We start from the raw sequence: 72089 nt of genomic DNA, 5'->3' as shown, positions 1-72089 counted from the left end.
TATCCTGAGTGTTTTTGTTAAAAGTTCTGATATTTGGAAGAATTTAGGTTTTAATGCACTGTCCAGGACATCCATGGAAAAGTTGGATACTTTTTGCTGGTTTGGGGAAAAGTTGGAGATACAGGACTTTCACCAACCTAAATCAGCCATGGGTATATAATGCCCTGTGCAAAAATGTATTATGGTTTTAGCCTGAAAACAAAAATACAACAATTTTAGATAGAAAAAAAATTGTTTAGATAGAAAAAATGTTGAAGATAGAAGAAACAATTTTAGATAGAATAAGCTAGTAAAACCTTGCCTATTTTCCACTGCTATACTGCACACAGTGCACAAACTAGATAAGGAATTTTCTGTTACTGCTAAGATCTGTAATTAGTGACCTAAAAAAAAATCTATAAAGAAGCCATTATATTTTAAAAATATGTTTTTAGACTATAATCTGAAAATACTGCTATGGCAAAGGCCAGTAAAAATCACTAACCCACAAAGGTGCAGATTAGCTATATTGTCTCTTTACTCCTACTACCTGTTATATCCTACTTTTGACCTGGATTGTAATGCAGGTGAAGTGAGATCTGTGGGTTTGTGCTGTGCATAGGGCCAGGAAGCCATGATTATAACAGCTGGATTCTTCCTTAGCAATTGCTTGTGGAATGTGCTTGCACTGTAATTGAATATTGCCTACAATGGCTGTACTTGGATTGTCTTGTTCCAGGTTCTCCTGTGCTCAAGCACCTACTCTTCAGTAGCCTAACCCAATCAATTCACAATTCAGTATAAAATTACTGCATTTAGTCTTGGTTTTTTGGTGGGTTTTTTTCCCTCACATACTGTGCTACCATCTTCCTTAATGCACAGCAACATCACTGACGTGAAATTTCTCAGTGCAGTCCTTGGCCACAGGCCTTGGTCAGCTGTTGGGCTGTCAAGTCATAGCAACATTTTAGCTGCAGTTTTCTACTGCCTTCTTCTTAAAAAAATTAAATACTTGTCCATCTGGATTGTATATTGGACTTGTCTAAGATTTTCTTCTGCCTTTCTGAAGAACTTTAAGAATAGCCTTTTTTTTCATGGAAGATTTCATCACACAGTTTGGAGCTGATTACTATCAGATATATACAGCTGTATAACATACTACACACCTTGACCCCATTTTTTAAAGCAACTTATGTAGCTAAATATAAATTTGTAAATGCATATGTATAAATATTTTGCTCTTGATGCTAAATCTTGGAACATTTTAATCTCTGGTCAAAACACATATGCAAATACTTTTTTTTAAAAAAAAATGGTGAATATAGTTCACATTATCGGGTGAGAATTTCAGTCACTAACTGTGAGAGATCCAGCTTTGTTTCTCTCCTGAACAAGTAACATCCACAAAATTAATGAATTGATTTCATTTTGAACAAAATCAAGATGTTTAAGGTGGATTTTAAATGGAAACACTGAGCCCATTAGCTAGGGCAAATAGTATTGAGAGAATTTATTAAATCCACTTGGTTGTGGATCTATTTGTAAGGAACTCTAAGGGACTGTCATGTTATATTGGTCTTTCTAAGTGGATATTCCACAACAATCAAAGTTTTACTCTTGAAACTGGACTGCCTAACAGGTTATTTTCTTCTATAACTGTTACTACTTTCTAATTACATTGCTCTAGTTCCTCTTTTTCCTTCAGTTTGTTGAATCCTGAATCACACCCTATGATTATGCTGCTTTCACTAATAAGACATTCCACTGAACTGAGGTTCATTAGCTTTATTGCTTTAAAGTTGATAATTTTTTGTCATCAGTTCAGTGTAAGTGGTATAAGCAGACTGATGGTTTTGTGCAATTGTATATCAGGTTTTCTTTTCTGTCATTAGGGAAGTGCAGAAAGAAACTGAAACACTGAACACTTCATCAGCTGGGATTTGCTTCTTGTTGTATTGTTTCCAACAACACAATTTTTAATTTAGACTGAATAGGGAAGTAAACAAAGTCAGTTTACTGTGTTTGTAAGACTATTATTAATATCCAAGCTAATATTTACAGTCCTGACACAATCCATGTAATAAAGTTTCTACTAACATTATAAACATTAAAACAGACCCAATGTAAATATTTAAATCACAGAGATCCTCATCCAGCTTCAATAGGGTATATGGAGGTGACAGATGCAGACAGTATTTCAAGTCTGATAGGCAGCTTCTGACAGAGGCAAGGCATGACATAGGTCTGATGGAGGAGTCCTAGAGCCCATTTTTCCATCATCTGGTAACTCAGTTATTATGACTCAGTTGAAAGACATGCAGGATTTTCAGACTTTCAGCTTGTATATCTGAAATGCTTTTAGACATAAACATCTTACAAATCTCTCTAAATCTATCTTATTTTTTCAGCAGCTCTCACTTGTATTTTCATTTTTCACGGCAAGACATTCTCTGCTGAGTAACCAATTATCTTGGTTTAGTTTTAACAATATTTTTTGGGAAAAAAATTCTCTTTCAAAGGGTTTATGACCTTCACTAAACAGAATGAGTCACACTAACAGATGTGGTAGTGCCTGTAACCAGATGTAAACATACTGGTGTCTTGTGACTTCCTGTGCAGCACAACTGACTGGCATATGGTTGTCACCCTATTTGTTGCTCTGTTTAAATAATGCAATCACTATGGCCACTCCAAACACTCTCCTGGAAGTTCAATGCAGTGGGAAAAGCTGAGAGGTAAAGCATTTCAGAGTGTCTAAGACAGTTACAAAGCTGATTTTAATGGAGTATTTATGATGCCTTGAGCAGCCTGGTCTTCTGGGAGGTGTCCCTGCCCATGGCAGGGGAGTTGGAACTAAGTTAAGGCCCCTTCCAATCCAAACCATTCTACCATTTACTCCTGTGGGGATCCATGAAACATACTAATAGGAAATAAAGTAAATACCATAAAAGTCTGGATTGCTGGGCTACTTATAAAAACTGATAAGAATATACAAATCAGTTCATTCATTGCCAAAGAGGAAGAGACAGTACAGAAGCAGTAGGGGCCAAGAATTCTCCTTTTCTTCCCCCTGACCTGCCTCACTCTCCCCTGGCCTCTCAGCCCTTCCTCCCTCTCTTTCTTTTCTTCCTGTCTTCCCTGATATAAGGTCTGGACTTTCTCTTCTCATTTTATAAATATCTAGTATTATACATATAACCTGAGGAGCTCTGTGTACTTATGAAAGACAGAAATTTAACACTCTTAACACAGAAATTTTCTGTAATTTGCATATCATGGAGTTTCTGATAAAATGAGAGATTTTAGTTATTTCAGTACCTAAAAATCCAATGTCATTTCAGTGAAAATGACTATTATGATGCTCTGTTAATAGGATCTGCTATTTTCCAGCAACTTAAAAGTGACCATTGGCAGAACCTGAAGTTTTAATACATAATTACTAAATAATTACTTAATGTTAATACATGTTTTTACCTTTGTAAATCCTCCCATAAAATCTGCAGGTTTTGATGACAGAAAATATAATAGCTAATAATATTTGAAATAGTTAATTAACCTCCTTCTTGGTCCTGAGACAAAGTATAACTGAAGCTTTTCTGAAAGTCTGTTTTCAAATCATATTTCATACAGATTATGTATGAAAATGTATGTAAACATACATTTTGACATATAGGTTTCTTATATGAAACTAAGCAAATTTGGAAAGAAGACAAGTAAACTATGCTGATTGCTGCTTTAATTCCTGAATAAAAATACAGAATCTCTCTGAGGGTAAATATAATATACTCAGGGAAACCATACAAGCTGATTAGATATAAAAGGAAAAGAAATTCATAACAACTTTTTTAGCAATGAATGTAGACTTTTAGAAAAAAAACCCTAACTCTTTGTCAAGTACTAATAGCTACAGAATTGAAGAATGAGTCCTAGTTGCTTTAATCTCTTTAGTTTTAAAATCAAAGATACAGTTTCCATTTTCATTGAGGGCATCCTTTTATGTTTTTCTGGGTTGGTGAAACTGCAAAAATACAGTGGACATGTTTTTATGTACCCAGTATTTGAGAATCCTGTGCTAGGAAAGGAGTGGCTCGATGCCATCCTGCTTTCCCTGGGCAGTTGCAGAGCGTGCTAATGTTCTTGGTGCTGAATCAGTTACTCAAACACTGGAACAGCCATTGTATTACTGGAACAATTTTGATGTTCTAATAAATGCCAGAAATCACACTCAAGAAGAGACTAAGGATTTTGAATTTTTATTCAAAGATATCTTCTGGTTTGGCAATAACTGATGGGGTGCTTCATAATGATCTGTATTGAAGGAGTTCTGTAAAAATGTTAGGATTCTTTAAAATACATACTAATGCCTTAAATACACTGGATGACATATTTCACACTGTCATCCCATTGAATTCACTTGCATTCATAGCTATTGGAATTTTCCCTAAATAAAAATAAATATGTATCCAAGAACCAAGGGTGTAACACACTGTTTGCAATGTGACATAAATTATTACAGTTTAATTAAATGAAGCGATAATTAAATTCTATATTAAAAACCCTCTGTATTTCCATGTAAGTCACATATTCATTGAGAAGATAGCACAGTTCAAAAAATAAGCTTGAACTTAATATGGGTTTTATCTTCATATACATTCTACGTAATTTTAGTAATAATTATCTTGCTTCTTGCTTTGAAATCCAGTGCAGTATCTCCAATCCAGAGAGCAGAAATTAAATCATTAGAAGAGGAAAAAATTGAAAATAAATGAGCAAATTAGCTAGGGTGTATTAAACTGGATTTATTTAGACAGTATTTCTGATTAAAATCTAATTGTGAACCTTCCAAATTGTTTCACCTTTTACAGTGCTGTACTTTGTCACTGAGCATGACCTGTGTTTTCTCATCTTCAGTTTATAATTAATCTCATTAAAGCAAAACTTGCCTTCAAGAAAGAAAACATTTAAATAGGATTTTCATACTTTCTTAAATCCTCTCTGCTCTCCCTTCCTCACAGCACCACCATATGAAGATACCCTCCTAGCTCCCTTTATCCTGTTATTCACTTTTTTTAACATTTATAAAGCGAATCTATGAATCTCATCTCTGTACTCAGTAGATGGCATATGTAAGATCTTTGCTTTGACTTTACCACTGTTAATCTGCTTTTGATGCTGTAATAGTATCTGATAGCTTTGTCTGATACGGTGTACTTTGCTGTGTTTTTCTGCTTTTCTCTGTATACATTATCACTAGCTGACACATGACTCATGGAGCACTGCTGGTTCCATCCCAACCTCCCCCTTAACTTGTATCACTTCTGAGACAAGAAAGTAAACTTTTCATGGGTACTCTTCCTAATCCTTTAGTGTCAGTTTTAAAAACTGAATTCTTAAAAGCGGGTAAAAATATTAAAGCACCTAATACTATTCATTTGAGCAGGGCTTATTTGTAATGTAGCACTTACTGGCTTTTAAATTTGAAAGAATGTTTTTGATATTCATATGACAAAGTAATTAAAACATGTTGCAGTATTTATTTCTACATGTATGCAGCCTAGGTACTCCTCTAGCTGATAGTTGTATCCTGGAAGTTTTCCTTCATCGTGTTATACTGTCTCTTCCTTGCTTTTTGCTTCAGAGTGGTATCTAGGAATTAGGGGCTTAAATATCCTTGGGTCCCAGTAGTTCTCAGCCCTCACACTTGATTTGTAAATCCCTGCTTCCAGAGGTATATTAGAACAACTGACCATCAATTTGACCATCAGGAAAAAAGAGAGGGAGACTAGGGAGACACCTTTGAAACACGCCTAGTCTGAGTAGTCAAAAGTATGGCTACACTCTCAGGACAACAGAAATGGTGCAATGAGTTCATTAGTCCCATTAAATGTTCAGAAATTGTCCTAACATTTGCGTGGAATTCTTGAACATGCTGCTACTTGCATAGCTGCCTGTTTTAAAACTCACAGAGGATAAACCCTGCCAATAACCTGCCAATTTGGAAACTGCAGGAACAAACAGGAGCAGGTCTCAAGAGGCTATTGGAATTTTTGGAAAGAAAATGAATGGTTTGGTTTGCTGAGTCTGACAAAATCATGGTTGTAAAGGGCTATATTGTCCTTTTCCAAGTAAATCAGAATATAGAGAGAGAATGATGGAAGGAATGATAGCTTTAAACAGAAGATGGTGTTGACCAAGAGGAAAATATCATCCCTAAATCATGAATAAATTTAATTTGGGAATTACAGACACATCCCCAACTATGAAAGCAGTACGATATTAAAGAAAAATAGAGGCAAGAAAATTAACAGGTTTCAAGGTGGAAACTGTTCCCCTGGTGAATGATATGGTGGGAATAATTGGGCTGTCAGATGACTGAATTTAGTGAAAATCCCTTTTTAAAACATTATTAACTTTGAAGTTTGCTCCAAGAAAATTTCATGGTGACATGACTTTTTTACTTTGAGAAAATTAGGTTTTCTAGCTGACAACCCACAAAATTCCACATTAATAAAACAATGCATTGTAATATCTAGTTATCTGCTGTAACAACAGCCCATGAACACAAAACATTTCATGCCTCAAGCACTGTACAGCAGCACTGGAAAACAACTCAAACTGCACTAGTAAGTTCACAAAGTCTGTCAAGACTATTCTTTCTTGGTTCCATGTTTTTAAAGATAATCATGTGGCACTGTAAAGCTTCAACTGGCACTTAAGACTATTTTTATGTTCATATCTACTTTCTATTTACTGAGATAGAGACTTCATCTCCAAAGAGAAAGATAAATAGAATTAAATAGTGATGCTAGACATCTTTTTCAGGGAGAAATGTCCATGTTGCTTGACTGTTGAAAAGTTAGGAAGCTTCATCTGTCTCCTCAAGTCACTAAGCAATCTGGTCAAAGCCAGTACTAGCATGACTGAGCGACAATGCTTGGTGGGTTTCAGCAGGCTGGACAAAGATGAGCTGCAGAATGAAAAGCCCCAGTCATCCTTTCCCAATGTCAATTTAGAAGACTTTTCTAAATTTCTTCATCTAAAAATAAATTTAAATAAATCTTTATTTAAATTTAGAATTAGTATTTTATTCTAAAGGTTTTGTTACCGTCCAGCTTCTATGTTATCAAAATGATAGAAAAGCATGAAAATATCACTCTCTGAACCACAAGTCAATCCCTTCTTTGAGAATCAGCAAGGCTTAAGGATTCTGAAAGAATATGAAATTGCACAGAACTTAAATTTGTGATAGAGCTTGAAGTAGATGAGCTATTTTCCCCAGACTGCACTATTATGTATTCTAGTATATGTGATAAGACAATGTAATTGATAGGTGGTAGTACAAGGAAATTTTGTTCTTTATCAAAATGCTGACCACTGTAACTATTCCAGCTTCAGGGAACTGTGTAATCTTGTTTTCAGTCTAATGCAGATGGGGCCAAGGAGTCTTCTGAGAATTAGTTCAAATGAACTGAGCAATAATGTGGCACTTTAAAAATAAAGTGCAGAAGACAAAGATTTATATTTCAATGAGAAAGCATATGCAATTCTTACACTGTTCCATATTACATTAGGAATCGATCACAGTCCGCTACTTTTATATGGTAATTCTAATTTTTGAAACATTTATTAGTAAAGTGAATTTCATAATTTGGCAGTTTTCCTCTTCAGTGATGTTTAGATTTTCCATTAAAGGCAATTAGTTCACTGCAAATAGGTAAACAAGTACCCTCCTGTGACTACCTGACAAACTGAAACTAAGATATTGCATTAGAAAAAAAGTTCTTGTATGGAAGGTGCATTTACAGCCCGAATTGAAATGGGGTTGGATTAGAGGTATTAAAAAAGAGAGCTTCACGGATCCCTTGACGAGTACCGATGCTCCTCCCACACTGAGCACTGCATACCTACCTCTTTTAAATAAGCATCACCTCACACAAAGTGAGCCGCCAGATGACACAACTGGTGGCTTCACCTGCCACAAGAACTAACTGATATAAACATCAGATAAGGACTCAAACAGTCATAACTTTGTGTTCTTTATATATGTGTTGCTTCAGAGAGAAACCATCTGCAAACATCTTGAATGGTAAGCGTAATATAGTTTTCGCTCAAATTCTGTCACTCAAATTTTTGTTGGGCCTATTTTTCTTTTGCTTTTAGGGAGTTTTTTTTGTCAAAAACAATGTAGATTTTTTGGAATCTGTATTGAAATGTAACTTTGGCATAATTTCAGCTAATTGGAAAAATGTATATACATATTTTAGCTGATTTTCATAAAATCTACATTTTACAAGCAGGAAAATGCAAGTAATATACAAATTATATTACATCCTTTTATGTTCAGTATGGACTTGACATTTCTTTTTATTTGTAAAAGTTTTTCACAATCTCGTTTTCTTTTTGGCCATGAGACATAGTTTATTGTCCCCAGTATATTCATATGAAAAAATACGTTCTAAGTCTTTCACCTACCATAGTGGTAGATATTAACTGTATTTCCAGGTTTTGCTTGTAAAAAATGAAATATTTAATTAAATATGCTTTAAATAGAATAAAATCGACTATTACTGTTGAGAGTCTGCTCATAGTTTCAAATCTAATAAATATGAAATATAAAATATATTTCAAGCAAATACCCATATCTACTCCATCTAACAAGCCTACATAACTTAATCTTAGGCAGTAAGACACAATCTCTGACTGATTTTGACATCCTTCAGTTAGGACAGGAATGGCCAGGGTTTGTGGAATTCAAGACAATTCTTTAAGACTTCAACAAGTCTTAAAGAAGAGATAACATACTCAGTACTGTACTTATAGTAGTTTCGTTATTTTTGCCTATTTCTTCTTTCCTGAATTATATTTGTTTGAACTGACTCATTTAAAACAAGACTACATATTTTCAAATTTTTTTTAAGTTCAGGTGTGTGAGCATCATTTTAAAATGTAACCATTTTCAATATAATGTTTTCTTTCATTATAAAATAATATATATTTATGTATAGCTTATTTGCACTATACAATGTACCTTTTTAATAAAGTTAATTTTTGAGAAGTCTTTTTTTCTAACCTGATAGAAATATAGTTTAATGTACCAAAATTTATCCTTCATGATTTCAGCGCAATTGCACGGGCAATTCACTGAGGGGAAATAAAAGTGGTACAGAAAACTTGCAAAACACATTTTTAAATTTGAAAAAAGTGAAGACCTGAGGTATAATCTGACAATGGAAATAGAAATTACATTCTAGTTTGAAGAAAATAAATATATACATATATTTTGTTGCAGTTATAGCAGTCTGAGCTGATCCATGGAAAGCATTTACTGAAGAGTTCCAGTGCTGCTGGTTTCTGTAAAATAGATTAAAATCATTATTCCCAGTTACTTAAACAAGAGGGTCAGGTTAACCACTGGAAAGTTAGGCTCCATATCTCTCTTTAGATACCAGAAACCATGGAAGTGCTTTCAGAAAATGTGTGTCCCTAAGAAAGTCAGAGAGTTAAGTGAATCCTCTTCATTTATAAAAGAGAAACTACAGTCAACAGAAGTTAAGAAGATAGAAATTAGATGGATAATATGTACAGAAAGAAAGTAATGTCAGGGGAAGAGAAGAAAGAGGATTAAGCAGACTTTAAATAAAAAGAGAGAAGCCAAAGGAGAATAGAAAAGAGAGATTGCAGGAAGGCTACAGAAATGGTCATAAAAATGAGTTTGAAATGCCAACACAATATTGGAAATCATGTGTGCTGTTGCTTTAATAATGCTACTTTTCCATGCTTGAGGTTGTCACTCTTCATTTTCCATATTTGCAAACTGGTGGAAGTGGAAATGTCTATTATCCAACACCAGTTCCCAACAACTATAAGCATAAAATGGTTTGAGTGCACTGGTTTAGCAGCGAAATGTACACTGCACTCTGAGGAAATATATGACAAAATGGGGGAGTTCCAAGCCAGTGAGCTTAAAATTTATGGCATGTTTTCATTAGAAAATTTATGTTTGGAGAAGTTTGACAGAATGATAAATAATGCAGTTTATATAACTGTGATAAGAAGTTATTCCTCCTTATCTTGTCCTTCTGCTACTGCATATGGTAAAGACAAGTACATCCCAGTGCAGAGCTATTAATTACTAGGAAACATTTTGGCAGCTTTTTCTTCATACAGTCATTTTTAAGAACTCCCACCTTTAAAGACGTTTATCAATAACAGCTCAATATCAGTAACCACCAAAGACTTTATCTTTAGAAGATCAAATGTAATCTAAGGCTCTTTTCAGAGACAAAGAGAAAGAGTAGAAATTGTATGACTAAGATGTCTTTGTAGAGGACAGATATGGCTGGATAGGATGTTTACAGGAGAAAAGGATTTCCAAAAGGACAAACTAATGAATGAAGACACCATTACAATGAGGATGCTGTTTTCCTTGTCAGGCAGGAAATATACTAAGGAGGAAAGTTTTCTGGATGCATATTAGGACAGCAGCAGTGATGTAGATCACACAGCTACCATGTAGCACTAAGAAATGTTTCTGAGTGTATTACTGGTCATCAAGAAAGTGTTTGAATTAGATTGCAGGTGAGATTTGATCTTCCGAAATGTAGGACTGTCTTGCCCCAAACAAACTCTTGTCAAACTCTTACATGTATAAATATCCTTAGGCACCTGTGTCTGATCTAGTTGAAGAGTTCTGCTCATTGCAGAAGGGTTGGACTAGATGTCTTTAAAAGTCTCTTCCAACACGAACAAATATTTAGTTTTAAATATTTTATTATCAAGATTCCCTTTTTTTTTTTTTTTTAGATACGGTACAACTGAAGGTATGTCTTCACAATCTCCAAAACCAAAATAAGTTCAAAATAAGCAGTGTAAAACATATATTCCATGCCTCAGTCTCATTGGACTGAGCAATCAGAAAGTTTCTGAAGCCTGATAATTCAGCTTTTCCCAAACTTCATGGTTAGGGTATGCCCAGGATGTAGTTTCCCATTCCACAGATGGTTTCTGGGTCTGGTCAGGTGTAACTAAATATAAAAAACACAAAACCAGTGCTGAAGGCAGGAACAAGACAGTTTTCCGGTGTGGTGGAGAATCCAACATCAGCACTGTGACCCAGACAGCCTCTGTCTGTAAATTGGCACTGTTCCTATCATAAGGGGAGAGAGCATCACTACCCGAAAGCAAGCTGCCATTTGGTGACCATGATTATTTTTATTATGAAGTAGAGAGAATGTTTTAATCTCTATAGTTTGAGGGAGACATATGATGCCTGCCATGTAAGAGGCCCTTCACTGGTTTAAAAGGTAGTTTGCATCTAGCAAACCATCTCCTGATGGGTCAGCTCCCAGCTTCACAGGGATTACTGTCTGAAATGGGTGCCTAAATCACCCCTCAACTATACACACTACACTCTGCCAAACCCCCAGGGACAAGGGCTTACATACACTTTTGCTACAGTACCCCTAAACTTCTAGACCCAGCATAATGTTTTTGTCTAGGAGCTAATTTGAAACCAATAGTTGCTTCAATTAATGGGGTAGGCTGTACTGGATACCTTAGGAAGTATCCTTACAAGAATGTTCTCATGGAGAGACATCTGCCTATTACAATAGATACTAACCATAAAATTGATTTATACTTCCTTTCACATCATAGATTAACTCTGCAGGCATCTACCTAAATTTCTTTTAGTCCAAAACAGTAAGAGTAGGACTCAAAATCTGTAAGATAGTATTTCATATCATATTTTATCATTAGAGAAAAAAAGACTCTGGAGTGTAATAAATTATTGTAAAGAATTATTGTTTTCCATATAGCATTTTTTTCTTTTTTTTTTTTACAATTAGGCATATAACAAACCTGTCAATAACTTAAATTGTTCTGCTGAGCATAGCAGCATATTCCTTACTACAGCAAAATCTTAAGAACAAAGAATGCAATGAAAAATCCATTAGACACAAGAGCAAATTATTATCAAATTGACCTTGTTTGTTTGACAATGACTAGCATTTTTTTCTCCATGGTAAGTACGTTTCTGAAAATTAGTAGGAGACTGCATTCTTGCTTGTTTAGGCAGTAACTCAGATTAACTTCTGAATGTCCATAATCAATATCTAAAAATGTGTCATGACTTCATTTGGTTTACTGAATTAAGCTGATTTACAAAATCCTAATGATCATTTTACACATCACAATTTATACAATACTGATGCCAAATAAATCATTTCCAAAGCAAAAAAAAACATACAGTACCTTCTTTTCATCACTGCCACTTGCTTGAATTTATGGTTCTTGGGTCTGAAAAATTAACAAAATTGCAGTATTGTGTTACTCAGGCTCCAGTATTCTAATGGTACATATTTACTGTATACACAATTTAATTATTAAACAATCATATTTTTAATGAAATGCTGTGGTATGGTTACCCTTATTGAGTTTTGCTTGTGCTAATGGATCCACTTCTTCCATTAGCAAGATCATGTTTGAACTAAAATGGTATAAATGTATTTTAATCCACTCTAGGGAAAAGCTGTACAAAAGGTTACTCTTCAACTACTTCTGTAAATTAGTTCCTTATGTCAAATTATTATGCAGAAATAAAAGCTGTGGTCAGCCCACTTAAAATTCCATTTGAATCCTACTGGGAATGGAAAACCTTTGTACTATTTTTCATACTCTGAACATTCTTCTGAACATTTACTAGAAGACCAAAATGTGGCAGTAATTTTAAAAGAAGGGATTCAGATTCAAGAAAATCAGTAAAGCTATGGTTGGTTGAGGTTCATGACTTCTACTGCTTCACAGCATTTCTCTGGCTGCAATTTAGGGGATTTTAAGAAGAAATGGTTGATAGTTTTACTAATTCTTACTGATATTTCAGAGACATTTCTATTTCCAGATAAGGATTACGACAGAAAAAGGGTTTTATTTTCTTTATGCAATACCCAGATGTTGAGTTTAATTTCTCAGAAAGAGGACTATGAGCAACAGAAAAGTCAAGGCCAGACAGGGAATTCAAAGGGATCTCACCACAGGAAGGTGAACATTCTCACCAACTGGGGCTGCTCCTAATCAAGGCACACTGAAAATGATGGGAAATACAGATATTTCCTCCAGTGTCTTAATCCCAGGTCACGTAATTATAATCTCTGCAGGCACTAATGGCTAGCTTTCTTGAGTATAGCTTTTTTGCAATAGTATAAATATTCCTCTTCCTTTTGGTCACAATTAATGATGCTGTAGCAACAAAAACATACCCTAATGCACTGCTGTTGAACATTTGCAATCCCTGTGGCTACAGCAGTATGTGAGGGGACAAAAGTTTCTGTCTCATTTTTTAATGTTGCCTGATAATTGACAGGAATGAGGGTTTATACCACAAGCACTTAAACCCACCCATTTAGTCTTAGAACTATTAAGCTTTATGGTCTTAAGACTACTTAGTTAAGGATTTGTAATTTCAGCAATTTACAACAAACAGCCCTGGAGTTACAGGCTCAAAATAACAGGATCAAAATAACAAACATAGCGTTTGTGGAGAGAAGTCTGGTGTAATGCACCCCAGAGAAACTCTATGAAGGAATCAGCAAGCAAAAAAGGTACAAATGATGCCAGAGATAAGTGGATTTGGGAAAGTTTTTCAGAAAAGTCCCTCCCTGTAGTCTTAATGAAACTAAGCTGTCATAGCACAGGCAGGAAGGATTTTCTGAATTTGGTTAAACATTCAAAAATATGGAGTAGGAAATGTAAAGCAAGGAGATTCCTTTGGACCCCTTAAAGTTAGTGATGGTATAAAGGTGCAGAAAACATTCTGGTCCAAACATTTGGAAAGCACTACTGAATTTTCAGAATGACCAAAAATACAGATGAGCATGGCAGATCCCAAAAGATTGGTGATACAGTAATGGAATTCAATATTGATAAATTCTAGGTGAGTACCCATAAGAAACATAACCCTAACTAGCTTAATATGACTGTATATCTGAATGCTATTTATAGATACTATCAGCAATTAGAAAAGGGATTGTTGTGGAGGAAATTTCTATTAGCTCAGTGGCTTTCAAAAAAGCCCAGATATATTTGTGAACATTTATGAGAGGAGTGAAGAAAAAAAAATCTAACTATATGAATGAATTGAATACTATTGCTTGAATATACCTTGACCATACAAGCCTTCCCATTCCACTTCTAAAGGAACAAGGAAAAGATTCAGAGTAGCAGGATGTGGCTATTCAGAGCAAAAAGTGGCATCTGGAAGAAGGAAAACCACATGTACAAGGCCCCATCAATGAGCAAAGTGCTGAAAGAACTTTTTGAAATAATGAGCACTAACAGGGATAAAAAAATAATTGGGAAGAACACTCCATTTTTCAAAATAAAAGCACTAGGGACCACTGAGTGAAGCCAGTGGTAAAAGAAAATATTTTTTTTCACAAATACGTAATGACATTATGGCACTTAGTGCCACAGGATGTTGTGGCACAGACAGTATAAAAATAATTTAAAAAGGAAATTAGCAAAATAATGTAGAATTGCTTGTTGACAGCTATTAAACAGGCTATATGGGGTGTGACACTTGGTTCTGGCAGTCCTTAAGCTGCCGCTTGCCATAAACCATGAAAACACAGGCAAAAAATCACCTCCTGTGGCTCCTACTGCATTTCCTAATCCTCTGCCCCTTCCACCACCTGGCCTTTGGCAGGACCACTCATCTCACGTTAGGTAAAGTATTAGTTGCCCGAGTTACATATATTTCCGTACAGACCGACTCAGTTACAGGCTCTTTAGGATTAACCCTTTGAAACACCTCATGTTACTTCTTTCTCTACTCCTCCTACAGCTTTCCTAACTGACTGGTCAAACCAATTCTAAAAAAAATAAATAAATAAAATAAAATAATAAAAAAGTAAATATTATGGCTACACAGAGAAGCTAACAGTAGAAAATTCGAGCCGCCTTTTTAGGGTCGTGAGGGCAGTGTAGGGGTCGGTAGCGCCAGTTTAGGCGATGGCTCCTGACGGGCACAGGCGTTCCGCTCCCGCGGGGCCCGCCCGGAGCCGCCCGCCCGCGGTGGGAGCCGCCGCCCGGCCTGATGCCCGCCCCGGCGGGATCGCCCCCGCCTGCTTTCCCTGCTTTCCCTGCCTCCCCACTTTCCCCGCCTCCCCCCCCGCCGCCGCCGGGCCCCGGCCGTCACTCGCTGTGTCGCCTCGCAGGTCGCCGGAGCGGACGGGGCGGGCGCTGCTCGGAGCCGGGCGGGCGGGCGGCATGAAGCGCTCTCTGCTGCGGCTCTGCCGGGCGCGGGAGAAGGCGGCCGCGGCCAGCGCCTACCAGGGCGTCGTGTGCGAGGCGGATGCCGCCTCCGTCGCCTCGCAGGATGTCTTCAAGGTGCGTGCGGAGGGGCGGCGGGCCCGGGAGGGGAGAGAGGGGTGAAGGCGGAGGGCGAGGTGGGTGAGGGCGCGGAGGGTCTCTGGAGGGTCTCTCTGAGCGGGCTCGGCAGGGCTGATGTCCACTCCTCCAGGAGACCCTGCCCGCTCGCTCAGTGGCCCCGGGAGGGAGGATCGGTGTGGGATGGGAGCCGGCTGGGAGCTGTCCCGGCTGTGGGTGTGAAGGCACAGGACGCTGTGGGGCCCAGGGTGAGCGGCAAGGTTGGGGAGCAGGCGAAGGAGGATGTGTCAGCAGGCTGCTGACACAGAACCCACATTCCCCCTGGCCAAGAGAGACCCCCTCGTAGAGGGAAGCAGAGGTCATGATGGAAATTAGTAGATCATCTTAGCAAAAATGACACGAAAGAGAAGTTTAGAAGCACTGGAACTGTTGCAGAAGGGAAGGGAACCATCAGTGGAACCTACAAAAGTGATTTTGCAGCCAAGAAGGACATAATATCTTCCCATTTTTAATAGAGAATAGGATGAGAAGACGTGTATTTGTATTGCCACTAGGGAAAACTAGACCAAACTTCAGTGAAGTCTTTTTTAAGCATAATTAAACAAAGGAAGAGTTTGCTTACAGGATGGAGGATAACTTTGGATAACTTGGATAACTTTGGAGATTTTCAACAGCAGGCTAAACAAAAAATTTGACAAAGTTTGTAAATGGCTTTAAATACCTCCTGAGGCCATTTCAATACACACATGTTTTCAGTATGGTAGCTGTAGCAACACCAAGTTTGTCACTCTGATGGGTGACCTGTCACTACAGAGCTGTTCAGGCACAGGGCAAAGGAGCTGCTGTTGTTTAAAACAGCTTGCTTTGCTGTTTTTAACTAACCTAAGGACTGAGAACACTTAACTGACTTCTTCCTTGTTAGTGAAACACTGCAGTATTGGCTGATAAATCTTACTTTTGTCGATAGAAATTATCATCATGCCACATTTTGTCGTATACTGAGCAATCAATCTAGTGTTAAAAGTGGAAAAATGTGGTCTAGATCAATAGAAATAATAAAGGTAGAATGTTAGAAGGAACATAAAATATTTGGCTCTCTAATGAGGGTTTCTTAGATTTTGATATGTTTAAAATGTATAGATACTGTGTGTGTGATTGAGCTGTTATTTTTGTGACAGTTGATTAATCTTAAATATCTTTTCCACAGTTATATCACATGTTTTCAATTAGCTTTTTCTGACTGCACTTTTGAAGCAGATAGCAGCCCTGTATTTGGCCTTATGAATGTTTAAACATTAGGTCTTATAAATGTTGAAACATGTTTGTAACATTATTGACATGAGTAACCTCACTGAGGTCAGTGGGATTGTTAAACTGAATGAAGCTAATGCTCAAGCACATGAATGGGCTGCCCTGTAATGTGTATTTGCTTAAGGACAGCAAAAATTTTTTGAGTCTTTGTGACTCAGGGGATCCTGGAGAGCAGAGTTTTCCTTTTCTTCTGCAGGTGTGAAGGGAGCAATGACTTTAGGGAATAACCTTCTTTTATTCTTCACTTGCTTACACACCATTTGAAGGTTTGCATTACTTTAGATAAGCATTTTTCTCCTTTTTTGCCACCCAGTGTACTTGTAGTTTCTTTTTTATTCTCTCTTAATTTTTAGTTTCTGTTTCTTAAATTCCTGCCCATTCTACTGCAATCATGTTACTCTATCACTTTTCTTTACATAGAAATATGAGGTTTGAATAACTTTAACAAAAATATTTGGAGAATATAATAAACCAACAATCAACAGTTTCCATAGTGGGCTTTGTTTGTAAAGCATAGTACCTGGAATGTATCAAGCTGTCAGTGGGCTCATTGGGAAGATACTGAGCTGTTTCAGGCTGAGATAATAGCCTGATGTTCTAAACATGCTGTTGCAATTAAAAAATGTATTGGTTTCTCTGACACAAAGAACATCACAGAAGCCCAATGGCTGAACTTGAAAGCCAAGGACACATTATCAGTCTCTGTAAAAATATCTAAAAAAAAGATTTTATCAAGATTATTCATTTACCTCTCTGTTAAATTCATTTTACATGGCGACTGCAAGAAAGAGTATAAAAACATAAGTGATCGATTAGCTTATTTGAGATTTTCTGAATGCTGAAGGGATGATCTTGATCTCTCTACAGAAGGCAAAACAGTGTATCCAAGATGATTTTCAGTTTTGTTAATTTTGCACTGTTTCTCATCTGGATCTAATATTGGAATCAGTTAAACCAATAACCAATCCGAGTTTTGCTGTTGGCTCAATCGGATCAGGATTTGTGAACTTCTGCATGAGCCCAGACAACTGGGCGGGAGTTATTGAGTGGTAGCATGCCCACAAAGTCACGTTATAGCATTGCTAACTTCCTGCCTTTTAGGAGAATGAGAAAATGAGAATGATTTTACCCAAAACAGGTTATTTCAGATGGAAGTGCCTGCAGGCTACGGAGCTTCATTAAGAAGAATCGTTCTGGGCTTACCAAAGTGGATGAATTAAATGCCACCCCGCTGCATCACGCTGCAGAAGGAGGACAAATAGAACTAATGCAGTTGATCATTGATGATTCTTCCTGTGAAGGTAACATGCATTTTATGGACTACTTTATTTAGCACAGCAAAAAAGTTCAATAACCAAGATGTCCATTACACAACTGAAACAGGACTGATTCAACTGAGTTATCTCCAATTATAGATTCAAATATAATTCAAACTGTCTGCCACAGTTTGCACTGTCTCAGGTGTGGTTTGGGTCGCACTTGCTAGTAGGACTGTTTTCTCTCTAATGCAGTGAATCAATATGTTTTATTTTTGTTTGACACCCAGATATATCAGATGTGAAAAAGAAAACAGCAGTGATTGAGCAGAAGACTTTCTGTCTTCCTTATTCATGTTATGTGTCTCTTATATAATAAGCATTGTGAACTACTTCAGACTCCACTGATAGACTGTATGCTACTGACTACAATGTATGCTACAGGCTACAATGGCCTGAAAAGTTTGGTTTTCTCACCTATTGATGGCCAATCTAATTTTAGATTATTTTGGCTGAAATACATATCTTTTTATTTTTAGTCTGTCATTTTTGTCCTAATTTTTTAGGATATTGGCTTAAGTTTATCTTCAGTTTTCAAGCTCAAAATATATGTGTAGAACAGACCATTTTTATAAATGGTGTGAATTGATTTACTTTTGTGTTCTAAAGTGAAACAGAGTAGATCTGGTCTTTAATTTTCTTACAGTTTGTAAGCACTTATTTGTTACCTCTTATTTCAGTTATTCACACTCATTTATTCTGTGCAGCCTCTAAAGAAATAGCTGCAGAGCCAAATAAAATAGGAAAAAGTAGAATCAAAGAGAGGGGGAAATCAAGTAACTTCTGGGTGAGGGAAAACATGTATTATAATGGGCAAGAAATAGATGGGCATTTCACCACTCCCATTCCACTCACCAATACTGTGTATTCAGCACATAAATCAATTGAACACAATGCCTGCATCATCTCATGAAATTTTTCCCTTTCCTTTTCCAAGGAACTGCAGTAGCACAGACCTAAACCTGACACTGGAGATACCTTTTTTATTTTTTTACTGCAATCAGAACATGTGATGGTTTTGCTTTGTTTTATGTTTAGTTTTGTTTCATTTTCTCTCCTTTGACCTAGTATTAAATGTGATGGATTCTTCTGGAAATACCCCACTGCACTGGGCCACAAAGAAAAACCAGGTTGAAAGCGTTCGTTTGCTTCTCAGCAGAGGAGCCAATCCAAACATTCTCAACTCCAATATGATGGCACCTTTGCATATGGCTGTTCAGTCCCTGCACAATGAAATTGTGAAGGTAAGTCTAAAGTCCGCGTAAATATACACGCTTGATAAGTAGCTCAGGCAGCAGCCGCGTGCAGAGCACCAAGGCCTTGTTGATACGTGCCATATCTCCTCATATGTTTCCTTCAGCAAACAGGATGTGTAACGTGATGCCTATAGAAATGTTGGTGTCCTCTTAGCACTTCCAGTAAAAAGTAACTTATTGGTTTATAGAAACACTGATGTGTGTGCTTATGTTTCACAGAAAATTATTTTCAATTTTCCAGACAGAAGGAACTTCCTTTAAAAGTGTTCTTTTCAAAATGGAAATTTCAGGTGTATTTTGAATTATAATGTTCTGTTTATCTATTTATTTTTTTACAGTTTTATAGGGTGTCCTTGAAGTATTAGCATTCTTGATGCTAGTGTACTTTAAAAATAAAAAACTAGTTTAAAACTAGTCAGAAGGCACAATTCTTAGAACCAATATCCTAATAATTGAATGGTAGCAGAACTAAATCTGAAATTAAAACCCACAAAAATATATTATGAAGAAATTACTAATATGTCCATGTTGAACCTTGCAAAACATGAAAAACATGATTGCTTTTAGATTTTAAGCAGCATAACTTTTTAACCATTTGTCTAAATGCAATGAGAATGTTTTCACTTCATATGCAGCATAGGGTTAGAATTTTAAAATTTTTAAAGCTCTTTAATTTTTTAGATTAATATAACCTTAAAATTGCAACAGTTCCTTTTCTCTTTAAATTTGTCTCCTTTTCTAGTTCATCCGTGCAAAAGAAAGAAACCTGTATTCAAGACTAAGAGTTCTTTAGAAGTGTTTCAGAGTTCTCAAATCTTTTACAAAATATTCATTTATTATGAATTAAAAACAGTGAAATCTGGAATTAATTAGGTTTTTAAAATGGGCTTTTTATAAGTTTCTGTGCTTGGATTCTTGACTAAATCTGTGCGCTCATTTTATTCTCCACTCTCTTGGTTATTCAATCTAATTCTCCCTTGGGTTTTATTGCCAAATTACCTGAGAGTGATTAAATGTATCAGTTCCTCTAGTACAGAAAAAATAAATAACTGAAATTACTGAAAGACAGTTAAATAAATATGTAGCTAGAGGAATAAATAATCCAGTATGGTCATTATAATTTCCAGATCCTTTGCTTCTCAAGAAGTGCTGGAAGCAGTTATAGAGATGATTGATGATACTCATAGTTCAGTGTCAGCTGTTTACACAGAGACTGGAGCAGGATTTCAGGACTGCAAGGTCCCAAGTTTTCATCAAGACCCATCTCCCCTCATTTTACTGTTCAGCTGAGCAGATTCCTAATTGAGCAGATTCCAGAACATTGCCACTTGACAGGGAATTTTCTGTTGAAAACTTCAGTTAAAAATCTTTATCTGCAATTTCTACAGAAAATCCTTTCACCCATTATTGAGAAATTGTTAAATAAGACTTGAAAGTACTTTTCAGCTACGTGCAGAATTTAACTTAGTTACCTGTCTGCCTGCTGGAAAGAATTGTGTTTCATATCTGTTCACATCTGTGTTTTTCACCAGCATATTTTGTCTTTCTCCTGTATTTTTTCCCTCATCTGCTAATGCATTGTGGGCTTTTGGTATGCAAAGCTAGTAAATTGCAAGGGTGCTATGGGCTGTAAACAACAGAAATAATGGAATAAGTTTTTGTTGTTGTGTTTGGCTTATGATTTCTTAATGAATGTTTTCTTAAACATTTAGATTTTAGTCCAACATAGCAGTACAGATGTTAACTTGGAAGGTGAAGCAGGGAACACACCTATCATGGTAGCATGTTACAAGGACAATCCTGAAGCACTGACGCTCCTGGTAGGTATAATTATCAATTATCAATTATCCATCATCTTTTGTAGTGATTCTCTCTACCTTGGTGCTGTGTTATGTTCAGTGCAGGAAGGTTAATCATAGACCCATTATTCAACTGGCTTTGCATGGGTTACTAAGAAACTTTAATCTTTTGAGAGGGTATATTATATCTATAGCTATCTGAGTGGGTAACTTAAGGGAAAAAACTGATTTTAGAGGTCATTAGAACACAGAATAAAGCACGTGCATTGTATGGCTGTAACATGCAAAAGATAGTTGTACATAAACTTCCTAATACATATGCAACATTTTAAAAATATGACACAGCTACCCAGGAAGCTATATCTGTAATAGTATATTAATTTATCAGATTTTCTGTACATCATTAAGCTGTATCGTGACATTATTTTCCAGATTGAAAATGGAGGAAAAATATGTAAACCAAACAAAACAGGATGTATGCCTATCCATGCAGCAGCATTTTCAGGTGCAAAAACATGTCTGGAAATTCTTTTGAAAAAAGGTAAATATTCTTAAGCAGTGAGTACCAATTTGCTGCTTTAGTTCTCAAGTAACTGTGAAAACAAGCAATTATAACAGCATTTGAACTTACAGAAGTTATTTTAGTTATTCCTATGGGTGATTTATGCTGACAACTTTTGTATGATTGCAGCAGCAAACTAAATGCTTTCCTAAATGTATATTCATCCATTATTAAATGATAGATGTGACAGGCTCATATTTTGAGAAGCAAGAATATTTTTGCACATTTCATATGCTTGTTTTGAAACAATTTATATTTTCTGTTATCTCATTCTCATTTAAAAAAAAAAATCCATTTATTTTCGTTTTTCAGGTGAAGAACTGGGTCACTCTGCTAAAACCCACATCAATTTTACCAATAATGGGAAGTGCAGTCCACTTCACTTGGCAGTTCAGAGTGGTGACCTCGAAATGATTAAAATGTGCATTGAATTTGGAGCCCAGATTGATCTAAAACAGGTAAAACTCAGATTGGAGTGAAATGTGTTTTTGATAAAGCCTAGGTATCTCTAAATCTCTGAGTGGCATGAAAAAAAGATGAGCAGGTAATGATTGTTCGTTTTCTTTACACAAGTTACATAGGGTCATCCCTTCCCAGAAGTGGGATCTTCAGTCTGACCTTTTCTGATCATTCTTGTCTGTCCTCAGCCTTGCCTTGGCCTTTACAGTGTCTTCTTTGCATGCAAACACAAATTTGTGATACTACTGCTGCTTCCAAGGTGTACTACTGCTGCTGTAAGGGTCTGTGCCCAGATGCATTCATGAATAAACGTTTTTAAAAATATCTATCACTAATCAAAATGTTTGCAAGGATGAAATCAACTCACGAGAGCAAAACTATAGTTTTGCCTTTTACTGGTTGATTCTTTGAACACACAGCTTTTGAATGAGGTGATTTTTGTTGCTGGTTTTGTGATGGGTTAAACTGTTTTGAGAATGCTTATGACATTGTGAAAAAGCCCATTGCAATGCATTCACCAAAATTGTCCTGCTCTAAAAATGAGAAAGTCAAAGCCCTCAGGCATATATCAAAGCTGGTTGGTCCCATCTAGCTCAACAAAATCCCATTTTGGCAAATACTCTTCTATTCTTCTGTATATTGGTTAATTATTTTATGAGTATATTTTGTAATAATATTATAGCCTAACATCCCTATACCAGACAATGTTATTTTTTACCTGCAGAAAAGTTGATTTAAGAATGACTTCTAAGGAGGATTCCATTTTAGGAAGTAAATGACATTTTAAAATAATGCATTTTCTGCATGATATAGGTCTATTTGTTTGCTTATTGATTTGTATTGGCCCAGATAGGGTTTTCTGTAGCTTTCATTTGCTTCATCTCCTGTATTAAAGGGTGCTGCATCTGTCTGGTTTTTAATTAAACTATGAAAGGTTGTTAAGAGTATAATTATCTCAAATCTTAGGGACTTCATATAGACTGATGGGCTGGTTCACAGTATGTTAAATAGATTGGAAGTTATGTTTCTGAGGTTTAAATATTTGTATTTTGTCTTGTTTCCCCATTTGTAGAATGAAAAATGCACAGCACTTCATTTTGCTGCCACTCAAGGAGCAACAGAGATTGTAAAGCTAATGATGTCATCCTATGCTGGTGAGGAATCCATTATTGATGCTGTAGATGGGAATAAGGAAACATTGCTTCACAGGTAGGAAGTTGCTGTGCCAGATTTCACTATAAATTGTGAGCCATGATATTCTTAGTTATTTCTTGCGTATGGAACTTTGTGGTATGGGAGATGGTTGTAATGCAGTCTGAAAGAGTGAAAATTTGGTCAGAATTTTAAAAATCTTGGTGCTGATAACAAAATGAAAACAGTTCCAGTTACCTTGGAAACATGTCAAGGAATGGACACTAGCAGTTTGCATTGAAAATTTTCTCCAGTAAAGTTGTAGGGGAACAGGTTTATGGAATTATTCACATCTGACAATGTTGAAGAAATGTCTTCATATCACTTGAGGTTCTCCAGAAAATGAGTGAAAAATAATATAAACTTATGCTAAAAGAATAAGTTATTCTATAAGTTACAAATTTTTAAACTTAGTTTAAAAGCATATTTTCTTTTTATTTTCAGAAAACCCTTATATCTGATCAGGTTAAAGGAAATGTTTGTACACTTCCCTGTGACTTCAAAGTTGCAGATGGTGTTAGTGTATGTAACAATTCTCAAGACTTACAGTCTTTCACACTCCATTTGAAACCAGAGCACAAGACTGTGTTTTGGGAAACTGTGGAGAAGTTTCCCAAATCTTTTGTAGCAGAATGGTACTTAATTAAACGTGCTGGCTCCCAACTCTATGGAATATAATCTGTTTCTCCATTAATACAATTTTTGCAAGAAAAATATGTTTCTCTGCATTTAACTGTCATTATTTGACAGTGTTATTCTACAAGAAGTTTTACAGTATGAAATAATTAGTAGAAGCAATGGAGATGATTGTTCTTTGGACACAGTATAAAGTGGAACAATTCAAAGATAATTGAAGACATTAAAAGAGTTTGTTGTAAAATTAGGATAATGTTTGGGTACACTTGGAAATGTTACCATGGAAGAACATGACTGAAGACAAAGTGATGACAGAATACCAAAGCAAATTGTGCAGACACATGTACTACTTAATAGATAACTGGCTGCCTTATCTGTGATAATTACTGTCCTTAAAAAGGCTTGGTAAAAAGGACAACACTATTTTAGTCCCTGTGTCTGTGAAACAGTAAAAATTATATTACCAAGAATCATTGGGAAGGTAGAAAATCACCCAAATTTCTCGGAACAGAGAATGTAGGAACAGTAACTGGTTGAGAAACAAAGCAGCAGTGAAGCATACTTGATGCTTTTGCATTCCTACTGTCATGCTTCCATCTAAATATTTCATAAAATGACTTCCCTTTCTCTTTAGTCACCTTGGAATTTATTTTAGCATTTGTGAAGCATTCAGTATTAATGTGTGGCTGAAAAGGTCTACTATAGATAAAGGAGGCATCTCTACATATTTGAAACCATGACTTGAGTTTTAAAATATGTCTTTTGAGCAATCGGTTCTAACTATAGTGCACCCAATGTTTTATTGTCCCTTATAATGCTAAGGCAACTGTTATCATTTGAGATACAGTACAACCTTGGAACTGTCCTTCTGTGTTGCTTATTGAGTCAAAATATTTCACAGAGGTCTGGCTTGTGAAAACATTTTGCCTGTGTGTATTTACTGAGCTATACTTTCATGCTTTGGCCAGTTTTTCATAATACATAATCCAGCGCCTTATTGTAGAATAAAACCTGAGAAAATTCCAAGTGTACAGAGAGCTTTAAAATATTTTTGGTAAATGACAACTTTTTATCAGTATACTTAACTAATGCTACTGACTATGCTCCAAATGGCCAACTTTCACCAATTAGTTTGTTCATATTTTTTCAAGTAGACTTGCCTGCCAGAGTCAGTATACATACTTAGACATTAAAATTGTAACCTCACACTGGTAAGATTGCACAAGATACAGCGAAATTATTTTTTAATAGTGAAATGAATTTGATGCTGCTGTCATGCTTGGAAAAAACTGCATATGAAATTTATGGAATTCTGTATTGACCTTGTGTGGCACACCAAATGATCTAACATATGAAATACTGATTCTCCTAAAAAGCTGTGGTAAAATGCCTGTTTACCTACCAATGAGGTCTTTGTTTCCTGCAGTGAGTTTTGACTGTAATAACTGAACTGAACTTAGTTTGAAAAAACAACACCATGCAAAAAAAATAAAAACCAGTTTATTAAGATGAGTTATGTAATAAGGGTATATTTTAAAGTTATTTTAATTTTTTTTATTTGAAAATATTAGAAAATGAAGAAGAATGCTATCCTTTGTCTTGAAACTTCTTTGTCCTTTCTGATATTTCTGTGTTTTTGTATTTTTTCCCTACAGAACAGCATTGTTTGATCATTATGAACTGGCGGAGTATTTGATTTCAATGGTAAATATTTAATCAAGCAACATGTTTAGAGAGATTATTTCTATCTATTGTTGCAGGTCTGCATAGAGAAATTCATAAAGTAGAATGTGTTCTCAGGTATAGGCTATTTAGATAGGTAGATATATACATTTCAGAATGTATATTTGAGAGTTACAGTACAACAGTAGTTGTTGATCCATAATACCATCCTACAGTTACAGAGGATGGAATATTTCATTTTTATTTCCATTATACTTACTCAGAAAAATTTAATAAACATCTTTTACTAAATATAGTGAAGTGGCCTGGTCATCCTACACTCTCCTGACATTAAATATTAGAAAAAGGCTAAACATGCATTGAATTTCATCTGATTTTTTTTCAAGAAATAAATAACTTCTTTAAAGAATGTACATATGATTACTATGGGGTCACATAGCCATATTTCAAATTTTTTGCATGATCTAGAAATATCTTCTATTTTGTGTGGTTTAGCTGTATTTCTTCAGTGAATAATTATGAAGAGCAAAGAGAAGAAATGTAATCAGGGATGCTACTGGCTATGCTCCCAATGTCCATTTGTGCCAATTAAACTAAGGCTGATAGAATCATTTTGTGCCCCATTCGACTGAGGACATTTTCAGAAATCATGAGATTTTTTTTTATATATGTATTTTGGGTTTTTTACTTCATTTCACGGCAATTATGCTAGAAGAATTCTCTTCTACATACAGTTTTGCTTTTCTCAGAAAATCTGTTATAGGATTTGATTTAGTTAGAACTATATGTTGGTCTTACTTTTGATTTAAATATGAAGTGGTGAGGTTTGACTACTTAAACTTTTCCAACAAAACCAACTGTCAACAGAGCTAATTACATGAGAAATACAGGTAAAAGTTTTGCATGTGGAGGCCTGTCTGTACAAAACATTATATCATAAAAATATCTAACATTGCATTTGCTAAGAACAAACTCATTCCTTGAGTGCCATTTCACTAGTTTGGCCTCTTCCATAGAAGATTTTGCTGAGGGTTTCTTTGGCTTTCCATATAAAGTGTGCCAGTTTTGATGCTTTAGGAATGTTTTAGTTTGCCCTGTCTGAGAATGGATCAAAATGTGTCAGTTGGAGTTAGTGGAGTGTCGGATGTACAACCTGTGCTACCTCCTCCCTTGGGCTCCTGGCAAGATCACGGAGCTCTGCCTCTGCTGTGGTGTACACAAGGGTGAAAAAGAAAAGGTGCAGCAGCAATGTTACTGCCTGAAAGGACTAGCAAATTCCAGTTCATAAAGGCTTTCCAGTTTTCATAAAGAACAACATCTATTTATTTTCTGCATTAAATATTCACATTTTATTCAAAATAAATAAGCAGTAATTTTGCACATTTTCTTCCCATTTTTTTGGGCTTTTCCCCCTTTGGCTTCTTTTGTCTTCTCTAAAAAGAAAATTAAATATTAAATTGGTTTAAATAATAATTGATACTTACAAAATAAGCATGCTTGTTTTTATATTAATATCTGCTTAATTCATTTATGTTAATGCACTCGGGGCAACAGAAATGGAAAATTAAATGGAGTTCAGAAACGATTTTACAAATTCTTAATTCAGCTGTATTGTAAATGAGGTAAATATATGTGGCAATATATAAGTTACTTCTTACTGTGATAAGTAATTATGAACACTGCCAAATTAATTTTACTGAAAGCTGAACAATTATGTTAGCTGGTGGGAATGTTATTAAATATTACATAAGGAACTGGAAATTGCTGCCCTGCATTCATTGAAATAAATGAGACACTTGGATAAAAAAGGTCTGTTTCTTGATGAAAAAAAAAAAAAATTAAGATGTTTTCTGACCTTGTAGAAAGGTAAATGGGGAAATTTGAATTACTCCCAAATATTTAATGAACATACGTTGGAAACTTCCTGTTCTCTGTGTAAAGTAATCATTGCACATTTGTTACCTGCTTCTTATTACTACATTACAGGTGTTACCGTCCTAGAAAGTAAATATTGCTCAGGATTGTGATTAATTTTCTCTCCAATTGAGACTGGACCCAAATATGATTCAAGTTAATGGAAAAACAGCCATTGATTTTTTTTCTTTTCAATCTCGTTTGGATATGAGCTGAAATAAAATAGATTTTTTTTTTTTGTGTACTTTGCTCAGCTCATCAAGTTTGACTTGCAACCCAGTATCTAGAAAAAATGATGTGTAAACCATAAAATATTTTCATTGGTTCATTTGCATATATCTTCCTGCTCCCTTGGTGGGATTGTTTTAGATAAATATATTTATGCTTATAGTGGTGCTTTTCTGATGTGGCCATAACGATACTGTGACTATAGTGACCGTACCATCCTGGCAATTTGTGTCAGTGCAAAAGTAGACAAAACAGAGTAAAATATGCCCCCTGTTGATACAGCTGCTTTGGCATCAAAATGGACTTGGTTCAAGTCATGCTGAAGGATAGAAAACTAATGTAGATTGAGCTATGCAGATTGAACTAGACTAATTTCTGGCTGCATTACTTCTTGAATCATGTTCATATAGTGTAGAGGCTTAGAACGTTCTAATTCTGGTAATTGTTTGATAGGTAAGACCACATCATTCAAAGGGCTACAATTTTTGCATTTTTCCATAGTGTCAATCCTGGTATTTTCAATTTAGAATTTTGTATTGAGAATTTAAATAGATGGAAATGTTCTCATATAAAAGATCATGAGCTGTAAGTTCAGTATACCTAGAAGTAGGCCACTCTTATTTTGCCATCCGAATTTTTATATATAGATGACTGGATGTGGCCGATGGTTAGAAAACCTAGTAGTTTTATAGAGATGTAATGTGTTTGTTTATTTATTTATGTAATGTGAAATTACTCATCTGGACCATCTGAGATTACTAAGAATGCCTGTATTTCTGCTAGGCTTATAAAGGGCACAGGACCACTTTAAAGTTTCTTTTACTCATTATTCACCATAAACTTGGAATTCTTTTTCTCAGGGGGCTAATATTGATAGTGTTGACATAGAAGGTCGATCCCCACTTCTGCTGGCCACTTCCTGTGCATCATGGAAAATTGTGAATTTACTGCTTTCCAAAGGTAAAAAGGAATATATACATACTATATATATACATATATATATATATATATATATATATATATATATGTGTGTGTTCATTCAATTTAAAACTCTGTGTCCGCCTTCCCTCTCAATTTGAATTCACTACTTCAGCATCCAGCCCAAGAGCAGCTGAGCTAAACAGCTGCACACTGCTGGTATCCCCTGGGATAAAGGAAGAATTGGTGTGATGATTTCACCCCTTTCACTGCTGTGTGAACAGGCTGTAGAATAATGTGAATAAGAAGAGTGTATGCTATGTGTCATGCCTCTCTCAAGGTGGAGGTGGCACTTGCACTCCATCCCTGCACTCCTTAGCAGCTCGCAAAGGAAGCGGAATGCAGAATAAATACACCACTTAAACAGAGCTGTGTTTCATACCAGCAGTCAATCCTTAAATGTTAAAGCTCACCATTCAATCCTTACCTGTGGTTTTATAAAATCACAGTCACCTTGAAAATGCTTGAGCTATATCTTTTTCATTTTCTGCACTTTGGTTCAAGTTAATGATTATTATTGTATTTCCTCTTGCTAATAGTATAATTGCTTTTTTTTTTTTTTTTAAAAGCCACAGAGTAAGTTTTGAAACTGTAAAAAGGTTGCAGCTTTAAAGATGAGAATGGGTGACTATCTGCATCTTTAAATTTCCTCTTGATTTGTGGGTGATCAGCATCTTGGAATATAAGAGCACCATATAAAACTTAGTGCTGCAATGAAATACAAAATACATACACACAAGAAAACAATGAAAGCTGAGTTTCAGTTGGGGTGAATTTTTTGGGAAGCAAAATCATACATTACAAGGTTGACTTGGAAGAATCTTTCATAGATTTATAAAAATACTTTATAGAATTTTATAGATTAATAAATATTTGTTCCTTTGTCTTAAACATCATTATGTAGTGCCAAGAACCAGCAGTTTTGAAGTTGCTGGTATTTATTTCCATATTTATTTAGGAGCAAATGTATCATTAAAAGATCATCTTGGTCGGAATTTCTTGCATTTGACCGTATTGCAGCCTGGAGGATTACAGCATCTGAATGAAAAATATCTGCAGGTACAGTAATCATCAATTTATGTCTTTCTGTTCCCCTTACTAGGAAAATTTAAAGAAAAAAGCAACTACCATTTTATTTTGCTTTGTTTGTAAAAATTTGTGATACTTGTTAAATAGCCCGGTGTCACAAAAAATGGTTTGAAGAGGTACATATCACATATCTCTTATGAAAACATTTCAAAGCCAATAATACAGTTTTCTTATTGCCAGGCAAAGGAATAACATAATCCCATAAATTATTTTGCTGTTGGGGGATTGAATAGCTCAAGAGGTAGGCAATAAAATATAGAACTTTTCACTTCTATTTTCCCAGTTTGCATGCAGTAAAGCCAGGAGACATGCTCATAATCAGTCAAGATCTAGAACTTTATAAATAGTTTGAAGCATATTCTGCAGAAGCTTTCTGTGGACTGGACCATAATGAAGTCTTGGATTTGGTTTTAAAAATATTTCAAACACAGATTTGTATATGGCTATGTTGAAATGAAGTACTCATATTGATAGAACCCAAGCTTGCCTGAAAAAATTAAATTTGCTGGCCTCCAGAGCTCCAGAAATAGCCTTTTAAATATGAATCAAATATAACTCATTTTATATGTGCTGAAATCTGTGAACACCATTGATTGTAATTCAGGATGGATTTGACCTTGCTTTTCTAAAGATGTAGTGAATCAGTTTTTAAACAGCGATGATAACTCTCAGTTCTCTGCATTGACTTTCCTGTTATAGATTATATTAATAATTCAGACAAATAAGTAGATTGGACAGTGGGAGGGGTTTTTTAGTTGCTTTAAGAAAGGTTTTAGGAGAGTGTTAGACAAGGAAAATGGGTTAATGAAGATGAAAGAAAGAAACAGGGGAGATAAATTTACACTGTAAACCAGTGAACTGCTGGGTTATGACAGTCAGAGGTTTTGCTGAATATAACTATACTGAATATAGACTATAAGACTGCCTTTATGTTTGGTACAAGACTTCTGCTGCCAGCAGTGAGCATTATGTTGGAATGGCAGCAAAGAAAAATTTCCTTTATTGTGCTGTGGATGGGTTGCAGTATGGATGCAGGGTGGAAAACTCTGTTCTTTGAAGAGTAGTCATTTGAAAAAATGGTGACCCACAAATCAGCAGATTTAAAAAAAAGTGCTCTTTGTTTCCAAATTTACTTAAGTTTATTTCACATTTTTAGATACTGCTTTAGAGTACTAATGCTATTGTTGAAAGCTATTAGAAACTGTGGAGCAGAGAAGATGTAATTCTGTGCTTTTGTTTTTGGGTATTTCTTGTGGGGCTAACAGATGGAACATATTAAAAATCTTGTTGTGGATGAAGATAATGAAGGATGCACTCCATTGCATTATGCATGCAGGCAAGGTGTGGCCCTCTCTGTAAATAATTTACTCAGCCTCAACGTTTCCATCTACTCTAAGAGCAGGGACAAGAAGTCACCATTGCACTTTGCTGCCAGGTTAGTATCACAGTCTAGGCAATGGAATCCATGGTTTTCATCCCTGTGTTTTTGACATTAATTTCTGTGTGTGTGTCTTGCAAAGCTATGGGCGCATCAATACTTGTCAACGACTTATAAGAGATATGAAAGACACAAGACTTCTGAATGAAGGTGATAAGAAGGGAATGACTCCCCTTCACTTGGCAGCCCAGAATGGTCATGAGAAGGTAGTTCAGTTTCTTCTGAAGAGGGGGGCCCTCTTTCTCTGGTAAGTATAGAGAATTTCATTCAATGAGCCAAAAAAAACCCTATTCCCTTACATTTTATGTTCATCTGCTGGGAAGTTTATAAGTACAATATATTAAAATAAATATTATATTAATATAAGCAAATAAAAACATAAAGTTAAGAACATGGTTATGAAATACTTTTTTATATAAAAACAGAGAACAGAGGAAAAAAACCAGCAAAACAGAGGACCATGGGTAGCTGTAATACCAAAGCTTCTAATGCTGGGGGAACTGAGGTTTCTCTAAATCCAGCTGAGAAGAATATTGAACATTTTCATGGAAAAAACCCTGTCTTTGAAATACTATAATCATTTCAGCTTCATTTACAGGCTTAAGTAGGGTTTCTTAGGACTGGTAGTTCACAGGCATTCTGCCTTGTACTGTAAGTCCTGCCTTCAGGTCAAAGATCCTCAGATCTCAGAAACAGATGAAAAGGGAGAGATCTAAGTACTATTATTGAGTTGAACCTTTTGCTTCTGAATGGTGCATTGATCATCACATAATAGTTGACAGAATGTATGGACATCTCTGGCAGTAGTCATGCCAAAGAAAAAAAAGGAGGTTAAAGGAGCAGCCATTTACATTCACTTTAAATTTATAAAAAGCTTTTTTATTTATAATTTCTAATTTTATGCCATTACATGTAAGTGATTATAAAGGCTGGACAGCCCTGCACCATGCTGCCTTCGGAGGATACACTCGCACAATGCAGATCATTTTGGATACTAATGTGAAGTGCACTGACAGAGTGGATGAGGAAGGGGTATGTGTTAACATTATTTCTTTTCTGCTGTTACTTTTAGAGGAAATGTCAGGGCTAGGCTATTAGTAGTTTTCCACTGTGCATTACGTGTGTAGTATTTTATTTCCTGTGGCAAACTCAGTTATATTTCACCACTGTTAAAAGTTCATTTCTTGGATAAATATATGATTGCTGAAATTGTTATCCAATTCTTTTAAGTGGGAGACAAAAAGGATTCAAATAGTCTAATAGAAAACATGAAACACTGAATATATTAGACATGTCCCCCTTATCCCCCTATACAGTGCAAGAGTATCTTAGCAATGTGGTACAACTATTGGTAATGCAAATTTAAAGAACTTACACAGATGTGAAAAAATCTGGTATCAACTACAGCTCATTAACATACTGTTTGAAATCCACTGCACAATGATGTCCAACAAAAACAGCACCTGTCTTGCTTTGGAATTTGGACAAATGCAGTGTGTATTAGGTCAAGACAATATCCCTTTCTTGGACAGAAGGCCTCTTGTATGGACTTGTCCCATCAGAAAAATAGGGCAATAATTTTAAAGAGCTGTTCAATTCCCAACACAGAAGTTGTTGCTAATTTCTCTGAGAAGTGGTGTTGAGAACATTTAGAATTACTAGATTAGAAACAAATCTTGACTATAAGTTTATGAGAAGCCTTAATTTCAATTTATGAGAAGTCCTTAGTTTCAATCAGAAAAATCTGTGTGCATTAGAAGACTCTCAGAGGTCACTTTCAGTGTAACTGGATTCCTAAACCACTAATTCCTTTACTTTTATGAAAACATCAAAGGAAAAATAAATGTTTCATGTACAAAATTGCACCCTCAGATTTTCTTGTAGATTTTTTGTATGAGCACATCTGATTATAATTGGAGGCTTCTCTTCTTGATTTTCTAAAACTAATAGATATTAATGAATTGGCTTTTCTTACCTAACAGCGAGTTTCCTCATCAGATTTCGCCCTACTGTAGCTGTAGACATCAAGAACATGCCTCTAGTCTCTGTCAGGATCTCTGACAATATTCTAATGTTTTGTGTTGCTAGTAAAAGCATTCGAGACTTGCAGCTGAGAAAAAACATGTGACTTTTCAATGTGGGAAGGCACAGAAATGTACTTTTTTTTTTAATTACTCGTGTACTGCTTGTCTGCACAGAACACAGCTTTGCACTTGGCTGCACGAGAAGGACATGCAAAAGCAGTGAGGTTACTTCTCGACTATGGTGCGAAAATTCTGTTCAACAAAGCAGTGGCTTCTTTTTTCCATGAAGCAATACACAATAGGAGAAAAGACGTGGTGTCTGCTGTCATTTTGCACAAAAGGTAAAATATACAGAAAATATTTCTTGAATTTATTTGCCCATGTGCTTTGTTTTGTTTTTCTTAAATGAGATTAAGTTCTGAGAATCTGTAGTTTAATAAGTAAAACTTAGTACTTCTTTTAAAATGCCAAAGCTTGTGACCTGTTATAATGAGCACACATAAAAAATAGCATAATTTTAATGGACATCAGGCAATGTGGCAAGTTGTTTTTCATATTACCTTGAGTATTTGGATTCTTTGTGTAAAGAACATGTAGAAGGCATCAGAAATAATTTTGGCCTTTCACATAGTGCTTAAATGCCGATAGAATTTTAATCAAAATGTGAATGCAACAGAAATAATTCAAGAGATTTAATTTAAAATCATGACTCTGAATGTTGCAAGTATTCTAAAATGTGGCATTTTAACTGCAGTTTAGAAAATTTTACGTTAAGGTACAGTGAAACCCCATTTTTGGAATGAAGCAATACACCATTGCCTAAAGATAACATCTTTGGGTAAGAGTTACAAGAATACTGACAGGATTTTACTGTATTTATTATTACTTGCCTAATTTTGTAACCCAAGATTCCAAAATTCTTTCCAGTTTCATATTTTTTAGGAGGCCTTAGCATAGTTGAAACATTTCTGTTTAATTGATAACAGAATTTAACATGAATCATTGTTGCAAAAGTGTCCAGAATATTACCCAGTTACTCCCCGAAGAGTTTCCTTTCCATTTAATAGTGCATAAAATTGTAATACATTATGATTTTCAGTATCTTAAATAAAACTCAAATAATCTAAAAGCAAATTTAAAACAGAACAACAAATCAATTTCCATTATCTGAAATAATTTTTTGCAGATGGGAAGAAGCTGTTGTGACGTTCTCTCACTATTCCAGTGCCAATAAGTGTCCTTTGCTGGAAATGGTTGAGTATCTTCCTGATTCATTTAAAGTAAGTTTTCTGCACATGTTAAAGAAATGACTTCACAAAATAATCTTTGTTTTGTTGCATTCATTTTTCTGCTTGCTGTGCTCACTAATACATGTTATTATAAAACAGAAATAAGTTCACAAAATTATTTAAAAGCATTTTAGTGATAGCCTCAGTTTATCTGGTTTACGTTTTTCAGTATTGGAAAATACTGAAATCTTAGTATTATTTAATTAGTATTATTAATCTTAGCTTCCTCAAATCAATGGAGTTATAAAAGTAATATAAAAATTATATATAAACTTAATGAAAATCATAAGTGAATTGGGTTCAAAATCGTCTGAGATATTTTCACTTTCTTAGCAAATTGCTAAATGACACAGCAGACATGTTTTATAATTAAAATAGCAAGTGATTTGCTTCATATGTATTCATAAACTATTCACACTTCATACTTGTAAACTAGCATGTAGCCTTGTAAACTGCATTTGTATTTGACTCCATCAAAACTCTGGAATTTTATGTCTTCAAAACATGCATCATAAAATCTGTCTGAGTCATCACATTCTGTTATCTGATCATTGTATTTACAGTCATTTCCTTCTGGTCTAAACACATTCTTTCTGTTGAACATTGTCTATATCACCTTAATTCACTTTTCTGTTCATCTGTAAAGCTGGTGCTGGACAACTGCATAATTGAGTCTTCAGAGGAAAAGACAAGTCGAGACTTCTATGTAAGTAGATGAAAAAGTCTGGGAAAGTACACAGCACATATATTTTAATGTACATGTCAAGCTCATATATGTAAGGTGCTGTTGTAGATGAATCTCAGCTCTTAACACAGGAGACAGGCTTTATTTTATATTTTGGACTGTATATGGCTCGAAGTTCAGTTTCTCTAATCTTCATGTTTACATATTTTAATAAGTGTGACGTTAAACTACTGCAATCCATAAACTGTATCTTTGCTGTGTTAATTATTGCAATCAATCTGGGTATCAGAGGTGATGAGTATTTCAAAATAGCAGTGAGAGAAGACACATAATACCTATTTATGCATATCAAAAGTATGCTTATAATAAGTAGTGCAATTGTCATCAATAATTATGAGTTCAGCATGTGTCCTTTTGTAACTACTTGTCCAAAACCTTAAGCAGTAGATTGCTTTTAACACTAGGGAAATATGAATGTTCTCCTGTTTTGTTGTTTTTGAAACCATATTGAAAACCACCTTATGAATGATTATATTGGATTGTGTCTACATCATTAACAGAAAACTTGCAAATTTTTTTGCTACTGCACATTTTCTCTATATTGTATTATCAAAGCCATATAACTTTTAAAGACAAGCTTTTCCTTAGAAGCAGCATTAAAACAAATCAGTTATGAAAATGACCTTTCTTAATAGTAACAGTTTAGTAAGAAATATACAATTTTTTTTACAATTCAAAATGTCTGTTTGTTTAAACATCTTGCAGTCACAAACGTGATGGCATGTGTTCAGCTAACAATGAATACACATCTTGGTTCTCACTACCTTGACACAATATGCTTCTTTTTTCTCTGAAGGATAGCCTTTTTTGTATTAAGAACATTATCGAAGACTGACATAATCATTTGCATTATATTTAATTCTGTGTATGTTTGTTATATAGATTGAATATAACTTCAGATATCTTCAGTGTCCCTTGACACTTAACAGGAAAGTAAAGGATGGTGAAGAAATTTTCTATGAACCACTTACCACTCTAAATGTAAGTTCTAGTTTTCTCTGACATCATTGGCTGCTGCCTTGGTTTAGACAAAATCAAGGGGTTTGAATTTTTCATCGTAATATTTCTTCTCCAAAGCCCATACCTCTGTATGTTTAAAGTATATCAAAATTAAGTATGGGCCAAAATTCTAAGTCATAAGTAAAATTTCTTTTAGGTTTAGGTAAAACTATGAATGCTCAAGATACTGTGCTGTATGTACAGGTAGTGCATCAAAGAAAAACACACTCCAGTCATTGTAGTGACCTTGCACTGGAATGTAAGGAGCTGAAAAATCCTGACAAACCGATTTGTTTCATATGTTAATTGTGAAATACTTATGATGCCTGAAACAAATTTGTGGTTTTTTGCATTGTCAATCTGTTCTCTCATTCTTTGTCAGAAAATGTTTATATAAGAAACTTTCTGGCGTAACATACTTACTTTTTGAGATTCCTGTTGGCAATTAGTTGTTATACTGTCTAATAATAAATAATTTTCTCATAGCATGTAAAAGCATGGTCTCACAGGTATCATTGAAAATAGTCTGTATAATTTTTGAAGCTGAAATAGACCAACAGAGCCCCAGCAGAGAAGCTGAATGCCTTAGGAGGCAGAGAGAGGGCAAGATAGTAATGGTTTTGGGCCAGAGTGCTTAATCAAAAGAACTTTGCAGTATCTTTCACAGATTTTAATTTTAATTAGGCTAGTAGTCAGGTAAAAAAAAGTGGCCTAGCCTGTTTTGTAAGCACTTTGCTTGCCTAGATGGATTAAGTTTGACCCTTCTGTATTTGTGTTTTGCAGGCCATGGTACGCCACAATCGCATGGAGCTACTCAGTCATCCTGTGTGTAAAGAATATTTGCTTATGAAATGGTTGGTCTGTTTACAAATATATATAAAATACAATACTTCATGTAAAGATAAAGACAATTCCTGGAAGTTGTTTATTAAAATGTGTGTATTTATAGGGTTGACTGAGCAAATGTCTTTTCCATAAGACAAGCAACTTTGTACTTAGCAAAGATTTTTTGGTATTTGTAACAAAGACAACTACTGTCTTTGTTTCCTCTTTATTGCAAAAGTGTGTAATAAGGTTGCCAAGTTAAAAATGAAAGGAACAGTATTTCAGAGTGGCAAATACACTTTTGTTCACATAAGTGATGAACACATTCATCACAAAGGGACATTCCTGAAATGTTTATTTCCTCGTCTCATTGAGCTCATTACTGACTGTTAAATTTGAATGCATGCTCTTCAGAATTTGAAAAGTGTTGTAACTTTAACATTCTCACTTTCAAGGATGGCCTATGGGTTTCGAGCACATCTAATGAATTTAGGCATATATTCTCTTGGTCTCATCCCACTGACTCTTCTGGTCACTCACATACAACCAGGAAGACCTTTGAATGGAACAGAGCTCTATGAAGCCAGACCATTAGAATATGAGGTACTTTTATTAGTAGCCACAGTATGTTTAGGATTTTTATAGCAAAGAGGTATGATTATTTAAATAATTTCTATATTAATTTATGATGTAGCAACTCTAAGGAATAAAACTGAAGTGTATATTTCTAAAAAAATTCAGCAGCAACCTCTTTAGATAATTATCAGTTCTTATTTGTTATTTTTATTTTTTCTGAGAAATTTATATTTGGTACATAGTTACTTCATTTTTTCCCTGAAGTGAACAATATTTGTTTAATAGTGATGAAAAAATATTCACATGAGAGAAAAGGCATAGAACTGAAACAGGAACTCAAAAAGGATATGCTAGAAGAAATATGAAATGAAATAAACTCAAGGAATATAAAAGCTCTATTAAGATATCCTGATATATGAAAAAGTCGTAAGAATCATATATACAGCCCAACCCAGTACATGGATTTCACAATAAATATTAGTGAAACAGAATTTAGATAGTAATAAGTATATGACACAAGCTAACAGGGTTACTTAACTTGGAAATATAATGTATATATAATAGTTAAAAGAGGAAATGAACATTCCTTTAATAATTTCCATTTTCTTTTATGTTCTGATTTTTGTTTCAGGATTCATACTTCACGAGGGTGTGTATGTGTTTAGTTTTAATTATGAGTTTACTGGGCATCTGCAAAGAAATATTTCAGCTGATTCAGCAGGTAAGTACATAGAGAAATAACTTTAATCAGACAGTGTGCTTGCATGGCAGTTTGTATAATAATGAAATTAATCTGTTTCCTGATTAGAAGGGAAATTTCAATTTATACTTTTTAATTTCTATATATAAAGATTTAAACTGAGAAGACAATTTAAATAGTGTATTGAATTCACTGTTTTAATGATGGATGACTTGTACATATTAACCTTTCTCTCTTAAATCTTAGAAATTGAAATATTTGTTGGATTACTCCAATCTCCTGGACTGGACCATTTATACTACAAGCATAATTTTTGTGTCTTCTTTATTTATTAATACACCAGCTCATTTGCAGTGGGAATGTGGAGCAATTGCTGTATATTTGTCTTGGATGAACTTCCTTCTTTATCTTCAACGGTAAAATTGTTTTATGGGCTTTACAATAAAATATTTTGATATTATCAGATCATTTACATATCCTAACCTGTGGCTGATCAAGTCTGAGAGTCCCATTTGGTATTTTTTTTTCAAACTATACAAGTTTCCAAATTAAGATCATAGGAATTTTTATCTCTGATGAACCGTAAAGTTGATTTCAGTGTTTTTCATGTACAGCATAACAACATATGTTATAGAAGCTATAGAAATAACAATGTTTATGTTAATTTTAATTAAGGATAGCCATGCTTTATTTTAGCTTTTTTAAATCATCTTTCATTACACTGAATACACTTTGACTGTAAAAGAACCCAGAAGGATATGAATTATGAAAGGCATAAAGAAGTCAGGTTTTATGAGTAATACCTGGGAGAAGGTAAATTCTTTTATCATTTCCCATATTAAATGGCACATCTCACTTCTTTATACCATAGTGTCCTATAAATGAATTACAGTGGATGACATTATTTCTTCAGTTGACATTATGTCTTTTTATTGCCCTTAATTATCCATAAATCTTGTCACTGGTATAATAGTGCCCAAGAGTTATGAACTGCAACAGAGCTGGGTGGAGGAAAAAAATAGTGTGGGTGTAGTGCTTAATAAATTAAACACATTTGTGCCTGAGCAGGACTGCATGTGATAACACTGCATAAATGTTCTTCCAGTTTTTATTGTATACATGCACTAATCACCCCTGTGAAGTCTTGCAGACAGACAAACACAACATTCGCTGATTAATTTCAGGGTTGTTTTACTGTAGTAGGGATGTTTAAGGACACAGTTTGTAAACAGAGTTGATATCAAAGACAGTACCTTTATGGTCTTGCCTCTGCTGCAAACCTTGTCCTCTCCTGTCTGATCTTGGACAGCAAATGGATGGGTGTGTCCTGTCTGCTCTGGCAAAATGGGGGTTGAACCTAAACAGTAAAAAGGGAACAGATGATTGCACAACCTCTCTCCTGCTTGGATGAAATGCCTTTCTGTCCTGGCTATTTTTTCAAGTGTGTAGCAGTAGAACTCTACACATGTTTATTCTAACTCATTCAGCTGTCTCTTCCCAAAGCAACCTGTGATTCCATTGACTTGAACTGGAATTTGCCTAATAAATGCCTAATAAGTAAGAGAAGATCAGGTTTGCTTTATTTCCAGCTTGACCTTCCCAGTCTTGAACATAATGTTTCAGAGTGAAAGACATGCATAGGGAATTTCACAGTTGCTACTGTAGTAGCATTAAAAAATCTCCAGTCCCTGGATTTGAGAGAAGACATAAATTCCCAAGTTCAGGTTTGAAAGAAAAAGTAATTTAGTATGCTATATGATAATTCCTGTTCTGAGATTTAGTTTTTGTGTTAAACAGGAATTGGAGAGGCTTAACAACAACAGACTGTTGTTGGAAACACAGATGTCTTAAAATTGTGCTACTCTCCTTCTCTTCCTGAGCAATGTGTTTCTTTTTGTCTGTTTGTTTTCCATTATTTGTATTACACTGAAACTACGTAACATCATTTTTCTCACATCTTGTAAAAAGTGAAATCTTTTAAATCAGACATGTGGCTGCTATGTGGATTATAGTGCCAGCTGTCCTTTGTTCTGATTGCTACTTTGCTTTGAGAAGGAGAAAAATCTGGATAATTTGCTAATGTTTTTATTCTGAATGCAGCAGTGATACAATTCTGTACTGCCTATGCCTATGGAGAGAATAAATGTTATCCATGAAAAGTATTATCTTGAAAATTGTTCATGTGCATTATAAGATAATGCAGTTTAAATTTCTGTGAGTAGGATCACTTGCACTCTTTTGGATGTGAAAGTAGAACAGGTTTGTTATCATTACCAAATCACTCAAAGAGGCAGTGTCTCTTTCCACAGATTAAAAACAGCATTTCTTACTGCCTTACATAAATAACTGCAAGGAACTCTAACTTCAGTATTTAATGGTTTAGGGGTAGACTTGGCAGTGTTAGATTCATGGTTGGAATTGATTATCTTAAAAGTCTTTTCCAAGCTAAGTGATTCTATGACTGATTCTATTATCTTTTTTGTTTACTTATTGCCTAGATTTGAGAACTATGGAATCTATGTTGTGATGTTCTGGGAAATTTTGAGGACTTTAATTCGGATTGCTGTGGTTTTCTTTTTCCTGATACTGGCTTTTGGGCTGAGTTTCTTTGTCCTTTTGGGTTCACAGGTTAGTTCAATAGTAAAGTTAAGTTTTTACCATTATAAATATTATCTTTGACTAAAGCATCTCAAGACTTTATTTACAGATTTCATCAGTTGGGTTTTTTTCTTTATTTTGATACTTCTTTTTGCAGCAAACATACAGCACACCTCTGCTTTCTGTAATGAAGACATTTGCAATGATGCTGGGAGACATTAATTACCATGATGCATTCCTTGATCCTTTACTAAGCAGTGAATTGCCATATCCATTCCTGAGTTACACAGTCCTCATTATATTCACCTTGCTTATTCCAATCCTGCTTATGAACTTGCTAGTAAGTAATCTATTTATTAATATACAAAAGTGGTTAAACATGGGTATATAGAGTTCTAGTGTACAGAATTACTTCAGTAAGTGACAGCCCTTCATTGTTTAACAGAGATTTTCAGTAACATTATAAAATGTTCCCATTCTCTGCACCTGTTTTTCATCCAGTTTACTGCTCTGAGTATTTTTCCACACCTCACTCTTGTAGGAGTATCTTGTATATCTTTAGGTAATAACTCTGATGGAATTTGAATTGGATCTGCAATGTATTATATTGAGGTCTTGATAAATAAAGTTGGGGAAGAATGAGTTTTGTTCAATCCCTTGTTGTATCATAACCTAACACTAACAAAATTAATTAAAAAAAAAAATAAAACCCAAAAAGCCCAAACTCAAATATTCATTGCACATCAAACAGCAATCAGAAGTAGTGTTACAACTAACAAACATGACCTGAATGTCAGGAATCAGAAAACATGATAATGGTGAAAAAGGGGGAAAATATGTAATGTATCTTCAGCCACATTCCATTGGATATAATTTTTAATTAGGAAATCACATTTTCACATGAGCTAAGCAATAAAAGTCAAACACCTCATGTGTTTTTTAAACTTGTTTACTGCAGCCATGATCCTACTTAATCAAGAGATCAACCTTTTTAACACTACAGCAGTAATGAAAAATATAAAAGAAGGAATGTTATTCTTGGCAAAAGTAGCACTTCAATGCCTTGTCAACAGTGTTGTCAGTAAAAGCAGTTTCTACATTTATTGATACATGTTTTCCAAATATGCAAAATTTTTTTTCAAATTCAAATGAAAAAATAATTTAAGCCTAGAATATTTTTTTTATTTAAGTGTGAATGACAAATATGATTGAAAATGAAAAAATAGGTAATGAAATATCTCTTTTTTTTCTAGATTGGTTTGGCTGTTGGTGATATCGCTGAAGTACAGAAATATGCTGCACTCAAAAGGATTGCAATGCAGGTGAGTAACACAGCATGAAAGCATCAAATATTTGAAGTACATATTATTGCATTTTAGGATATCTGTAAAGCAAATTGGTGACCATGACATCTTATTCTGAATCTTGTTTTCACTCATATGAGTCATTGCCAAGGAATCATACAAGAAAATGTATTTTTAAGGATCTTTTCAACCATCAGATCAAGCAATTCTGAGTTTTTCCAAAACCAGAATCTCAAAATCAGTCACTGCAATGCTTGAAATCACATTTGTCTTTTAGTTAAAGAATCTGTGCAGTGGAAAGTACAGAAATCAAAAGGATACCAAATTCATTCTGCTGTACAAAATTCTCATTAGTCAAAAGAGTGCACATCTATGTGAAGTAATTAATTCTGTTCTCAGTATTAGTATGACTATTTAGTTTTAGTGTCTGGCTGGACTATTCAAATATTATACCACTGTTTGCAGTATGTGAATATAATGGCATGATGGTTATTTTCACATATAATGTGTATTTATCTTAAGACAACACATCTCATTGTAAATGTAAATCTACATTTAGGTTAACCTTCACACCAACTTAGAGAAGAAGCTGCCATTTTGGTTCTTAAGTCGGGTGGACCAGGAATCAATCACTGTATATCCCAACAGGCCAAGATACTGTGGATTTATGGTAAGATGGTGAATATTGCTTAGAAGGATTCTTATCAAAAAGGGATATCATTGACTTTGTACACACATTGCTAAGGACACTGTGTTAATAAGATGCAGTCATTAACTGGCATCAAGGGAATTGTCATTAGATCTTGACTAAGGTCAGTGAAATCGATAAATCAGTTTCAGTGCAGCTGTATTCAGATAAAATTATTGGGTAAATAGTCAGTGACCTATAACTTTATGAAGTGAGACAAGCTACAAAAGATGTTCAGATAAAAGGAAGAAATACTTCCTTTGGGCTTATCTGCTTTTGTTTCTTCAGTTTGAATTTCAGCTGTTGTTGATACACTGAATTGTCTTATAAAACAAATTTTGCAAAGCAAATGTTTTAACGTATAAAAAAATAACATCAGAAAGTCTTGTCAGTGTTAGCACTGTGTGAAGACTTACCATTCACATATTTAATCTATTGTCAAACTGTGGGATCCGTTTAAGTTTGGTTCCATGTTTTATTTAGAGTGTGTTCCAATATTGCTTTGGGTGTGAAGACTCTACCACATATGCACAGAGCCCTGATACAACACTGGAACTGGAAGTTCTGAAGCAGAAATACAGGTATTTTTCTTTGTATTTTACAGTTGTAAAAATAAGTTGAACCAATATTACAAACATACTCCTATTTTAAAAAACATTTTAAATCTCCATACTAGAAAGTAAAATTCAGTGTCCCCAGCTCAAACCAATGCAGCCTGTTGCTCAGTAATCTGAAGTAATGGGGAAGATGCATTTTCATTTTAGATAATTGCATTTGGAGGTTTTCAAGGGTTATTTGGTACTCCCAAATGATGTAATTCCAGTTAGTTTGCAAGTACACACAATCTGTTGCTGACTTTACCCTGGTCTGATGGTAAATCACATTCAGTATGTTTCCCCAAAACTGGATTGGTATCTTGATTCTTCCTTGAACAAATCATGTTCCCCAAAGCCTTGGAAGGAATTCTTTGTACTTTCTTGACTTGTCATACCAACATATCCATGAGAATAGTTTCAGAAGAGCTTTCTGTGAATGTATAGCTAGAAAAATGTATTGTTACCCACTCAGCCTCACTTTCCCCTGCACCTTCTCTCCATTTTTTCCTTTCCCTTTTTTTTATTAAATCAACCAAATTTTTATCTTCCTGCACATATTTGGATTAAGTATTTTTTTTGAGTGAAAGACTCAGCAAGAGTTGAAGGAGGGTGAGACTACACCCTACAGATCTAGGCAAATCATGGACTTCAGCAAATCTTTCTTCAAATGTATACTACCTCAATATAGTATAAAACAACACAACAGATTCTTTCTTAGTTGGATTTTTTTTTGCTACAGAGAAGAAAGAAAACAATAATTTTATAAAACTATTCACAATAGAATAACTTTTGATGGTATCATTATGGAAAGTAATTTTTACTATTCTGAAAATGTTAACTGAAAACTCTTACTACATTGCCAGTGTTTTTTTATTATCAGAGTTCAAAACAGAGCTCAGTTACTCCTGGAGCTAGTGTCAGTGCTGGGTGTACATATTTTTGTGTTTTGGTTTGGGGCATTTTAATTCTTGGGATTTTCACATATTTTAAGATGTATTACCATTTCTTGTTAAAAAAAAACAAACAAAACAACTACAGAAAAACCTAACTACACCTAAAGCCCCCCAAGTGTTCTTCATAAAGAACCTTTTCAGTTACACTAGATTTCATGTTGTAATTTTGTAAGTCAAGACATTCATAAAAGTAGATTTTGAAGATGCCTGTTTGGTAGCTTTCTAAAGACAATTTCTATTCACATTTCCCATATCTTTCACTGTTTCTTTATAGACAACAGATACTATGTTCTGTATGTGTGATGCTAACTTAGTTTAACTATTTAGTTGCATCAATTGCACTTTGGGTAGCACTTTGAAAAAGATCAGTAAGTGCTTCATCAGTATTTCTCATATGCTGTAAAAGTAGTTGTGAATTTCACTGAATGTTTTTGGTTGCTTTATTGCCATTGCAACTCTGGCCTTTCTCTTGCCACACAAGAAAATAGGTCAATAGGAAAAACTTTTGATAGAGCAGTCAACAACTTTGAGAGTGAAGTTGCTTCTACCTTAACTATATATTAAGTTACTTTTCACAAGAACCACAGATTTGTTCTTTAATCCTATTTCCTGTAACATGGAGAAGTACTTCAGTTTGAAGAATTAAATGTATTCTAGATAATAGTCTTTGTTAGCAGAAGGGTTTCATTAAGTACTGTCAGTTTTTGCATCTGTAATTTCAATGACTTAAATGTCCTTCAAAAACAAATGACAAAGCCTGATGAGTATTTGTTTGTTTGCTTGCTTTTTAGGCTCAAAGATATATCAACATTGTTGGAAAAGCAACATGACCTCATTAAACTGATTATCCAAAAAATGGAGATCGTGTCAGAGGCTGAGGATGAAGACAGCAATGATTTATTTCAGCACAAATTTAGGAAAAGGCAGCTAGAGCACAAAAATAGTAAATGGGATACAGTGTTAAAAGCTGTTAAAACGAATGTGCCTAACCCAAGCACAGAAAAGAACAGCTTCTTCTAGCCTTGGCTATGATATCATGTTGTATTATCATTTTGTTCTACTTTAAGGTCACTTCTTTTATTGTCTTTGCATAATGTTAATGTGATACATCATGTACTCAAGTATAAAAAAAAGCCAGATCCAAAACCAGGATGCAGGTGCTCAAAACAGTATTTAAGGAGACTGGAGATGTCTACATCCAAAACTGTGATCCTAAAAGTGACTGGCTAATCAGGAAAGTGCCTAATTTAACAGAGGCCAACCTTGCTGTCCTGGCAGTTCCCAAGGCTTCTGTCTAGATCTGTTCCTGGATTTGGCCCTAGGACACTTAGGTCTATATGTAATTACATCATTTTCTGTTACGAATATTTTTAGAATTTCTAAATTTTTAGAAATTAGATTCTAGTCATTTACTATTTCAGATGTTTGGAGAGAGCCAATGGGCATTATGTAGCTTCAAGAAAAAGTATGAAACTAATCTGACAGAATGCACTGGAAGTTTTGCTGAGTAGGGACTGCAGGATCAGGCCTGAAAGGTAGGAAATAAAGGATAATGAAGTTGTAATGTAAGGGAAGAGCTACTTTCTTTTTTAGATAAGTGGAAGCAATTCACAGAGGGATCATTTATACTGGCATGCATAGAGCAATGATAGAATGACATGTTTAATATTAGTCATTTACAACTTGCTGTCCTTATCCTGCTAATGTGATTTTGGCCATCCTGATAACCTAAAACTTATCTTGCTACTTTAATTTGCACTTTGGTTTTATTATTCATTTGCTGAATATTCAGTGCATTATGTAATATATGGTAATATATTAAATTTAGAAATAAACATGAATGAAAATGTGCTTGAGTACCCCAATATATTTGTTTCAAAACCAGTGCTAATAAACTAATTATGACTATATGTGGTGGTAAAGGCTCTGTGCTCTGCCTTTGAATTTAGACATTTTCTTTAAGAAATTAGTATACTTTTAATTCTTCCCATAAAAACCAATTACGGTTCCTGTTTATATAAAAGGTAGTCACCAGAAAGTAATTCACACTGTACAGCAGGAGTTGTCCAGTCTTTAGAAAACACTAGAAGATACACCATAAATTAGGGTGACTTATGCCTTAAAATTGCCACAGATGTTCAGTGGGAAAAATTCTTTCTTACCCAACTGCTCTACACCAGCTTTGAGACTTTAAATCCTTGACAGGTGAAACAGAGAAAGGAGGAGGCTGCTGGAGGAGCAGCTCTGCTCCAGGGCCAAGCCTGGTGTGACACACTGAAACAGGGAGAGAACATGTAAGCAGAGTCACAGCAGGAAAAGTAAAAATACTATTATAGTCTCTGAAATTGTTGTGGTCACTAAAGTCAGTGTTATTCCTGTGAATAAACTGTTCAGGTTTTCTGATTTGCTGTTCATCTGCAGCTCCCTCTGCAGGTTCTCAGTTTAGGGCCAAGCTTGAAAAATGTAGTAACAAAAGTAGTTTTAAATTCCTGGCAAGTCTGTGCCATTAACACTAGATGGCAGTGAGTGACAGCATTTTTGGGTAAGTAAATGGACCCTAAATACATAGTTTTGAGTGAAGAGGAACAGTAGTATGACTACAACAGAAATAAAGCAGTCAGCAGTCATAGTTTTAAAGGTTGAGCCTTTCAAGCCTCTTTAAACAGAGCTCTGAGACCTTTATATACAGCTGCCTCTCAGCTTCTCTGAATGTTCACAATTTGAGAAAAGTTTTCCTTTCCAAATTTATATAGAAAGACAACTATTTTATAGTAGCTAATATTACAACATTTAGTTAATTAATTAGCTTTCTATGGAAATCATCAGACTAAGATTATTTAATTTTCATGTGATAGAACTATCTAATAGAGCCTTAGTACAAAAGGTGTAGAGTTTCAGGAGAATTACAAGTGGAATATAAATCACAGTTTAAAAATTGTATAGACTGAGCTGAAGATACTGGGCCATTTCAGCAATCTCTAGAAGCAATCCTGTTAGAATCATTTATGGTTGAAAAAGACCTCTAAGTAAAATAAAGTAAAAAACCATTAAGTACAACCATTAACACTGCCAGGTCCACCACTAAACCATGTCTCTAAACACCATATCTAGATGTTTTTTTAACTCTTCCACAGACATTGATTTCATTTTCCTGGGCAGCCTTTTGCAATGCTTGACCACCTTTTCAGTGAAAGGATTTTTCCTAATCTCTAAACCTCTGCTGGCTCAACTTGAGTCAATTCCTCTTGTCCAATTGCTTGCTGCATGGGAAAAGAGACCAACCTTCACCTGTCCATATATGTTACATGTTAGGTACAGCCAAAAGTGTCATAATTTAAACTCACAGTTAGGAATTAATATGGGTAAATTCAACTGAAATGTGTCCTCTGGGTGTGAATATAGTATCTGCAAACTGTGAGGGGTGTATACCTGTACCCAGTATTCACCCACTTCCCTTAGTCTGTATGGAAATAACACCTGTTCAGTTGGGGTACTGACAGTTCTGTAGGCACACCTTTTGTCTCTTTCAGGATTGTATATCAAATATTGCTCATAGTGAGGGTGAATATTCCATTTCATTTCCTACTTCTCAGCAGTGCTGTCACTGTTTTCTCCTCAAGATGAATGGCAGTATGGTTCAGGCAATGACACCATCTCCCACCAAAACCAGATCATTCCCATGAGTTCCTGTTGAGAAGACTGATTTGTGCCTCATTTGTGTGACACAAAACTTGGGACAAGAAATGACATGTCTGTGTGAGGTGGTAGTCTGATACAAGATGGCAATACTTGCTGAAACCAAAGATCCAGTTGCCTGCCTTTCTAGCATCAGACTCTTGCTGATAAAGATGAACTAGCAAAAATACTTTGCCCATGTAAATTACAATTAGCTAGGACAATAAAATACATCCTTAGAAAAAAATCTAAAGTGCCCAGGTTTGAGTGAGGCTCTTTCCAGTATATAACTTGCTTCAAGCTGTCTAGTGTGCATATTGGTGTTCTCCATGATATGCTGCTGGAGCAAAGATAAAGACTCTACAAGTCTCCATCACTTTTTTGACTTAGGCTTTTTCTTCAAAGAAATAGCCTTGCATTCTTCTTGTTCTGTTGCATAAAACCATTTTGTTTCCTGCAACAAAATGTGGCTTTGTGAAACATTTCACAACAAAATGCTGTATGAAAAATTGTGTTACAGAGGATTGGTAGGGGAGGACGTTCCCAAAATCAGACGGGAATTATTTCAAACCCTTGAGGGCTATACAAATTAAGAAAAAAAGAGGAATCTATATGAGCAAAGTGGTGGCCCTTCTCACTGGTTAGATTTTTGTTTTGTAAGATGAAATGCCCATAAGCAGAGCATGTAGCAAGAGAAGGGAAAGATGAGAAAATAACCTTAATCAAAGAAACCAGAGGTAGATTTTCCCTTAGGTTAATGCCCTTTTACCCTGCCCTGTAGGTGTCAGGAATCACTTAGGCTACAAACATTATATGCATCAGCTGTAAACTGCCTTTCCACTGACTGTCTGACAAGGGTTCTCACTGTGAGCAAGAATTAGGCCCATGTAATGAACAAAGTACAGCAGTGTAGCAAACCTCACCCTGGAGTTACAATCAGGAGAGGTTTTGAGCTTTCTCTTTTTTAAGTGATTGAGAAGATAAAAAGAATGACACAGGAGCTGAGAAAATCTCTAATAACAAAAGTAATAGTACTGCTTAAAGGCAGAATTTTCTGAGGAGTAAAAAGATACTGGGTGGTGCCAAGGTGTAAATCCATATTGAAACAGGCACTGCAAGAGAGTTGTGTGAGCCAGGGCAGGGGTTGGTCCTCTTAGGTAAAGATATTCACATCCTCATAGAAATGCATCAAGACACAGTAATCAAGCATCAAGTCACAGTAATCACGAGAAAAGATGTTTCAAATGCTTGAATGCATCAGTGTCGTAGAGGTTATCCAGCTGAAACCAGGACACTAAGGCAGTGAAAAATCTCAGCAATGGTAGGATTTGGTTTAGAAGTCAGCACAGGAAGTAGTGACAGTGGTGAGAAGTGATGCATTTTATATTGTTTCATAATTGGGAATAACAGCTTAAAAAGCAGGGCGAAGTTTAAAGCTATTCATTTCAGAAATTTTTAGTACTGTTGTTAGTATTTATTTATCCAGAGAGGTGTCTGCAGTCCAAAAACTGACCAGCAGCAGGGACTGTGAAAACCAGAAGGTTTAAACAGGCCAGTAACTTGGAGTAAGAAATAAAGGGAAAGGAACTGGGACTAACATTAGTGTGATCACATTAAAAAGGACAGAAAGCCCCAAGGTACCACTGGCCCATCTGAGTACAACCGTGCTGCTCACAGCAATGTCAAATTCAGCTGCATTCAGCCACATGGGATCAAGGAGAAGGAGAGATAAGAACATTTAAACTTTGAAAAGCAGAAAGTGTGCTTCTCAACTCAGTCTTGATGATAATCCCTGGAGCTGGCAATGTCCATGGGAATGATTCAGCAAGGCAGCATGGAAGTGATGCCGTGAGAGATAGCCATAATGTACCTCAGAGTCACTTCTCATCGCCTCAGCTGACTCACTTCCTGCCGATTCAGATTTTAACATTTCTTGGCATATCTGCCTGGTCTGTGAGGTAATTACAATTGCCTTAAGTGGCTGCAAATAATCATGGTTAAAAGCTGCCACTGGCAATGTGACTGCCACCCCAGGCAGAGCAGTCCATGGGCAGAGGGCCACCTCTCCCCTGAGCTGCGTGGAGCAGGCTGGAGTCTGGCACTCCAAACACCACCTGAGAGAGACATCTCCTCTTGTTGGATTTTAGTTGTGGTGGTGTCAATGTGCAACAGAAGGAAAGGTGGCAGCTTGCACCTCAGATGGCTCCAGGGAGTCTGTAGGGTGCTCTGAATGCGCTTACCTCATTTAGTTTTGAGGAGATAGGATTAGTTTCAAATCTGTAACTGGTCCAAGTTTGGGCCCTGACTATTTCTCCCTTAAGAAAGCTGGCTGATAGTCCTGTAAAATGTTTTGTGGACAAGTTTCACACACAAAGGAAAAGTTAGGGAGTCTGTATCACTTCAGTCTTTAACCTTAACTTGAAAACTTCAATAATTAATGGAGCTGGACTGATTTAATTTCATTAGATTTTATTCCCTTGCTATTTACAGTAAAACTTTCTCTTCGAATATGTAAAAAAGAAACTCCTCTTATTTCATGTTTCTTCATAAATATATAAAACTAGCCAAAAGATTTCTCTATTCTCTTCATTCCGTCATCTGATTCAAATAAATTATATTTTGCTTTGAAAAGTTCTTGAACATTTTGCAATATAAGCAAATGAGTACTGGGGATATAAAAATATACATGCTCTGGGGATAAAAAAAAATATATGCTACAATTATGTCAGATAAAGCAGAGACAGACAACCACAATCAGAAGCGTGCACATTTACCCTCCCACCCACCAAAGAAGTGGGGTCTTGTAGCCAGGCAGAGAGACAAAACTGAGGCTGGTACAACCACAAAAAACATTTGGAGAAGTGAAATAAAGTGTTTCCCGCATAAACTTCTTAGAGGAAGGTAGGGCAGAAATATGCATTTCTAAATACTGTAAAAGGAGCTTAGAAAGTGAATGTGACAGCTGAAATCTACCTCTGCTGCCTTCAAGACACAACATCAGCTGTGTCCTGAAGCTGGGAAGTCTCCCATGACGTGGGGGATTATCCTAATTGCTGCTTCACAGCAGCTGAGGTGGATCTGTGAGGTCTCCTCAGCCTGAGATCAGTTGTGTGGTAGATGTTGTCACACAGAGAGGTCAGGCACAGGTGGCACAGAGGATGCCACGTCTGAGCCCCTCTTCCTGGCCATGGCACACCCTGAGGTGCACAATCTCACTTTCTCCAGAAAGCATGAGCATACACTGTGAAAATAGCTGTTTTCTTATTTGTGAAATCTATAGATATGAACAGAGAGGCTAAGTAAAAACAGCATGGAGTAGTGAGTGTCAGAGGAGCAGGAGGAGCTGCAAATAAAAAGCATATCTGACCCAACCAGGGGGGTGCAGGCAATTATGGCAGATCTTAAAGGAGGGGAGAAAAGGTGGGAGGTGCTCTATTGACACTAGCTCAGAGGTCACCTGGGACCTCTGGGTTTGGGACAGCAAAGTTATCAGTACTATAAAGCTTCTTAAATTTCACTGGTGAAAGAAAAGGCAGGGGGTGCTGGGGGAATTAAGGATGGAGCCAAGAGTCCGCAACAAGGGCTGTGGGTCACAAGGGAGTTTTGTTTGTTTTCCAGAAGAGATAAAAGCATCGTCCACTTATCTGCACAAACACAACAATGCACCAATTATTCCTGCAGAACTCATAAAACATGTATTAATGACTCTAAATGAAACAATGGAATCCGGGTTTCAGCATGGATATTTTCTGATGTAAAAGCCTGCCTTTTAATGTCTAAAATCCTAACTTACACAATAGCCTTTAAATAAAGACTGAATAATAGGCAAAGAGTTGAATTTTGAAACAAAGCAATAATGCACATCTAGGCCTGTGGACTCTTTTTTCCTAGACTTTAAGAAAAGTTAAAACCTCTAATAAGAGAGGCTGAAGAAAATAAAATACATCACAGAACACAGAATGGCTGGTGTAGGAAGATACCTCTGGAGATCATCCAGCCCAACACCCCTGCCAGAATAGATTCACTTGGAGCAGGTTGCACACAATCTCATCCAGACAACTTTTGAATCTCTCCAGAAAAGGGGACCCCACAGTGTCTAGACAGTCTGTTCCAGTGCTCTGCCACCCTCAGAGATTCTAAGGTTTTTCTTATACTGAGTTAGAGCTTCCTACATTTTAGTCTGGGCCTGTCACCCCTTGTCCTGGCCCTGCGCACCACTGAAGAGTCTGGATATTTAGATAAATATTTGTATACATTGGTAAGATCCCCTCTCAGTCTTCTTTCTCCAGGCTAAGCAGGATGAGTTTCCTCAGCCTGTCTTCATGAGAGAGATGCTCCAGCTCCCTAATCATCTTTGTAACTCTCTGCTAAACCTGCTCTGGTAGTTTTCTTTCTTGTACTGGGGAGCCCAGAGTTGGACACAGGACCCCAGATGCAGCCTGAATGCCACATCGTGTGATGTGATTGAGTGTTCAATCATCACATCAATTGTGATGTGATTGATTGCGGACTTGAGCCTCACCCAGCACAGGCAACCTGCTCTGAACCCTGTCCCATGCCTTCCATCTGTTTCCCTGTACCCCAGGAGTGGAACACGTAGCTGCTCTGCTGTTTTACTCAAATGGAACTGAGAGCCTAAAGGGTTTACTTCAGATCCCCCTGGTTTTTAGTTATAAGAGGTGCTTTTTGCAGTGAGTCTTCCCTACTTTGCTGCCACATGTAAGCTTCACATTGCCTAGGAATTTAGGAAGTACTTGAAGGTCCTTCTGATGGCAGGTGACAATCCCAGTCCCTTCTGGGGGACACACAGGTACTTGCACCTTAGTTAAGATATTGCCTTCTCAGCCTGAAAAGCTTTAGAAATGCTGGAGAAGTTCATGCAAACTTTCCAGGAAATTATACCAGATTTCAGAGTATGTGTGGGATGTCTGAATACATCCAGAGGAGAACTATCACTGACATTTTACTCTGTGCTACACAATCCCCAACAGGATCGTTCTAATATGAAGAAGTAGCAAACCTGCACTTCAGTCAAAGATGAGTAGAGCATATAGTCCCTTGCTGCTCAAAATAGGTTACTGTTCATTGCTACGACCTCCATGCTAGCACAGAATTTGCCTCTCAGCTTCTATCAGCAAGATCAGGTGAGCCAGTGCAAGCAGAAGTCACAGGGATGTGAAACACGAGCACTGCTGCACCAGGCACCCCTCAGACCCCCCATCTCCATTTGTGGGGTGACTTAACAACCAGCACCCGGGAAAACCAAACAGCAGGTGCTGCAGCATAAGTTATATATTCCAGGACAAAAATAGCCTCCCAAAGCAGCGGTGGTCTGGGTGGCCACCCTAATCAGTTAGACTCTTCTAATCTTTTGTAGAAACTGAGCTTTTCCCACCTGGCTTTCACTGGTTCAGTAGCCTGAACTCTTTCTTAAATGCAACCTCAGAACTTTTATAAGAATATCTACTACTGTGGTAACCTTGTAAAAATAAGAAGATATTTTTTAAGATCACCTTCTGTACCAGAACCAGCAAGGCAAGGCAAGGCAAGGCAGTGACTGGCAAGACGTGTAGCAGGTGTCACAAGTACTGTAATGTGTGTGGGCTTTCCCAAACTGAAGCTATATGATGTTTTCTGAGAGGCTTTCAGGGTTGCAGAGCCTTGTGTATGCCCTTTCTGTAAAGCCACAACTTGCACTTTTAACACAGCTTGCAACCATGGAAGTGGAGGGATGGTGTGGCTGCCTCAGACAGTGGGTTTGAGATATTCTTCATTCCCACATTCAAATTTTGCTGTTTGGCTAATTAACAACTGCACAACAGTGACACCGTAATAATGACCATGGGAGAAAGTCCCACAGACCATTGAAAACAAAGTCCCATTTTTACTTCAGAGAGCTTGAAGTCAGCTTCCAGTGGAGGCTCAATGCAGGCAGCAACCTGAAGAGGATTCAAGCATAGCAATAAAATGGGTTGATTAAAGGAAAGCAAGTCCCAATGGAGAAGGAGAGAAAAATATAAAACACTAGCTCGCTCCTCATAATTCCTAAATTAATTCAGTTGTCATTTCAGACCTTGATTTCTTTGCTATTCTGTCCCTGGACAAAACTCCAGGTTGTCCAAAGGTTCCCTTGTCCCTGCACAGAGCAGTGACACCCATAACAGAGCCTTGCTCTGCTCACAGGGAGCCTCAGCACTAATGTTCAGTGACAGAAGGATAAATCAGGCTCCATGGCATCCATTACCCTTTGTGCAGGTGCAGCAGGGCTGGGTAAGCAATCAGCTGATTGTGGACTGAACTGGTGATTGGGCTGTCAGGCCTCTTCCCACCCCTGCTGCATCAGACCATTGCAGCCCTTGCTAACTATAGAAACTGACCCTTAATAAATTCTCCTCTCTCTTGTAAATGTATCCTCATCACAGATTTGCCTGCTGGGGCTGTGCATGACCTGGCCAAACATAAGCTGTCTGTAGCCAGATCCCCTCCACACACACCAATTTGGTGTGGCAATCTCTGGGAGCAGCTAAAACAAATTTAATTATTCCTCTGTTTCTGGGGCTGAAAACCATAGCCATTTTTTATTTCCTAGAAGTGACAGAACTTATGTTTGCTATTTTTTTTCCCTTTTTCCATTAAAAAAACGTTGGTCTCTTTATATAAAGATTTCACCAAATGCAATAAAAGATCACCTTATTGTAACCCACAAGACAATACCACTAACCCTGGGATGTTCTTCTCCCCATCTCAAGATTCAGTAGAAATATAAATTGGATATCTGAGAGACAAGACAGTAGGATTAGACTCTTACTTCCTGTGCAAAATGAAGAATTAACTCTGGGTTTTGCTTAGTGAGGATACACAGATTGTATGGTTAAGTGACAATTTAGCAGCCTGAAAGATGCCTCCCTGTACAGCCTGAGGAAGGTGGCATTGCTCAGTTTGTACTCTCCTCCCCAAAACAATGAGTGGAGATCCAAAGGTAGGGCACAAGGCCAGCTCTCTGGAGTGCTGTCTTAAGCCTTTGCTGCTCCAGCCAATGTTTTAGCATGATTGTATCAGGGAAACCAGATAGAGAAAACTCTTTTGTTCTTCCTGCCAGCTGTCAGTTAACCTCTGAGGCCTTTGGATTAGCAATATAGTAAGGTTGTGTGCCTTGTACATTTTTTGCTGACTTCCAAGTTGCTCTGTAATGCTTTTTTCTGGGAAAATGGTCAGTGAGGAGTGACTTTAGGGGAATTGCAGTTTTATGGATGTGGGAGATTCACATGTTTGGAAAGAAATGTCCTATTTTTCTTCTGATTACTCTTTGTATACACGCCCAGAGATGTGGCTATGGGCCCACTTAGAGCTAATGAATGAATACATTTAGGGCTTTGGGTGTTTCTAAGGGAAATTTAACCTGCTCAAACACTCACTACAGAGTTGTAGCACCAAGAAGTTTGCTAGACACACTTTTCTGTAGCAAAAGCAACAGGGAAGAGCTGGAGCTTTGCCTCTTCATTACCAGCTCCAAGTCCTGTGTCTGGCATTCATGTTAGATTCAGAAGAGAGTGCCAGCATTAGCAGACCATCTGCCAGGAGCCATCAGTGGCTCTGCCGGGCATCCTTCTTTCCTTCTTTCCTCCTGGGTCTCTCCAGCTGCCCTCTGATGCTCACTTAGCCCTGCTCTCCCCTCCCCGCTGTCTCAAGGTGTGTCACCCTGCCCTCCTCTGTCTTCATCAGAGAGCCCAGGGAGCAATTAAAATGCTGTTATAAATCATAGTTATTAGCCAAGTGACTCATTGTACAGCACTGAGAAGGAATCTCCAATCTCATGAGTGCTGGGTGTCTCTTACAGAGAGGGTTGGGGTGTTGATGAGCCTTTATGGTATCCTTATCTTGCATTTCCAACAGCAAAATCCAACCTGTGTTTTAGTTGTGCTGTTTATATATCTAATCAAAGTGGGCCAGGAAATGGGGAAGACAGCACCAGGGCTGCCTGAGAAACATAATATTTGTCAGAAAGCATTAACTCTGCCTCTCTCTTTCAGGGAATGATAGATGAAGTGTGCCTGAAACTCTGTTTAGATTATGTGAAGTAATGCACTGGTGGTTACATTCATCCCAAGCAAATCATTTTCACTCACTTGAGCTGCCTCACAGAATTTTCCAATAACACTTTAAGCAGCCTTAAACAAAATGAAGTCCTCACGGGTCACTCACGTGGGAGTTCCTCCTGGAGCCCACTTGCACACAAACAGGTTCAGAGGGCTCTGCACCGAAAATAGAAGTGGGTCCCAGGCTAAAGCCTGCATCAGTATTGGGACCAAAGTTTGAGAGGTGCCAGGGCTGGTATCCATGTCCACTGAGCAGTATTTAATCTGGTTCAAGCAACAGAAAGCCTGACATTAAAGAAACCACAGCAGCTCTTTATGAAGGATAGGGTGACCTTCATGAAGGCTCTGAAAACTTTCTGGATGCCTGTGGCCACCTGTGTCAGGGCAGTCACCCTCTCTCTGCTGGGAGCTGTTCCTCCCCTGAGTGACATGGTCCTCAGGTAATGTTCAGTGTGTTTCCTGGGCCCTTCTGTTCAGGGACCATGCCTTCATGTGGCCCTGCCAGCCCTGCAGCTCCTGAGCTCTTGGGAACGAGGAACAAGCCACAGGGATAGCACAGGGAGCCCGTGCCAGCACCAGCAAGGTGGACTCTGGAAGGACCAGAGCCAGCCTCGAGAACCATTCCTGCTCCTCCACAAGAAGAAGTTGAAAGGGTTCCTCTAAAACTCAGCACAACTCTTCCCAAAGCCCAGGGAATCTTACTAGAGATAATTATGGCTTGCTCAATTTAATAATTACACAGGGATATATTTCATTTGCACTCAGTGCCAGTTTTAAGATGAAGTAAATATACTTGCTTAAGTTTAATATTTTTTAGGGGAGGAATGCAATTAGACGAAGCCTAACAGTGTTTCTTCTAGCCTGCATATTTTTAAAGTGTTTTGCCTTCATCTTTTTTTAAAAGGAGCTTTTGTAATATCAGCTCCTGCTTTCATATATGCTGTGGCCCCTGCAATTAAGAGTTCTGGGGATTAACTAAAAAGTCCCATTTAAGACTTTTTAGAAAATACTTTGAACGAGAGGGGGAAACCACTTAAGTCAGCTGCTTCTGTGCATGTCTTTTTGTGCTATGAAATATGACTTCAAAGAAAACCCTTCTGTTTCCATTTCAAGGTCTTTTTGTAAGGCAAGGAAGATAGGCAACCAGCACTGGAATGCTGCTGCTGGGAGATTTATTGGAGGTCTTGAAGGGCTCAGTAGACTGGGAAGGTAATTTTTGTATCCTACTGCACTCAAGACTGATTTAATTTTGTGTCAGTTCTGGAACTGCAACCAGAATATGAGCTGTGAGTTTATAAATTGCTCCTCTGAGTGCCTGACCTTGCAGGGGAGGAGAATCTAGAAGGAGTTAGAAGATAAAGAGATCATGCACAGCCAATCAAGCACATTTCAGTGGGTTGGTGGACCTCTTGCTTGTGCCTCATTTCACTCTCAAGCGCTCTGGCTTTGACAGGATGCCAATCTCCTTGACAGCATCCAGGCTGCAAGGGTTCCACTGTCCATCAGGGTACATCTGACATATAGATCAGACTTTTCTGAACTGAAGGCACTACCACTGCAACCAACCACACATATAAAAATCACTGTTAGGAGTCTGGTGTTTTGTTTTTTTAATCTTAGTATTATAATATGTATAAATCTTTACCTGGACAGTTAAAGATTCAAAGAAAATATTTAAGGGCAGCAAATTTCATACAAATAGGAGGAAATAAAAGATGTTAATTGGTCAATTAGATTTGGGAATATTGTCTAAAGAAGAATGTCAGAAGTTCCAACATATGAGTGATTAAAAAATACATCAGACAAAGATTTGGGGAATGCATTTCAAAAAGCAGTGTTCTGTTGGGCAAAATTAAAGAGAAAATTACTTAATAACACTGTAGGATTTTTCATTGTTCAGTTCCAGCTCAAAAATCTGTGATTCAAGTTATGAAAAGTGTAAAATCTATAAAGTCCCATTGGAAGCTAAGTTTCATTTCCCAAAAGAAAAAAAAATTAGAATAGATAGTTTCTGCTTTTTTTACATTAAATCATTGTCGTTCAAAAAATATGAAGCACAGGATGACTGCCTTTGAAAATAACTTCAATAACCTGGGATTCATATAAATTCTACACTGTAGTTTCCACAATTTTTGATTTCTCTACAAATGATCTTCTCTGAAACAAGTAGAATGGGGTTTAAATACCCCACACATGAAAATAACACAATCCTGTTGTGGAGGGTATTAGCACCATGACATGTCAGATCCTCCATGTGGAGGATGAATGGCACAGGACAGGGACCATCAGCTGAGAGGTCCTGAGCTGTGGCTGGCTGACTGGTCACATGCTGCTGAATCCTATCATGAATTCCATCTGATATTTTTGCCTAAAGAAAGCTAAATTATGCTGCAAACGTTGCTTAAATATCAGCTTACTGTGTAAGCACTCATTGCTGCACCAGGAGTGCTGTGAAATCAGTAATGGAAAGCCAAGTGGTCCATAAACTATGTCGGTGAGATAGAGAAAAAACAAAATCCCCCTGCTACATATCAAATCAACAAAGCCTTTCTGTACCATATACAGTTCATTTATAAATGTCATGTGCTATTAGCAGCAGTGAAGCTGTTAAGGAAATACATTTTTTGCCTTTATATTTGCTGCCTTGTCCATTTCAGCGGTCACTTCGCAGTTTTATCTTTTGAAGGAGTTATCTCAAGACCTGGTGGGAGGGAGACCATGTATCACCTTCTGATTCCTCCACATCTTGTTCATTTACCACCAGAGACAAAGAACAATTGGCACAAAGTTTTCCAGAGAGAAGTGTCTCCAGCATTGAGATATGTCACTGAAGTGGGAAATTCCTTAGAGAAGTGACAAAAAATGCAGTACACTCTGTATATTCTTCATCTTTATAGGATCATCAGACACTGTACATCTGTGACTATAGAAATGTGCTAGTCTTCCATACTCTCCTTCCTCTTTCCATTCTCCATTTTTTTGATTTTTGTCATCTTTTATTGTTCCATCAGTTTTGGGATTTTTGGGTGTAGGGAGGGATGGGTTATTCTTTGTAACTGACCTATTGCAACACTAGTGCAAGAGTCTGGTGCTGTCCAGAGCACTGTGAAAAGTTTCTCAGTATGCAAATCTCACGTGAGATAGCTTATCTGATGTCATCTTGGAATCCTTTGATTTAATTTACTTTATTCCCACTGGTACTGGGGACTCCAAGTCACGCAACATGCTGTAGAAAATGTCTGACACGGTGGTTGTTTGACTTCAATTGTATCTAGCAACGGAAATATCAAATGGAAATTACACATTTTTTTTGCCTCAGATGGGGCTGAGTGCCATGCTTCTCACAGCCACAATGTGACGATCATACCCTCTGCACTTGATTGTGGTGACATTTTCTATTTCATATTCAAAAGACTGGAAGATAGTAGAACTCAAAGGACCACTATTTATTCCCCTTTAAGTTGGAAGCTGATATTTCTAGTGTTCAGTAGGACTAATTGAAACCTAACTGAAAAAACTCAAAAAAAAAACTTGAAAAAGCAAATTTTGTCAACAAAAATCCATAAATAAAGTTTTTGTTATGTGCATGCCTGTGTTTGCTAAACGTACCTGTTTTAATTGAGAAGTGCAAAGACAGAGGCCACTGAAAACTCTGTAGGGGCTATGTTAAAGGAGATGACACAAAGCCTAAAGCTTTATTGTTACAGTTGAGTTATTGATGCCATTTTGCTTGGCTGGAGACAAGCTCTCTTCCTCAGCAAGTTAAACAGAAATGGTCATATCTCCACAGAGGACTGAGATCCAGTCCCATTTAGGCTTCAGGCTCCTGTTTCCATGACAAGTACTTAATTCCAGGTGCTGACTTAGCAGCTGTCTTCTCATTTGAGAGTGTTATGTGATCATGTTATAAACCAAGAAAATATATTTACAAAAGAAATATCAGAGAAAGAAACATGACATCACCTGGTGCATGTTTAGCATTTCCCTCCATACTCCATCCCCTTTTGCATCATCTATAAGAGATCAAGGAATGCAATGCAGCTCTGAAAGGCCATGTCTGTCCAGGTAGAGTTCACCTTCATTAGGACCCTTCAGGAGACAGTTGTAAGTCAGCTTCAGAGGACACCAGAGGGTCAAACTATAAGGTCAAACTATAAGCATACATGATTCTGGTGAGATGGAGCTACATCTCCATGGCTTCAAGTGTTGATTGTCCTCACTGAGAACAATCCCCCTGCACACCCCACCCCGCCAAAAAAAAACCACTGTTACATTCCTTTGAGAGAAGGGAGAGGGGCAGAGAGGAAAAACAGTACTGTCAAGCTCAGTCTCTCCTTAATAGGGTTTATCAGTACATGAGAAAATCGCTAACAGGATTTAAAAGCTGCTGCGTCGCAACAGCAGCTTTAAGGGTATTTTGTGGATGCTCGGTGTTCAGATACTTCCTTTTGGTGAGATTACTAATGACATGTTCTGAATGAAAGTGTCAGGCATAAATTTAGCTTGGAAAAATGTTGTCTTTGCTAGGTTTGTAGAGCTCTGAACCATTGCAGAAAATTGTCTACAGTTAGCAGCCAAATGAAATCTCCAGGCTGTGTCTGCACTAGCTGTCTGTGCATGACTCTGATGTCTACTTTCTGCCTGCCCATACTCAGGCTTATTCCACAAAAGTGAAATATTTTTCCACTGTCTACCTACAGCATCTGCTACTGGCACATTGTCAAAGTAGTAGCTTCTGCATACTTAGCTCTGCAAACACATGTCTCTTTTGAAAAAGACTGTTGCAATTGCAACATTGGCTGGACTGTCGATGTGAAAGCTGAATTAACACTTCCATTAATATTTAGAATTGTCATGCTCAAGAGAACATTCTGAGATAATGTTTTTGCATGCAGCAAAACTAAAAATCATGATGAGATATAACTTGATGTTAAGTAAGTAATTTTTGTCTGAATGGAAGCTCAGCAAACTTCACTTTGTAGAAGTGGCTCTGATGTTATCATTAAACATTGGCATTTTACTCACCTTGCATATGTGTACTTTATGTTCAAATGTGTTCTTAGGAGAAATATGCCTCTTGGGATATTTTGTATTTATAATAGGAGCAGAATTGAGGAATGCTCTATTCACTGACAGCTCACCAATGCTTATGCAGAGATAAACATATTGAAATAAAGCTACTTCTGTGGCCACAGATTGGAAGATCTTTTCCATTTTTATTCTTTGCTTTTCACAGTAAGATTCATGCACTGTGTCTCTTGTGTGAGCAATTTGCAATGTGGAGTTACACACGCAAAGAAGAAGAAACCTGTCTTACAGGATTTTATGGAAGAACAAAACAACTTGTCATTTTGTTATTACAAGTCTCCCAATTCACTAGCTACTTAATGTTTCTCTTTTTCCCCCCCAATCTAATTTCTCAGGTGTAACCTAGGATGTTTGACAAAAAGTGTGTTCTGGAAAAAAAAAAAAAGACCCATGTTATTAAGTCCTTGAAAAATCTTTCTTTTGGCTCTGTGGCATTACTATTTCAGTTTCACGTATATATTTTTCTTCCCAAAATCAGCAAAAATGTTACATGATATTCTGGTTGGTTTTCCCTCTTGGCAATTACAAGGAACTTTCACAAGTGGTTCTGATAAGTATTAAGTATTTTTGTTAAAATTAATCATGTCAACTATCTAAAGAACTAAAAAGCAGACTTAAATAAATATTTTGGGCAAATGAGGGAAAACATTTTGAAAGTCCTCCTTGTATTTTCCTGGTATCTGATATATTATGATTTGTCCATGAGCAGGCTGAAAATCTTTTAGTTGTTCCTAGCTGAATCCTATTTTGCTTTACAACTTTCCCCAGTTGTTTATTCAAAACTATAAGTGATCCTTGGATATTTTGCTAAACTGTTATTCAGTCAGAGGATGAAAAGTCTGAGGAATACCATGGGATTATTATAACAGTATAATTAGCTGCGGACAGCTCTCTTCTCAGCAGCTTTGAAAAGCTCTTCTATCCATCTCACTTACCCAAGTAATTAATTAAACACAGCTGCAGACTAGAACAACTGTTGCAAACAAAAAAAAAGAAGTATTTTCCATTTTCTTTTCCTGCTCACTTCTAGGCAGCAGTAGAAGAGGAAGCCATGTAGGGGCAGTTAGGACAATTAGGGACCGTCTGCTTTGCTCCATTGACTAAAATCCTGTTATGGGGGAGAGAGGGGCAAAAGCATCTGTGGAGCACAGCTGTTGCTGTGGCCAATTCATCCCTGAAACAGAGGCAAATCTTTTAAAATCACATGACTTTGTCCTGGAAATGACCCAAGAAGGAAAAGCCCTGAGCTTCCTTGCCAAAACTCCCATGTCATGTCTTTTTTACACAGTGCTAGAAATAAAGTACATAAGTGAAAAAAATGGAATAACCAACGCAGTCTGAGTTTGGAAGGGAACTGGCAGAAAGCTGGAGCAGGTGATTTTAATACTTTCAAATGTTCCTGGAAGCCAGTAGTGCTAAAAAAAAGTAATACTGGAAATGGTGCTGTCTTCCCAACTGCTATATGTGGCAAGCTTGAAGATGCAGGGGTCTTACAAGGAATGCTTTTGGGATAACTAAAATAATCCATGGAAGAAAGTGACTTTGGAAAGGTGCATTTTCTGTCCAAGAAGTGATCTATCAGACCAAATGACTGAACACTGTATGTCAGAGTTACACAATAAAGGTATCATGGAATGTGAACAGTAAAGCTGAGGTAACAGGCAAGCTGAGCAATAGTGGGCAGCCCTGTTATTCTTTCCTTTTAATGGCATCTACCAGCCAAACATAGCAAAGACTGCAAAGGGACAGTAGCCAGTGTTACCTGGTTCCTGGAACAAGAAGAAGCCATGGATGTAAAGGTTTGAAGAGTAAATGATATAGCAACTTTGTGGTTTTTTTTCACGCATTAGGTGCTTTCCCAACAGAAAATTTAGAGAAGCACAAGAAGAAAGAGTTTGTTTTTCCAATGGCTTTTGTGGATGCCCATGTGGTGTCACAGCCTTCACTGTTTCACAATTACAAATGGCCTACTACAGCACAGTGTATTTTATGACCTGTTTGATTGCTTTTCCAAAAAGTGCCAACACTGTCAAGGACTAAGGAAGCCCTATATCTAGGCTTTGGCTTTTTATTTTTATTTGCAGTGTTCAATGGCAGTGATTCTAGTTTAAACTGAAAAAGGGATTTGTCCTGGAAGAGGAAACCATTTATCCTGATGAGGCACAGGTTTTGTGATGTGTGGAATTTCACCATCCATGTACCATCCAGCTTTCATCACCCTCTCCATGATGGTGGAAGTCCTGCCTGCTTGCCCTGAATGAGTCAGGGACTATAATGAGATTTCCAGAGGCATGGCTAGAGCCTAAAGCTCTTTCCAGACATTTCTGAAGATATTTTAAGGGCATTCTAGACACAAATATACTTGTCATGAGTTCCTGTGCAGACGTAAGGATGAGAGATGCAATTTAAAACATCAGTATTTGAACATAGATGTGTAGACTCTAAGTACTTGAGAGGCTTTTGTAAATTTTTATTCATGAATCCTAGAATGGGTTGGGTTGGAAGGGACCTTGATGATCATCGGTTCCATCCTTCCTGCCATGGACACATTTCATAAACCAGGTTGGTGAAAGCCTCACACCAAAGCCCAGTGGCCTGGCCTTGGCCACTTCCAGGAATTGAATACCCATAACTACTCAGTTTTCTGTGTGAGGTTGTGTGCATAGAAAACTTGCCTCTTTCCTCCTAACTGGCAAACAGGACTTTGAGAACCCACGGCATTTTTCACTGGTGAACTAAAGATAATGTAAATGAGATATTTGAGAGGTAATGCTGGAAACAAAGGGTAGGACTGGCTGCCCAATATTGCATATTACTAGTGGTACTGAGCAGCATTGTCCTGCAGGAGAGGCTCAGAAAACACAAGATTAACTAATAAAGAGGTTAAAATTCAGAAACAGGCCAAAACCCAAGTGACAGCCCTTAGCATGCTTCTTCAGGGGAGGAGAAATTCTTCAAATAATATATTGTGAATAGGTAGCTGTTATTAAAAAAAAACAGTTCTGGATTTCACACAGGCAGTAGGAGGGAAGAATGTCCTCTGCAGGAAACCATCACCCTTCCCAAGGTCCTGCTGTGGTGTAGCTAGAGGGACCCCAAAGCTCTGCTCTTTCCAGCCCTTCAGCTCTGACAAAAATGGCGGTAGAATAGTTTCCATACTCCTCAGAGCACACATCCTGCAATTTTTGGGACCTTTCTTTAGTCAATGTTGATGGCTTATGCTATTCCTCCATGCTCTAAGTTAAAAAGCAGGCTATATCTGATCTTCAGTGATTTCCACTGTTACAATGTCATTTATGGGCTCTCTCTACATTTAATGTGCACAGTGACTTCCTTACAGGATGTGGTAATAGAGACTTAGCTATCTTCTTTCAGTGTTTCTCTTCAGGCTAGTTGATAAAGTCATGCCCTGGAGGCTTAGTATAGGAACTCCTCTTCTCTTTGTCCACCATCCCTCATGTTCCTCCTTCATTGGTATTTACCTGCGCCATGTTTTAAATGAAGGGCCATATTCCATTTATTTCCTCAAAGTCTGTACATTTTGATTAGTGGCCAGTATTTATTTTCCTGTGTCCCACGCATGCTGCAGGCTGGCAGTGCCTCATTGCCCCTTTGCAGCACACCAGGATGTTGCTAATGGCATCCCTCGTTATGATTCTCACTGGGGAAAATTTCCTTCCCACTGCAGTCTGGCCTACCTTGGTCTCCTGCCCCCGTGTTGTGTCCTGGGTCAGGCTGAGTACAATGACAGACAATTGTCAGTAGTGACAGTGCACAGCCATGGCACAACTCCTCAGGAAAACTTCTGTGTCATCTGCTTCCTGCAGGGAGAGAGCAAAAGGAAGGTAAATAATCTGTGTGTCACACATTTACAGGTAAAGTGGTGATAAATGTGTCACTGCCAGTGCTCTTCCACTTCTTTCCATATCATTATCAGGTAATCTGATCTGAAACTCTCAAAAGAGAGGACTCCCAAGGACTGAAATCCAAGTGTTTACTTGGCAAATGGATATACCAGGTTCTGCTGGTGCTGATGTTACTCTGTTTTCCTGAGTAGACCTTCGAGGATCTCTGATTCTGCAGCAGTGACAGTGGGCACACGCTGGCCTTGAGCATCCTGCTGGGGCTGGCAGATAGAACAGAGGCTACTGCAGGTTTTCTAACCTGAAGGGTGTCTCAGACCATCTACCTTGCCCACACAGGCTGTAAAATGTGAGTTGAAAACAGCTCTCTCAATATAGCTTGTTCCTAAACTCAAAGAAAGGAAAGAGCTTAAACCTGGAATCAACACTGCATGATGACTGCTTTCATTATGAACACATTCAGAAAACATTCAGAATTTAGTGAATTCAGAAAACATTACCCATTAATCAGCTGCAGGAAATTCAGCTCATGTTTGCCTCTAAACAACTTTGTCTGGATTAATTCAAACATCTTGAAAGAAATAAATAAAGCTAAGTATAAATGTATCTCAATTTCTATCTCTGTGCTTACTCTTTGTGCCAGTTTTTATTTGCAATGAAGAGGAAGAGATAAAATCTTGGGGTGGGTCCTCAGTGCCTTAGTCACCACATTCTGCATGAATCCATTTTCTACTATCTACCTGCTTAGCTGCATGTATTTATTAGGTTTTGACTTTTGCTCTCTACCAGACTGTGGAGAGGCATATTAAAAATAGGGAGTACGTGTTGTTTTTAGAAAGTTTTGATACAAATTTTTCAGCCTGTGTTGCATTCTTTTAAACATTCCCCCTAACAAGTTTTTTCTGTATTCACCTACTTAAAATTTTATTTGGTCTTCAAGAGCATCTTGAGATCTCAAGAGTTTGCATTAAATATAATACATTGTTTGGCAGACAGACTATGGCACAAGTTTTTAACAAGACAGAAAAAGGAAAGGTAAGAAATGAAAAAAGAAGATGTACTTTCCCAGAATTTAAAAACGTGGAACAGGAACACAGGGAAGTCAGACCCTGTCCAAAACCACCCAGGAAGTGTGGCACAATCAAAAATTAAATCCAGGTCTTCCCCATTCAGATCCAGAAACATGTGAGCAGGCCGACTACCATAGCATATACCATAGAATATGAGATTTTATTCGGGACAACCTCTGCCAACACTGAATATTGCACAAGTCCCAGCTGACATTTTCTGGGAGGTGTGCTCACATGAAAGTGAATTTTGCATCCTTTCTCCACATATTCTAAATTAAATAATTAAGCAGGCTGTATTTCAGTCGTGAACTTGCTGCTGTTCATGAAGCAGCTTAGGCTGTCCTCTCATAGTTTATGATGTCAACAGGCCCCTTGATTGAAATACAGCCTTGAAATCCACCTCTTTCTTTCAGACTCCAGTATATATTATTCTTGTAGTTTTTAAAGACAGCTGTGTGAATTAATGAACTGATCTGAGAATCGAGGTTGGCCAAGAGCACCATTTAAAAGTCATGTAGATGACCTCATAAAAACTGCAAAGAATGCTTACAGCTTGCTTGTAAAACAAATCTATTCCTTAATAACTCAAAATGCCCACATAATTCAGTACACATTTTGACCCAAGTGAGTGCTTCATAAGAGAAGACAAAAATTTCCCATGAAAAAGACATTTAACCAGTACAGGCAACTATAAACTTTAATTGATATTTCACAGTATGTACAAGTTTGCTCTCCAGGGAGTGTAGAATATCATTTTTGCACCTGCACTCTAACTGCAGTCTTATAGTATTTCAGCCATTAAGCATTTTTCATTAAAGCACTTCATATAGAATTAGTATAATCTGATTTTAACAAAAGCATTCTATATATAGGTTTTTCACACCATATTAATGCATAACTGTTAGAACTGGAGAAGCAGTGCAGGAAAACCCCAGGTTTCTATATACGGTCATTATTTAGGGTGGTCTTTATACTTGGAGCACTATTTGTAAAACATATTTATTTGTACATATATACATATGCATTTGAATATATCTGGGAAGAATTTATTTCTCATAAATTAAGGGTGTTTCTTTTTTCTTTTTTCTTTTTTTTCTTTTGGTGCTAGATTTCCCTCCCAAAATTACAGAACCTAGTGGAATAGCAGTTTATGGTATAGCACAATGATATCATATTCTTTACAACTTCCATCCTTGGCAGTCATAAAACCTAACAGTAGAAAGGGTGTTTGCATATTGGGCAGCAGAGGGAATATTTTTTGATGGCTATAACCTAGCAAATCTGCAGAAATATTTGTCTTATGGCTTGCATTTTATAGCTGTTATCTAGCTGGCAATGAGGGGTGAACAGCTGTGCAGTTTTAAGATGTATGATTTTAAAACAATGAACTGGAGGCCTTGCTAAATGGTTCAAATTAGATGTGGGTAGTAGCAAACATCACAGGACTTTTCACCTTGTGCTGCAGACAGAGACTGAAGTTGAAAGTGCTCTCCAAACTCAGTGAAGGCAGCACCTCCTTAGTCATTTTTAAGAGACTCTGGAGAATATCTGCAGGTTTACACAAAAATACTTTCTGGGACTTTGTGAATATTTTACATGCTGTTTCTTTCAGATAGTTCTCATCCCAAAAGCACTTCCCCCTGCAAAAGAGCTAAACTTCATAGGCATTACTCACCATATAGTTGACAACAATTTTAATGTTTGAGCAAACGTCTTAACTGAAAAATGGAGAAAATAAGGTACAGGGATTTATATCTTGATTTCACAGATAGCAATAAATGACAGTTTCCAACACACACAATGTATGATTTGCACAGGGCAGCAGGGAATCATGGTTTTCTTGTGCCTGTGATGAAAGTATGAGACACAATTTGTGTTTAATGGAGGTTCAGGGAAATATAGTTGTTTTGTATAAAAATAACTCTCTCCATACCCCAGAGACTTCCAGAGGAGGTGTATGAATGTGTGACTGATTGACTCACGATAACCAGCTTCAGACCACACACAGGAATTGCTTTAGTCAAGGCGGTTTTTTTTTCCCAATAAGACAAACAAAACACAATTTAGGATTCACAACAGTCTAGCAAACAGTAAGCAAACACTGCAAAAGAAAATTTTGGGAGGAGGGTGTAGTACAATTTCCCACATGAACATTTCTGCCATCACTGTCTTCAAAGAAAATAATTTTGTTTTTGATGGAGAGCTGGTCAGATGTATGCTTCCAGAACTAATTATACACAGCTAATCTATGTATTCTTCCTTCCATTGTCCTGAAGAAGAAGGTTTTAACTTTCACAGCCACAAAGACAATGAGCTAGATCAAATTTTGGTCTGGATTAAGCATCAGATAAACTGCTTAAAAATTACAACTTTCAGGTGATTTCCCAGAACGCTTTGAGACAAAGACTGTTCCACACATTAAAAAATACTGAAACAGCCCATGGGGTTATACAACTCAGCATTACTTGTGATCTTGTCAATATTTTGTCCCTGGCCTTGTCCTATGCAGCTGAATACTGAGCAGCCTCTTCATGGCTTTATGGTATTTATATTTACTCTCACAAGATATTTATCCTTCAGCTTCATTTATACCACATAATATAATGTATATATACATTTATACATTTATACTTCTCACATTAAATTTTTAATAACGACTGTCTTCTTTAGCTGAGTTTTTTACCAGTGTGTTAAAAACAGTGATCACACTAGGAACATTAAAGATCTCTTCAACATGAAAGACAGGTTGAGCTTGGGAAACTACTCATCTTAGCACTCACAGGGCAAGGCAATGCTTCAGAGCAATCCCAGTATTGTACACCAGCAGTACAATTCCACACTGATCACTTCACTGTCCAGGACTTGCTGGGTTTCTCTCCTTGTGTTGAGCCGACTATCAGAAATGCATCGTACTTGTGAGATTTTTTTTTTTTTTCTCTTTCCTTGGAAATTTTTTTCCTTTTGTGGCACCAGGTGAGGTTACATATCCAAAGCTATTCTGAGGCTCACCCAAACAAGTTCTCTGGGTCTGAAAGGTGATGCACATGCAGGTATTGGCTGGTGGGAGAGGTTTGGGCAAACATGATCTTGTGGAGCCTGCTGAGGGCCCAAGGCAGTGCAACTCATGGGCTGAAGGCAGAACAAGGTGTGAGGGCAGCAGCTCATCTCCCTGAGACCCACTTCTCAGTCTGAGCTGAGGTGGTGACATGATTGATTGCACTTCAGAAGAGGGGATTGCCACGGGCCTAAGACTGGTTGTTGAGTGACACTTATCCCATAATATATTTGAAGATAACGTACCTCTCAGAGCAAGGTGAGGGGAAAAGACAGTAAGACAACCAAGCTGGGGCAAAAAGCATTTCTGACAATGGTTATGTGAAAGTAGCTTTTTTGTTGTTTGTTTTAATGCAATAAATCTTACACAAATTAGCAGTTAAATTGTTTTTTCTGGTTGAGGGTCTGATGCAATGATTAAAGAGGCTGGATGGGACTTGGAAAGCAGCACAGCCAGAGGCCCCCAGTGGTCTCTTCCATTTGGTGACAAAGTTCCACCCTTCAGATGTGTGATGAGACCTACTTGCGGTGGAGTTTGTGGGTGGGGGTCTCAGAGGGTTCTAGTATCTGGGAGCCCAGGCAAATAATCCTTTTATAAATATCACTTGTATGGAGAGGAAATTACTTTCATTGCTCATAGAATTTTCAAACAACAAAAAACAGAAATGTTGTCTAGCAGACAAACTAAGTCATGTGGATTCACCTAGCAGTACAGCCTGTGGGGAGCCTTTGGGAGATATTAAATTTGGGGAATTTTGTTTCATTTTGTCTTCTCTTTTAACCCAACAACTGCAGATAAAACTAGTTTCCTAGAACATCCCAGAGGAAATAAAATATTCAAGAAAAATTCTGAAGTTTATTAGTCCTACTTCTGGGAATTGCTTAAAGGGTATGTTTTGTGGACAAACTCAAATACAGGACAAAACAGTACAATAGCCATGGCAGCAAAAGTGATAGAGGATATTTGGCTGTATTGCATCATTGGTTTCAGCAAATCCCTCTGCTGCCTCTGTTACTACAATAATCTCAGTGTCCTTTGCCTAGGCAGATAACAATAGATGGAAATCATGGATTTCCAAGGCTGGATGGTCTCTCATAGCACATAAAGCACAGAGAGACTGACTTCTGTGGGCACATTTCGACACTACTGCCATGTAAATACTCATTATATGTTAGTAAAATTTTACAGAGGGGGTGTTGTAGAAAATCTTAAGTCACAGAAGTTGAAGGATGATGACCAAACATCCTTGACTTCAATGGAGTCAGGATTTTAAATTTAAAATCTAATTTTTAATTGGGTAAAATATTTTAAAAGAAACTGACTTTATTTCTAGCATGTTTTAAATCTTAAATTGTGCTCCAAAATAGATATATAGTGTATGAAAGTCTGACTGTCTATTGTTGCTGGAATTTATGTCACAAACCACTTTATTACACTTTTCATGCTTTTGTGAAGACAGAGAGCATAGTATTCTCTTATTGTGTTCACAGACTACCTTGAACTTCAGTTGCAGATATTCTTTGCAGCAGCAATAGTACATGGCTAATGTAAGCTGATCTGTTAACAGTAGAAGGAAAACAAAAAGTTAAGGAGAAATAAAGTGTTCATAACAAACTTCTTTTTTCTTAGGACACCTTTTTAATTGCATTTCTTGTGCATCTAGAGAAACTTTATTATTATGCTTGAAATGGAATTGATTATGTACTTATTCCCATATTTCAAATGTTAATTTTTCTTAATTATGTGTGAAATGAGTTTATCTATGGAGTAATCAATCAGTTCTGTCTGTTTGTACAGTTCACATCTGTGATGGTAGCCACTTTTATAAATAAGACACAGTAAATTCCATAATCTGTGAAATAATTTTAGCCCAAATGAGCATTTTGTGCCCTTCTTTCATGGAGATTGTTTAAAACAAGGCACATGTTTCAGTAGTAACTGTACACTTACTGAGAGAGACAAGTTTTGCATACTGTCTTAAATCAATCATTCTTGCATATTTGAATAGGGCTGGGTACAGCAAGCTGAGCAGCTAATTTAAGTCTAGCTCTTTCTTTTCTCAGGATCAGGAACTTATATTTCCCTTTTACCTGACTGCCTTTTTTTTTAGCTTTAGCCACAAGTTCCTGTAACATTCCTTACAGAAACACAGCTGCTATCTATTGAAATATAAGTCATTGTTCATGGATTGCATTTATAATCCACCCTACTGGTGAGATACATAATTGTATTTGCCATATGTGAAAGCAATTATGATACTTTTTATGGAAGAAATGCCTCCAAGTGTCTGCTTGGCTAACTGAGCCTAGCCTGAATTGTGTATTTGGGAGCAAAACTATATTTTCTTCTAAGTAGCTGTTGATTCCCACTAATGGGCTAGTATTGAGAATTTAAGTATGCATACAAACAAACAGGCTTTTTGCCATGCTGGTTTTCTTGCTATACCCATTTTTTTCCATACCATGTTTTTGGCTTTTGGCTGACATAGTTCCACTGATTCCAGGGAAGATAAATCAATCTATTTCAGCTACAGATCTGAAGTCTAATATTCAGATTATACTTTCCCTTTAAAAAATAAGATTTTGGCTTTTGTGTCCTTGACTCAAATCTTATTTCATTCTAAAAAGATGAGCTTCCTATTGATATGTTTTTAATGAAGGCTGCCTGTCAAGCTCTGATCTTATTTTCTTATGGCACTTCTTAGCCTGAAGATTTATTCATA

General features: G+C 36.8%; 1 protein-coding gene and 1 long non-coding RNA gene across 2 annotated transcripts; one reads left to right on the top strand and one right to left on the bottom strand.

Moving 5' to 3' along the window:
- Positions 1-10813: 10813 nt before the first annotated feature.
- Positions 10814-12491, bottom strand: LOC107214749. The gene is made up of 3 exons (XR_001525005.1): positions 12405-12491; positions 12232-12276; positions 10814-11003 (listed from the first exon to the last, which is right to left on the bottom strand). It is a non-coding gene; the product is annotated as an uncharacterized LOC107214749 (long non-coding RNA).
- A 2727-nt stretch (positions 12492-15218) lies between these two features.
- TRPA1 (transient receptor potential cation channel subfamily A member 1) lies at positions 15219-46371 on the top strand. The gene is made up of 27 exons (XM_015650395.2): positions 15219-15363; positions 17813-17975; positions 19059-19234; positions 20959-21066; positions 21478-21586; positions 21920-22065; positions 23139-23275; positions 25549-25597; positions 28579-28678; positions 29655-29755; positions 31051-31220; positions 31306-31470; positions 32141-32255; positions 33422-33588; positions 34434-34527; positions 35183-35242; positions 36164-36262; positions 37064-37134; positions 37561-37708; positions 38313-38402; positions 38628-38797; positions 40880-41009; positions 41137-41319; positions 42233-42301; positions 42843-42953; positions 43455-43552; positions 45312-46371. The coding sequence occupies exons 1-27, from the start codon at positions 15244-15246 to the stop codon at positions 45538-45540; spliced, it is 3378 nt and encodes a 1125-aa protein (XP_015505881.1). The 5' UTR covers positions 15219-15243; the 3' UTR covers positions 45541-46371.
- Positions 46372-72089: the final 25718 nt, after the last annotated feature.

This window comes from Parus major, chromosome 2, assembly GCF_001522545.3.
Source record: "Parus major isolate Abel chromosome 2, Parus_major1.1, whole genome shotgun sequence".
NCBI lineage: Eukaryota > Metazoa > Chordata > Aves > Passeriformes > Paridae > Parus > Parus major.
This window is presented reverse-complemented; position numbering and strand designations above follow the sequence as displayed.

Coding starts and splice junctions, on each gene's coding strand:
- TRPA1 (XM_015650395.2), top strand. CDS start 15,244: ATGAAGCGCTCTCTGCTGCGGCTCTGCCGGGCGCGGGAGAAGGCGGCC. Junction 21,067..21,477: donor CTGAAGCACTGACGCTCCTG/GTAGGTATAATT, acceptor ATTATTTTCCAG/ATTGAAAATGGAGGAAAAAT. Junction 42,302..42,842: donor TCAAAAGGATTGCAATGCAG/GTGAGTAACACA, acceptor ATCTACATTTAG/GTTAACCTTCACACCAACTT.